The sequence below is a fragment of the Crocodylus siamensis genome, chromosome 3 (genome assembly GCF_052110815.1).
Source record: "Crocodylus siamensis isolate JL-2025a chromosome 3, ASM5211081v1, whole genome shotgun sequence".
Lineage (NCBI taxonomy): Eukaryota > Metazoa > Chordata > Crocodylia > Crocodylidae > Crocodylus > Crocodylus siamensis.
Genome location: NC_143397.1, coordinates 172,375,617 through 172,447,705, shown reverse-complemented (window position 1 = coordinate 172,447,705; position 72,089 = coordinate 172,375,617). Strand labels below are relative to the sequence as shown.

Genomic DNA, 72,089 nt, shown 5'->3' with positions numbered 1-72,089 from the left:
CTGTGGGGAACTAAGGAACTTTGGATAAAGAAAGCACAAATCATTAAAACTCAAAATTCAGAGAAGATTAAATCTTTGGAAAGGATTATCTCAAAAGAGGAACTATGTAAATATCAAAGTTTAAAATATGATCTTAATAAAATGTGTAACATAAAAAGAGAATGTGACTTATTTTGAACAAAATGAAGCTGTTAACAATATGGCAAAAAGAATGGCAAGGTAAGAACATGGTAGTTAAACCTACAGCATTTAGGAAAAAATAATGAAGTGTCTGCCTTCACTCCTAGTTAAATAAATGAACCCTTTAGAGCATTTTATATGGATCTCTATAAACCTAATTATTTGTAGAAAATATATGCTTGAATTATTTTTTTCCTAACATTAGGGGTGCTCAGATGAGCAGAAGAGAATACAAATAGTCTATTACAGGATATTAATAGACAGAGAAACTATGAAAAGCTACAAAATGGTAAATCTCAATGTGTATATGTGCCACAGAAGTCAACCACTGCTGCTGGATAAATATGATTTATTATGGTAGTGCCTAAGAACCCCACCTACTGTCCTAGAAGATAAACAGGTAAAATTCAAATGTTAATACTTTTTACTCACTATAATGGAAGAAGGAAAAATTACAATAATTACAACCTGTATTTTAGAAATGTTATATAAGTTAAGGTTCCAGGCCTAAATCAGCCCTTAATATAAGTAAATAACAGGCAAGTGCCCTTAGTAAATTTAGCAAGAATAAGGTACACATAATATGTAAACACAATAAATCAGTTAAGTATAAACCAGACACAAATTATGGATAGTTGGTTAGTTTGTATATTTTGAGGAAGTACATACAACTAATAGACACACATTTACATCAGAAGTAGTACCATAGCAACTCCTTGATGTAAAGGTTAAGGTTAATGAAGTACATGGAAAATTAAACTGAAAAATAGAAGATCCAAATAAGTGGGTAGAGGAAGCTAAATAAAAAACTGGAATGCTCCCTAATATAAATGTATATAAGATGAAGTGGCCATTAGCATAACTATCTATAAATGATGTTTCCTGGCCCAGTACTAAGGGAAGAAATTTACATCAGAATTGTACCTATCTAAAATTTAACCTGCTTTGTTTTCTTTTCCCCAGAACAATTGTGCAAGGAACATAAATACTAGTTATGCTGCACATTTTTCTCTCCTTTGTTATATGCACTCGTTTGCTTGGGCTTGTTTTATGTCAGTTTATCTCATATGTATATATTGGTATGCATCATCAGTCCACTAATGACCTCTACTGTAGCACTATGAGGTGAAACCCAAAATGTAACCACATTAAATAATTCTGATTAATATTACTAGTCAAAATTAAAAATTAGGCTATAGGTATGAGATCTTGGATCACGATGGTATTATCCCATTATCAAAGAAGCACAGTTTTTGTTCATATACTTTGGGGTGGGACAGGAGCTCTCCAGCAGAATTTCTCTCTCCTTTTTAAAAATAATATTCCACTGCTGTGTTTTCTTTTCAAGATTTACTATTTTACAAGCCCTTATATCTTTCTTAAAATGTAATATCCTGTACTAGACTATTTATTTTCTCTTCTAATCATTTAAGCTCTTAATGTAGAAAAGAATATCTCAAAAGTGTCAGAATAGTACATATCCACAGCATATCTCTACACTGCTGACAAAAACGTGCTTGTAGCCTAGTGTACAGATTCCAAAACTAGCTTTCTTGGGTATCAGTTGCACTCTAGCTTTGGCTTCACAAAGTTTATCGGGGTTGTATAATTCAGCTAAGAAGCATGGTAAATTTGCCTTCACTGGGAGTGTCTACACATTCATTAATACACTGTAATTAAAGCACATTAATTTTAGTACCTGTAATAACAGGTACTAACTTAATTCACCGTAATCAGCACTACTGCACAGTAGTGCCAGCACACTTTTTTTGTTAAATGAATGTGTAGTAGACTAATTCTACTGCACAATAGCACATTAACATGGTTTTTACCTGGTTTTAGTCTACTGTGCACTTAGCATCTCATGTAGACATGCCCATTGAGTTTCATGCTACCATTACTACGCTGCTACTATACCTAAGTTATCAGCTTTAAAATCAGCTCCAGAGTCTCTATGGGAATTTATACATGTGTTCCTGGAGTTGGGCAGGGGGAGGGATGCTTTAATTAGAGTGGCTCCAGGAGCTACTCTAATTAAAGCGCCAGGCACATCTCATATATCTGTATCCCTGCACTTCAAAATGGCATTGGGGGTGCTTTATCTAAAGCTCGTCATATGATACATGCGATGCTGGAGGCTGCTGAAGTGTGGTGATTACCATGTTCCAGCAGACTTAATTAATCGAGTCTGCTCCAATGCGCTGTAATTACAGAATGTTGGTGCAACCTCCTTGCTCATTGTATAGCCATCCTATATTACTGTGAGAACAGTGTGGACATGCAGTCAGTGCAGGGGATGAAAGCTGGTATGGGAATGGAAAATGTTTAGGATTCTTGTTAGAGGAAGGACATGTCATGGTGCTTGAGTTTCTATTTGTTCTACTCTCCCTATGTCCAAAATACATGAGGACTTTGCACGGGGATAGCCTATAAGAGTGATGTATAGTTTTCATTTCCTTGCCTATCCACTGTCATGTTAAGTGTGATGCAGAAGCTTATTGTCTATGGCAATTCTTCCAGTATATATAACAGGCTTCAGAGTCTAGCTGCTGCTAAACCTAGGCATAGGACCCAGCAGAGCTTGACAGATCTTTTTCACCCATGGGAGAACTTAAACCAGTGGTTCTCAAACATTTTAGATTGGAGGACCATTTTGATAGAACCTAGGCATCACCCATTAGGCTCAAGATATCCCTCCATAAATTTCGTGACTTTGTGGCATCCCATTTCAAAAGCCATCTTATTTATTACAGTGCTTACGTCTTCATAGAAGAGCAGTGGTCAGGCAGAGAAAAGCTCAAGTCTGCATTTACCTGCTTATCTCTTCACACCTGACTTTCTCTCCTCACACCTCAGGACACCCTTCATAATATCTTGGGGCACCCCTGGGTTCCTGGCTGAGAAGCACTGACTTAAACCTTAACAAATGGAACTTACCCTGACCTGTAGTCTCCTTTCTTTTCCCAGTAGGATTCAATACTGGATTAAATTGTTACCTGAGTGACAGGGACTTGGGTATATAAAGGCCTTATTCCTGGCTGCATAGTGCAAGGACTTTTTAACCACTTAGTTAATAGTGGGCTCAATTAAGGCTAGGTAGCTCTGGGAAAAGGCTAAAATCCCCTTAATATTAAAGTCACAGCCAACCTCTTTACCTCCTTCCATTCATGTGCTCACATTTTTGTTTTCCTACAAGTCCTGATCAGTTTCAGCATATTATGGTCAGTGGATGCATCTACAAGAGGTGCTTTACTGCTCAGTTGACTAATTGACTGCACAGTAAAGCATCACTGTCTACATATGCAGGCATTGACTGCACAGTAAATTAGTCTACTGTGCAGCTAATTTGCTACCTGCAAATTAACAGGTATGCAAATACAGGTAGCAAATTACCTGTGCTGTAGTAACTGCACAGTAGTGCTTGTGAAGAGAGCAACTGGAAGCAAATTTGCTCCTGGCCAGCCCTACCACCAGGGCCACCTCAGGCTAGCTCCAGGGCCATGGGGCTTGGAGCTTCTCCAGCCCCAGGGCTGGGGTGGATCTTTGCCTGCCCCAGCCTGGTCATTAAAATTCTGTGGTGACCCTGGAGATCTGTGACACATGCTGCCTGCCTCTGGCCACTGGTCCCACAGCAGAGGCTCCGGGCCAGCTGTAGCACCCTTCCCAGACCCTGGCACTGGCCCCCAACCCAGGCCCACTGCCTGCCTGTTTGTCCTGAACTATACCTCTGCACTGTGCACTGCAGGCATGTACCCAGGCCTGGACTCTCACCTGCAGCCCCTGAGGGCCATCAAGGGAGCCACACTGGTGTCATCCCCAACACCACACACCACATCCCAGGGGCATTGCTAGTCACAGGATAAGATTGAAGACCTTGTTGCACTGTAGGGTGAGGCCAAGATGCAGAGCCTGTTTGCCTGGGGTGGGCACTCCAATGTGGACATCTATGGGGGCCTGCATGCAGAAGCATGGGCATGACCAGTCAGTGCTCCAGTGCTGCATAAAAGTCAAGGCCCTGCAGGCCCACTGGATCAGCATGACTGACCACATCCACTGATCAGGGGCTGCCTGGAGGACCATGCCCGTTATGTGACAACTGGACCACAATCTCATGCCCTGGGACCTTGGGTGGAGCTGCACCATGTTCTCCAGCAGAGGCAGCTTGCCAGAGCCTCCACCACAGCCTGGCAACAACAACGAGACATCAGAGGAGGAGGGCCCCATAGGGCCCCAGGAGCCAATCCTGTTGTTGTCTCCACCCCTGACATCATCCAGCAGCTCCATAAGCCTGAGCCAGTGCCTTACCAGCTCTGGGTGCACACCCAGCTCAGGAAAGCAATCCAGGGATGGCACCACCCACCCTCACAAGCTCCATCTCTTCCCCAGAGGGGCCCCTGCTTGGCCAGCCAGGCACTGCACCCCTGCACCCCAGGACACTGCCACAAGCTGCACATCATCACTGCCAGTGGGGACAGATTTGGGCCAAAGGACACACCTGCCATGTCCACCTACTAAGCCCCACACTTGGAGGAGGCCCTTCCCTCCCCTCGCCTCCCTGCTCCCACCTTCACCTCCACCTCTTCCCCTGCCCCTGCCTGGCCTGAGATCTCCCAGACCCCCAGAGTTCCCCCAACAGTACTCAGGGAGGTGAAAGGCAGTGCAAAACTTTGTTATAACAAGTGCCCCCTCAGCATGGGCCTCTCACATGCAGAGAAATGCATCGATGCTGGCAGTGATGTCATCCTCAGCTGTGCAAGGCAGGGACACATGGCACAGGCACAGGTAGCCCTCCAGACAGTGGCAAACAACGTGGGGGAAGCATGGGCTTGCCTACTGCACCACTGAAGCTCAGCAGCAGGGCATAGTGGGTCAGGCACCCCTCTGTCCACACAAACAGCTCATCACAGTGCAACTGAGACGCTATCACCAGGGGCATGCTTAGGGCATAGGGTACTGTGGGAGAGTGTGTCTGCCATCCACCCCCTCCTTCCTCAGTACTCACTTGCCACAATTAAGAAGATGGAAAATGAATTGATGTTAATCCTTGAGGGGAAGGATAAGATATGCCAGACCACCCAGTAGGCTACATTCACCAGTGTAAGTATTTATTTAAACAAAGAAGTATCACCATGCTAATTGTCTCATTAGCCAGGGTGGGGGACTCACCACTTGAGTCAATTAAGGTTTCCCTGCCACTCAGCTGCCAGCTGTGGGGATCCTCTGTAAGTCCAATGATGCTGGTTACCTCTGCAGGCATGGTCCCTGATGTTATGCCTCTCTTCAGGAGGTCTGCAAAACTGGCTACTGGCCCTGTCATCTCAGTAGGGATCCTGTCTTCCTCTCTCTGAACACTACTCATGCGCCACCACTTTGGATGCCTCTCATCAGTCCCGGTGGAGAGCTACCAGAGATTGTGGTTCCCACCACCCCAAGGTCCTGCCAGTCATCATTCATCCTGGAGGTAAGAGTTCCCCCACCCTATTCCCCTGTCTCATCTTCTTCTTCTTCTTCTGCGGAGACCCCCCTGGGGGAAGGGCAGGGGTGCCATCAGCACTGCATCCCAGCCAGCCAGGAACCTCTTGTCCCCTGAGCACATGCACCATGGGCCTGATAACAATGGAGGAGACAGCCTCACCTGCAGGAGGAGAAGGAAAGAGTGGGTCTGGAACACCAGCAGCAGGTGCTACCAGAAGCCAGGCCTGTTCCAGCCTGGGAAGGGGGTGGGGAATGCAGACCTCCTGCAGTAAGCACCCAGTGGCCCACCTACTCCTGCAGAGTGGGGATGGAAGGCTTGACCAGAAGCCACCTGTGCCAGGGCCTGCCCAGACAACTTCGTACAGTCCCTGGGCATCTGTGCATGCACGACCTCAGATTTTAAGCTGGGCAGTATACAGTCCCCTGGTATAGTGTACATTATCTCAGAAACATTGCAAACTCTCATAAGCAGCTGCTTTCTTCTGGCTCTTCAAATCCAGCAGCTGCACACAGGGGTGAGGCACCAATTGTGCAAGGGGGTATGCCTTCAGGGTCACCAACAGCCTCATCCAGGATTTTCTATATGGATGAGTGGCAGTGGCAGTGGTGGACTCAGGACCAGACCCTGTTGTTGGACTGGCTAATCACTGTGGAGGAGGAATGGCCAGTAGATTTATGGCCTGGCGCACAAAGTAAATTACATGCAAGTGGGAAGGGGTCATGTACAAGCTAGAGTGGGTCCAGGCAGACCCAGTGTTCTGGGACAGGTTCCTGGCCCTCAAGAGAGATACATCACCCTCCTTGAGAGAATAGTGGAGGGCCAGAAGCAGCAAGCTGCCATAGTGGTCAAGGCAGTGGAGGCCACAGAGAAGGACTGCTGGGTGCTGAACACCATCATGGCCATGGCTGTCATCTTCATCCTGCCTACTGCACTGACCATGGCTGTAGCCCCACCTGCCCCCTGGCACCCACCCACCACCCAGCCACAAGCCCCTCAGTAGGCTTTGGTTGAGGGGCAGTGGCATCTCCAGTGGCCAGATCCTCCTACCCCAGCATCTGTCTTGGGTCCCCCACCAGCCAGCCCCCCTGCCTGGGCTCATACCCACTACTTGTCCCAGTTCCATGACACCCCAGAGCAGGAGCTGCCCACAGTGGAACCAGTAGTGTGTGTAGGCCCTCCTGGCCCTCACTGCTAGCTGCAGAAGCGGGGACTGTCCACACTGATAGAGCAATGGCCACCCCTGGGCAAACTCCTTACCTGCTGGCCTCACCATGGAGTGCACACTTGCAGTTTTGCAGCCACAGGTTGAGGTTTTGAGCACCTGTACCTGGGCTCCACCCTATGGGATCCTGAACCCACTTCTCCCACCCCAGGAGGGTGCACAGAGCACACTGTCTCTGCACAGAGATGAAAGTGCATGGGGAAGTCTGCATGGGGAAGAGACTGCTTTATTGGTGATGGGTAGGATGGTTGGTGGTGGGGCTACATGGGTCAGGGGGAGGAGCTATGTGGGTTGGCAGAACTGGGGATAGAATCTATTGTTAGGGAGGGTGCAGGGAGGAGGTCTGCTGTTCAGGATGGAGTGAGGGACAAAGTCTGTGTTTGTGGAGGGGAATAAAGTGCTTTTCAGAAAACTGCCCACAGTGCACATGGTGCTGGGGGTGCTTGGTGAAGCTGGGGTCCATGGCTGCCTTTCCAATAGAAAATGAAGGAACAGGTGGTCTGCAAGTGCCTCTTGCACTCAGTGCCCTGGTGCTGCTTCCAGGTGTATGGCTTGCCTGGTCCTGGTGTGTGGGAGACCCATCGCTGTCACTGCCACTGTAGCTGGCACTCCCAGTGCCAGGCATCCTCTGCCAGCTTCACCTCCCCTACTCACTCCTCACAGAAGAGCTTCCCCTGAGCCTCACAGATGTTATGCAGAACACAGGGTAGATAATGACCTGGAGGATGTTGGCCTCTGTGACCTAGACATGGGTGGCAAGGGTGGACCAACAACCCTTCAGAGAGCCAAAGGCTCACTCCACCAGTGCACGGAGGTCTTTCCCAGACACCTGTTGAAATGTGCCTGGTGGAGGTCCAGCTATCTGGTATAGGGCCACATGAGCCAGGGAAGGAGCAGGTAAGCAGGTTCCCTGATAAGGAGGAGTGGGACCATCACCTTGCCCAGCTGGAGGTTTGGCATCCCTGGTTTGAAGCACCCACTCTCCATCAGAGCTGGCAGGGTGGAGTTGTGAAAGACATGAGCATCATAGGTGCTGCCTGATCTGCCAGCACTCATGTTCATGAAGGTGCCGATGACCTGGTGGTTGATGATGGCCTGCAGCATGATGGAGTGAATACCCTGCCAGCTGTAGGAGAGGCAGTCCCCATGGGGCAGGCAGGTGACTGGAAATGTGGGTTCCATCCAGGGTCCCAATGCAATGAGGGAAGCCCAGGGCACAGACCCTTGCCACTACCTCCAGGAGTCATGGACCAAGAGCATGATGCACCCCAGCACATCCTGGAGGATGCTGCAGATCTCCAGGGTGGCCTCCCTGGTGATTGCCTTGCCCATGCTGAAGAAGTGGCCAACATAGTTCAAGCTGGTGGGCATGGCCATCTTGAGCAGAGTGATGGCCAGACAGGTCTCCACAGGGAGGGGCAGCCACATGACGGTGGCTTGCTTCTCCAGGTATGGGTGGAGCTTGTTGAGGATCTCCTAGATCAGTAGTTCCCAACCTTTTCTGCTGCAACCCACTGCTGGGAGTGGAATGTAGTGGTGTTGGCAGCCTGGGGGCAGGGGAGATCCCAGCACATGGTGTGGCCCATTCTTTGTGTGTGGCGCCACCGGCATTTTCCCCATGACATTCATTTGGGTCATGACATGAGGCTAGGAGCTGCTGTCCTAGATGGTGATCCAGGTCATCTGAAAGAACTCTAGCCATTACTTGTCATCCTAGGTGCTCTAAATGATGCACAGTTCTGGCTGGCCAGGTCGGCCTACAGGAGGTGGGGCTGGAGCCCCAGGAGTTCATGGAGAACACAAGTGGAAGCATCCATATGCATGTTGTTGGTGTCCCTGTCAGGTTCTGGGTGGCAGGGGCTGGGTGTAGGAGTGGGGCCCAGGGGCTGGATGGCATTAGTGCAGTGGCAGGGGACCTCAGACACAGTGGTGAGCCTGGCCACACAGCTGCGTTGCCAGGGCAGAGACTGACTTGGACCAGGTGACTGACCATGGCAGCAAAGTACTGTGAGCAGGATGGAAAACAGGAGTCCAGGGCATGGGTTGTCGCTTCTGGGACCTGGGGGTGAAGCAGCCATTGTATGGTGGGCACAGGCTTTGGTGATAGAGCCAGAGAGAGCTTTACCAGCATAATGTAGACTTCTCTGTGCCAGAAATGCACATGTCCAGAAAGCACTTCTTTGGGCTGGCTTTTAAAGAGGGCCCCTGACCACAGACAGCTGCAGGCAGGTGGTACAGAGGAGACCAGGAGCAGGCTAGTGCCATGAGGAGCAAATCTGCTCCCAAATGGCCATGTGTGTAGATGCTTGCCCAGGGCGGGTTTACTGTGCAGTAAATCACTGTGCAGTGAACCCATATAGCACTAAATGTACATGTAGACACACTCCTTGACAAACAATTAGGTCTCAAGGATATTGGATACGCAAGTCCAAAGTGTTGTCCTAGGAGTATTTGGCACCTGGAACTTAAAAAGAAAAATAAATTAATACCTTTGAAGTAAAGTTGGACTCAAATTTACCTTGCCTTCTACTTAATAATCCATGACACATTTTGGAATCTTCTAAAACTTAATCTTGGTGGAACACCTGAAATTACTACAGTTTTATATCTTCATTAACTTCATATTTTAATATCATGAGCCCCTTAGGTTTTCCCATTTATTTTATACACCTCATTTCCTCACGTTGCTACTTAGGTGTAATGGAAAGAAAATACTCTCCTAGATGTTTGCTAATTGATAAAGCAGACTGGCTCAGATACCTGTAGGACCTGCAGGGGGGGTGCAACTATACACGTGCAACTATACATGTGCAACAAGGCTGCTCCAATGTGCTGTAATTACAACGTGTTAAAACAGACTCAATTAATGGCGACTAATGGAGTATGGTAATTACTGCACTGCAGCAGACTCCAGCATCTCATATATTAGCATTCCCACACTGAAAAATGGAGGCAGGGATGCTTTAACTAAAGCTCGTTTGATGAGCTTTAGTTAAAGTGCTCCCACTGCCATTTTTCAATGTGGGGATGTTGATACACGAGACACTTCAGGCATCTCGGAGCCACTCTAATTAAAGCACCCCGACCCGACTACCAGAGCACATGTATAAATGCCCAATGAGATAATCTATTTTGGAATGAATTTGAAACATGAGTTAATGGAGGCATAGAAGGCTTCGACTTACCCAATTGTGCTTGAAGTTTTAAGAACTACATTGTATTAATGTTATTCACAGAAAATACTTGTGTTCAGAGATGACGAATATTTCATTCCAAGAACAGAGTTTCCAAAGTTTATGAATGAAAGAAAACATGGGAATGATACTGGAAACTGATTTTTAGCTTTCACTATATCAGTTATTACCAGCATGACTGCTATTAAAATAATGACCCAGTTTTACTGTTTTCTGTGGAAGCTAGGTAGTGACAGGCATGTAGGTTCTAAAATGAGAAACAGATTTTATATTCAGAAACATGCTGCCTGTACTTCCTCAACAATGAAGGCCTTTCAGAAGCTCTAATTACCACATCAAGTCAATCAGGGATAGTGGACGATGGCAGGTGTAAAGAATTAGATAACTGAAAGAAAGGAATTGGAGTTATTAAGGGGAAGAGTTCTCTAATGAATCCTTTAGCTGCTTTCGAGAAAGAGAGCATCTGGATGCTTATGGAAATGAAATATATGGTAACATGCTGGAAAGGCAGGGAGAGGTGATTCTTTTTAATATGCTGATGTATGTCAGCTAAGGCACACTTCTTTTAAATGTCTATAAATATTTATCAAAGTCCCAGGTAGGGTAGGGAAAGCATTTTCAAAGGAACAAGTGGTATTAAGTATATAAGGAGCATGATGCATTAAAACTACTCTATATACCTGGTATAGATCACTTAGTAAAGTTTATTGAATGATTTAGGAATAGATTTTTCTGGGTGTGCTGATAGTCATGTAATTTTTGTTGCTTTTAATGAGAGCTGTATTTTAATTTTCTTGCATTGCTTTCAAAATGCAGAAGAAATACTGCCTTGTTTTTATAATACGCATTAAAGTACCGAGTTCAGTTATTCTCCTTAATCTTGTACTTTCAACTATATTTGGAATTGCCAGTAAAAAACACTGAAAGTAAAACTGCTCTATGCCATTCTTCCCTACCTAGGCTAGATGACAAATGATAGTCACCTCTGAGGGGGTTGGCAGACATCCAGTTAATGGCATGATGCGCTCTAATCCCTGATTCCAGTATGTGTATGGCAGGAGACATGAGTGTTGGGATCAGGATCAGATGCCAATTGTGCCACTGCCAGCACAGAGCCTGGGGCATGATTTTGCATGGGGAGTTGATTGATTCCCTGCACCTGGCACCTTGCAAACTCATGGGCTTCCTGCTGGACACTGGGATAGGGAAGCCTCTCCCTGATCCTGGAACCTGGTAGACGTCTAAAAAGGATGGGTTTTTACAAGTGCTCTGGGGGTTGTGGGTTGCTTTAATTAGAGCAGCTCCAAGAGCTGCTCTAATTAGAGAGCTGTCATGTCTCCTGTATCACTGTCCCCTCACTTTAAAATGGCAGCAGGGGCACTTGAATTAAAGCTTGTTCAATGAGCTTTAGTTCAAGGGCCTCCACCGCTATTTTTAAGTGTGGGGAAAGTGATACAGGGGACACAGGAAGAATTCCAGCACATCAGAACAGCCTCTGTGCTCGTGTATAGGTGCCCCATATGTGCAACTTCTTTCTGATACTGAAGTTCCTGTGGCTGGGATGTCTAAAAGAGCACATATCAAACTCCATGAATCTACCACGGCTACAGAGCCTCCTCTACCTTAGTCAGCTACTGTAAGGCTAGCTCAGGTATGTCTGCACTACGTTAGAGACAAAGTAACTGGAATATAAATCAGTCTTCATATACAGTCTTTCCTTTCTATGCACACAATTATACACTTGATCTAAGTCCTTATCTGCTTCAATATCAATTACCACAACATCCTCCTCCCTAGCAATGACCAGTGCACATCTGTCCACTGGCTACCCCTTCTCTAATACATCAAAGATCACCTAAGATGTTTGTCTCATCAGTGGAGGATCTTGGATTTTGAAGAGTAGAGTGCAGATGATGTGGTGCATCATCACATATAACACATCATATATTTTTTCTCCAATTTAAGAGAAACTACAAGATTTCTTAATATGCTAGGGGCCCACCACTATGTTATTCAGTTTAAGACCACAACAAAAAAATAAAACTTTATAGGAATGTGCCCTAATTTGCTAGATTATATATTAAGTTTAAAAAAAATTAAAAACTTGGCAAAATAATTTAAAAATATTGCTTTATTAGTCCTGTAGTCATTATAGTTAAATGTATATCTCTTATTCCGATTCGTAAAGCAAAATCTAGCCTTCTTGAGCACCTTGCCAATGTCTCCAACACTTTACTGTCAGTCATTGCCACACCAGAATTAAAGTTCACCTGAATTAATATTACCATACTTAAGTTAATGTTTTAGCTAGAACTAAAAACACTCTGAAGAGCTGTGAAATAGAAGAGAGATACTACCATGAATATCTGACAGACAGTAAAATTGCAGAAGAAGGGATAGCTTGCTTAATGAAACAACAAGATCATTAAAAATGAGAAGGTCATTAACACTTGTGGAGTGACAAGAAATTAGTGAGAATCGGGTACATTATAATGTACCTTGAAGTCAATTCACTCCATGAGCACTGCTGAATAAAAATGTCTCTGCCCCTATGAGGCAGTTGGTTTTAAAGTTTGGAAGGGGCAAGAATCAAAGAGGAGTATGATGGCACCCCCCTGGATCCATCCATGCTTTTCATTGTTTCTTTGTACCATATCACTCTGTTGTCTCTTGCTTTGTTTTCTGATTGTAAAAGGGGTGTCTTGGAGAGGTAGCATCTCCAGAGAAAGTATATGTCACACTCACCTGAGTGATTCTTCATTTGTTGGTCTTCACCAGCACTCAACTCTTACTTGTGACTCCAAGTAGTTGTCTGCATGTGGCAGCAGCCACGCCTCAGTAAATTGCCTCCATGGGCGGGCCAAACCAGGTAAGGGTACCTGGTTGGTATTAGACCTCTGGGGAGATAGATATATGCTTATCGCTGCATGTAAAGAATTCAAGGATGCCTCCATCGTCCACCTATACAAGAGGAAGGGAAATCTCAACTCTGTGACAACCACAGGGGCATCTCCATCCTCTCAACTGCCAGCAAGATACTTGCAAGAGTCTTCCTCACTCAGCTGGCAGACCATCTAAATGACCTAATGCCTGAGAGCACATGCACCCCCTGCATGTGGCAGTGCATCCTCTCCAAAAATGCACCTCCAACACTGTTGGTGCTGCCTGAAGGCGGTCACCACTCACCACCCTTGTGGGCATCTGTGGGCAGACCATGATAGCCCCTGGCCACTGCCGATGCTGCCAGAAGCACCTGCAGGTGGTCGCCGATCAATGGTCAGTGCTTGCCACCCTGCCCCCCTGCCACTGCCAGTGCCAGCCTGCCCACTGTAAATCCACTGGGTGCTGCTCTCCAGAAGGACTCAGGGAACAGTGGGATGGAGCTGAGTGCTGTCTCTGAGCTGGGTCAGCATCTGGCCCACTAGCATCCCACCCGGGTGTCCCAAGGGATACCAATGCTGCAGATGGAAGGCTTGGGGCCCTCCACAGCTCAGGGGCTGCTTGATGTCCCAGCAGCTCAACCCCCGGCTCCTGGCAGGCTCTAGCTCTTACAAAAAATAAAAGGATTGAGCTCCTCATGATAACATGATGGAAAAATTTAAATGGTGGGTTTCAATTAAAATACACCACTTCAATTTAGGAGGCATAGAATAAAACCTTGGGGGTTAAACCCCCTCACATGTAGAAGTGCCCAAGGAGCGTTAGTCAGGGAGCAATAATGCATTTTTCCAGGCAGTGTATGAGATCTTACAGTCATTTTTCATTGTTCATCCTTCATGGGCAAAGACAACCGCATGGGGTGGGGTAAGAAGACAAAAAAGAAGTGGGAAAGAAACAGGGAGGGAGAAATGAGAAAAGGAGACAAAAAGGAAAAAGGAGAAGAAAGAAGGCACCAGCTGAAGGCAGAAACTGTGAAGGGCCTGAAACTTTTTACGTTTTTGGCAGAGCATACCCATCTTTCCCACATACAGGGGGCCCCTGTCCTTCCCTCCATGGCAGCAGTGACTCCCCAGCGCCATCTGGGTGGACTGGTAGCAAGCTCAGTGCTGTCCCAACTTGGGATCAGGGAAGAGGCTGGGAGCTGCCTCTGAGCTGGGGCAGCACCCAGCCCACTAGCAGCTCTAGGGTGTGCCACCACTGCAGAGGGAAGAACTTGGCCCCCGGTAGCTCAGGGGCCACTCAGCCTGCCAGCAGCTTGCTTCCCAGCCACAGGGAGGTAGACAGGCTCTGCCAAAAAAGAATTGGGCCCCGCACTTCACCTGCCTTCACTAAGCACCTGCTGAAGGCAGAAGTGGTGAGGGGCCTGATCCTTTTTTTTTTTTTTGGTGGAGCCTGCCCATGGATGGGGGGCAAGCTGCCAGCATGCTAAGCAGACCCTGAGCTGTGGGGGCCCTGAGTCTTCCCCTCCATGGTGACAGTGTCTCTCCCCCAGGATGGGCTGGGTGGGCTGCTAGTGGGTGGGGTGCTACCTCAGCTTGTAGGCAGCACCCCCCTCAATCACAGAATCATAGAATCATAGAAGTAGAGTCAGAAGGGACCTTGTAGATCTTCAAGTCTGACCCCCTGCCAGGGCAGAAGAAAAAAAACTGGGCTCAAATGATCCCAGCTAGGTAGGCATCAAGCCTCCTCTTAAAGACCCCCATGGTAGGAGCCAGCACCATTTCCCTTGGAAGTTGTTTCCAGATCCTAGCTACCCTAGCTGTGAAGTAGTTCTTACAGATGTCTAATCTAACTCTACTCTCCAACATCTTGTGGCTGTTAATCCTTGTTATGCCAGGGGGCGCTAGGGGAAACAAGGTCTCTCCCGAACCCTTCTGGTCCCCCCTAGTGAGTTTATAGACAGTCACCAGGTCCCCCCTCAGCTTTCTCTTGTGAAGGCTGAACAGGTTTAGGTCCCACAGTCCTTCATTGTAGGGTCTGCCCTGTTGTCTCCTGATCATGTGGGTGGCCCTCCTCTGGACCCTCTCAGTGTTGTCCATGTCCTGGGATGTGCTGTACGGAGAAATACTCACTGGCAGCTCAGAATACAGCACATGAGGGGCAGAAGGCAGAACCCGCACAGCTCGTCAGCTGCCTGTTTATCCAGCTGCGTCCAGCTGGTGACATCAGCGCTGAAGCTGAATGCCAAACGACACAGATAAAAATGGCAGCGCACACAGCAGAGCCAGGGGGGAGTGAAGGAACGCAGCCGCACATGACCCCACAGTGGAGGCGATCTCGTACACAGGACCAGAGGAGCATGAATGGCTGGGACAGAGGCAAGAAGGAAGAAGAGGATCATCTTGGCGATGCTGCAGATGGAGCAATGGAGGGATGCCAGGAACACCTCTTAAGGACGACGGGGGAACACCGGAAGGAGTCCGCCCTGAGAGAGAGGGACTGCCAGGAAGGGTTGCAGCTGGAGCGAGCATCACTAAGGATCTGGAGGTGCCTTAGAGTAGGCAGGGAAGCTCATTGCCTAAGGGGATGAGGCAGCCAGTGCCCTGTTGAGACATGGAAAGGTAGAGGGGTAGTTAAAGGGGCAGGGAGCCCAGTTTGTGTTGGAGCTTCTTTCTTTCTTTTGTTATTTGATTTGTTCCCCACCACCCCCGAGCTCCAGGGGTATCTCATAGAATCATAGAAGTAGGGTCAGAAGGGACCTTGTAGATCCTCAAGTCCAACTCCCTGCCTGGGCAAGAAAAAACTGGACTCAAATGAGTCCAGCCAGGTAGGCATCAAGCCTCTTCTTAAAGATCCCCAAGGTAGGAGCCAGTACCACTTCCCTTGGAAGTTGGTTCCATCTCCTAGCTGCCCTAACTGTGAAGTAGTTCTTGCTGATGTCTAATCTAAACCTACTCACGAATAATTTGTGTCCATTGTTCCTTGTCATGCCAGGGGGTGCTAGTGACTGTGACTTCACATTGTCAGTGTCTCCCCCAAACCCTTCTGGTCCCCCCTAGTGAGTTTATAGACAGTCACCAGGTCCCCCCTCAGCCTTCTCTTGTGAAGGCTGAACAGGTTTAGGTCCTGCAGTCTTCCAATGTAAGGTCTGCCCTGTTGTCCCTGGATCATGCGGGTGGCCCTCCTCTGGACACTTTCAATGTTGTCCACATCCCTCCTGAAATGGGGCTCACAGAACTGGACACAGTCGCATAGAGGAGGAGGATCACCTCCCTGGCTCTACTTAAGATGCACCTGGAGGGACTGGATGTATTTAAATCAGCTGGTCCGAACAATCTCCACCCCAGAGGGCTGAGGGAATTAGCTGAGGTCATTGCAGGTCCCCTGGCATGGCTGTAAGAGCACTTGTAGTGCCAGAGGACCGGAAGAGGGCCAATGTGGTTCCCGTCTTCAAAAAAGAGAGGAAGGAGGACCCAGGAAACTATAGGCCAGTTAGTCTTACCTCAATCCTGGGTAAGCTTTTTGAGAGAATTATCTTGACACATGTCCATGAGGGGCTAGGGGGGAGGTTATGCTTAGGGGCAACTAACATGGGTTCATTAGAAGCAGGTCCTGTCAGATCAACCTGGTGGCCTTCTATGACCAGGTCACAAAATCCTTAGATACAGGGGTAGCAGTGGACATAGTCTTTCTGGACTTTAGCAAGGCCTCCTACACTGTCTCTTACCCCATTCTCATTAAAAAACTGGGGGACTGTGGTGTTGACACGTACACAGTCAAATGGGTTGCTAACTGGCTGAAGGGCCACACCAAGAGAGTGGTGGTGGATCGGTCATTTTCGACCTGGAGGGATGTGGGCAGTGGGGTTCCGCAGGTCTCGGTCCATGGGCCTGCACTGTTCAACATCTTCATCAGTGACTTGGATGAGGGGGTAAAAAGCACCCTGTTCAAATTTGCTGATGACACCAAGATGTGGGGGAATGTGGGCACACTAGTAGGGAGGAATAGGCTGCAATTGGACCTATACAGGTTACAGGGGTGGGCAGATGAGAACAGGATGGGTTTCAACACTGACAAGTGCAAGGTGATGCACCTGGGGAGGAAGAACCAACACCATACTTACAGGCTGGGGAACTCCCTTCTCATTAGTGCAGAGGCAGAAACGGATCTTGGAGTCATCACTGATGCCAAGATGAATATGGGCCGGCAGTGTGAGGATGCAGTCAGGCAGGGCAACCGTACCTTGTTATGTATCCACAGATGCATCTCAAGCAGATCCAAGGAGGTGATACTCCCCCTCTATGCAACACTGGTCAGGCCGTAGCTGGAGTACTGCGTCCAGTTCTGGACACTGCACTTCAAGAGGGATGTGGACAACATGGAGAGGGTCCAGAGGAGGGCCACTCGCATGATCAGGGGGCAGTAGGGCAGGCCCTACAAAGAGAGGCTACGGGACCTGAACTTGTTCAGCCTCCACAAGAGAAGGCTGAGGGGGGATCTAGTGGCCTGTTACAAACTAGTCAAAGGGGATCAGCAGGCATTGGGGGAGTCCCTGTTTCCCCGAACACTACAAGGAGTGACTAGAAATAACAGTCACAAGCTGGCAGAGGGTAAATTCAGACTAGACATCAGGAGGTGCTACTTCACTGTCAGGGTGGCTAGGATCTGGAACCAACTTCCAAGCAAAGTGGTGCTGGCTCCTACATTGGGGGTCTTTAAGACATGGCTAGAAGAACACTTTGCTGGGGTCATTTGACCCGAGTACTTTTTCCTGCCAAGGCAGGGGGTCAGACTTGATGATCTGCTCAGGTCCCTTCCAACCCTACCAACTATGAAACTATGAAACTATGATCCCCCTGGCTTTGTGATTGGTGCCTCCTGGGTCTGGGGGGGCATCTGGGGTCCCCCCTGTGGCTAATCACTATGCCTGGGATATCGGGGGGGGGTCCCCCTGCACTCCTGTGGGATGCTTCATGAGTCATGCCTGGTACCTCAAGGTATATAGAAAAAATATATAAAGCTCTGTCTATGGCCGAATCACTGATTCTCTGAATCAGAATAGAATCTTCAGATTCATATTCAGCTGAATCAAATTGGGACAGTGATCTGAATCAGTAAATTGAATCACTGTCCCCTGAATCAGTCCAAATCTGAATGGAATACAACCTGCTTCACACACCCCTACTTCAGAATGTTTGTGTTCGAAGTCATGGGATTTCCTAAACATTCCTATTATTATTTTTTGAAGGTTATATAATTCATCCAGAAACTTTTTAATGAGGCGTGACATTTGGTCCTAGCTTGAGAGTAATTTTTTCCTCTAATCAAGTTTTAAAAAAATAAGAAGAAATGTATATTTTTCAGTGGCAAAAAAATAGAATCAATTGCTATACTTTTTCAGTTTTGGACACATATTTAAACTGCTAGTGGCTTTAATCTAAACAACATGGATTTGATGGAATATTAATTAATTATATATGAAATTTAATTTAAGAGAATAAATTTCAGAAATTAACTATTGAAAATAAGCAATCATTTAGCATGACATTTTCTTAATTTTTAAAATTCTACAGATATAACTAGAGCGTAAAATCTTAGCTTTAAGGGAGTGACTTTAGTCTGATAAATACAATATCCTTTTTTAAAAGAATTTGGAAATTCTGTATGTAGTAAAATAATAAATGAGAATGTTATGAATATTCAACTTTAAAAGCCTTTATAAAAATGTGGAACTTACCCCCAAAACAATCCCCTGGGTGTATCTACACAAGATGCTTTGAGCACAGTAGACTAATTCTACTGTACATTAGCATGGTGGATGACCCATGCTAATGTGCTAATGTGTAGTACAATTAGTTTATTGAGCATTAGTGGCACCAAAAAAGCAAGCATCAGTGCTAATGAGCAGTAGGGCTGATTATGGCACATTAAGGTAGTTTCATAGTTTCATAGTTTCTAGGGTCGGAAGGGACCTGAGTAGATCATCTAGTCTGACCCCCGCCATGCCAGGAAACAATACTGGGGTCAAACAACCCCAGCAAGATGTTCATCTAACCTCCTCTTAAAAACCCCCAGGGTAGGAGCCAGGACCACCTCTCTTGGAAGTTGGTTCCAGATCCTAGCCGCCCTGACCATGAAGTAGCGCCTCCTGATATCTAACATAAACCTACCCTCTGCCAGCTTGTGACCGTTATTCCTGGTCACTCCTGGTGGTGCTCGGGGGAACAGTGACTCCCCCAGTGCCTGCTGATCCCCCCTGACTAGTTTGTAACAGGCCACAAGATCCCCCCTCAGCCTTCTCTTGTGGAGGCTAAACAGGTCCAGGTCCCGTAGCCTCTCCTCATAGGGCCTGCCCTGTGGCCCTCCTCTGGACCCTCTCCATGCTGTCCACATCCCTCTTGAAGTGCGGCGCCCAGAACTAGACGCAGTGCTCCAGTTGCGGCCTGACCAGTGCCGCATAGAGGGGGAGGATCACCTCCTTGGACCTGCTTGAGATGCATCTGTGGATGCATGACAAGGTACGGTTGGCCTTCCTGACTAACTCCCCACACTGCCGGCCCATGTTCAACTTGGAGTCAATTATGAGTCCAAGATCCTTTTCCGCCTCCGTGCTGACAAGAGGGGAGTTCCCCAACCTGTAGGTATGGTGCCGGTTGTTCCTCCCCAGGTGCATCACCATGCACTTGTCTGTGTTGAATCCCATCCTATTCTCACCTGCCCACCCTTGTAGCCTGTCTAGGTCTGATTGAAGCCTGATGCTACCTTCTAGTGTGCCCACATCCCCCCACATCTTAGTGTCATAAGCGAATTTGAACACGGTGCTTTTTACCCCCTCGTCCAAATTGCTGATGAAGATGACCGAGGACTGAGGACCAAGCCCTGTGGAACCCCACTGCCCACGTCCTTCCAGGTTGAGAAAGACCCATCCACTACCACCCTCTGGGTGCAGCCCTCCAGCCAGTTGGCAACCCAATTGACTGTGTGGGCGTCAACACCACAGTCCCCCAGTTTCTTAATGAGACCGTGTCGAATGCCTTCTGGAAGTCCAGGAAGACTATGTCCACTGCTACCTCCGCATCTAATGATTGGGTAACGTGATCATAGAAGGCCACCAGGTTGGTCTGACAGGACCTGCCACTGATGAACCCATGTTGGTTGCCCCTACGCATGCAGTCCTTTGCTGGCCCCTCATGGATGTGTGCCAGCATAATTTTCTCAAACAGCTTGCCTAGGATCGAGGTAAGACTGACTGGCCTATAGTTTCCTGGGTCCTCCTTCCTCCCCTTTTTGAAGATTGGCCCTCTTCCAGTCCTCTGGGACCACACCAGAGCACCACGAGTACTCATAGAGTCGTGCCAAGGGTACTGCAATGACCTCGGCCAATTCCTTAAGGACTCTAGAGTGGAGATAGTCCGGGCCAGCTGACTTAAATACATCCAGCTCCTCCAGAAGCTCCCTAACTAGTTCCTCACTAACCTTTGGCCCAGGTGTGCCTCCCCTGGGCCCTGAGAGGGGCCCAGCAGGGAGGTGGCTGTTCTGGTCCCTACTTAAGAAGACAGAGGCAAAGAAATCATTAAACATGTTAGCTTTGTCGTCTGGTGTGACGACCAAATTTCCCAACGCATCCTGCAAAGGCCCCAAGTTACCTGGGACCTTCTTTTTGCCCCCTATGTATTTAAAGAAGGACTTCTTATTGTCTTAATATGAAAAGCTAGTCCTAATTCCATCTTTGCCTTGGCCTTCCTAATTGCCCCCCCTACAACTCCGAGCGACTGCAGAATAGTCATCCCTGGTGATGACCCCTTCCTTCCATTTGGTACACGCCTCCTTTTTAGCAAGGAGACATTCTCGGATGCTTTTGGTGAGTGTGAGGGAGTGGGGTCTTAGGAGTGGCCGTGTACTCCCTAGTGCCCCCTACCGTCATGTAAGGTGGACTCAGCACCCTCGGATTCTCGCCTGCCACGACTTTGATGATAAATAGGTATAGATGAGAGGCTGCCTTTATCCCCCGGGTGAACGGTGTGGATGTCCCTGCCCCTACTCCGTATGGGGTACCTCTGTGCACCCCTTGCCTTAAGGGCTATGCGTGCCTCCAAACCTCCCCTTTAGCATGCCCCAAGCCTCGCAGTTGTTCCTGGACATTTATTCTGTCCTGGTCCTCCTACCGGCCCTCACTGGCACCCCTTGGGCTCATCCCACCCTGGCGCCCCGCTCCGGCAACCCCGGGTTTGTCCACTCCCTGGTGCCCCTGGGGCTCACCATGCCCTGATGCCAGTCATCAAACTTCCCAAGGCTATCACGCCACCTGGGCCATCTTCCTAAACCCTTGCTAGTCACTCTACTGTCCGAATACTAGTGGATACCGGATTGGGCTCAGGCGGCTGGAGCCTTACCTGGCCTCTCTGACCCTACTGGGTTCTTGTCTGAATATGCCCCACTCTGGGGCCTGTGCCGCACCTCTCGCACCCGCTGCCCCACTCTGGGGCCTGTGCTGCGCCTCTCGCGGCTGGGGCTACAACCCCACTCGGCAAGCGCCTTTCCGGCATTCCTTGTGCTGTGCCCGCTGTGGCATTGTGCCCCCACTGGGCACCAGGAACCCCCAAGCTGCTGGGGAGTCCCCGTGAGGCTTCCTCTCACCCCTACAGCCTCACCCGGTCCTCCGGTGTAACTATAACTGAAACCCGAGCCACCTGGCTACAACATAAACAATACAGAGCCTCCCCGCTCATAAAGTAAACTCCAAGTCCCTCTAGGGCTTGCAACCCTACCTCCCTTTAGGGTGTTCTCCTCCCTAGCATCATCACAGCCAGTCAGCATGGCAAGGCTGCAACCACCAACTCAGGCTGCTCAGCTTTGCTGCAGAGCTCCTGCTCCTGCGGCCGCCAGAAGGGAAGTGCTCTCTGGCTCAGGCCTGGGCAGTTTATAAAGGCCTGGCCCTGCCCCCTTCCGGTCTCATGACCTATCTGGTTGCTGGAGCAACCAGCACCTGAGCTGCCTCTGGTGATTGGGAGCTCCTTAACCCTCCATTAGTCACAGGACATCTCCTTGATCCTGTGACAGTGAGCCATGGAGGCTTGTGTGCTCTCCTGCTCCTTTTGATCCTCATTGGGATTACCTTCCTTTGTCCTTGGAGGATCGCCCCCTTAAGGAGCGACCACTCTTCTTGAACACCTGGCTCCCCTCCCCTCTGGGACCTCAGCGCATCCCCAACTATCCTCCTTAGCTCGCTGAAGTTTGCCCTGCTAAAGTCTAGAGCTGCTGCCTTACTGCATGCCCTTACCACCTTGTGCTGGATGGTAAATTCCAGCAGGTGATGATCGCTGTCACCCAGGTGGTTGAGCACCCGCAGCCCCCTCACCAGGTCATCACCCATGGCCAGCACTAGGTCCAACAAGGCGTCCCCCCGGTGGGGCTGTGCACCTCCTGGGTTAGATGGAGGTCCTGCACTCTGTCTAAGAACCTATGTGAGCGGTCAGACCTGGCTGACTGCTCCTCCCAGCAGATATCCTGGAAGTTCAGGTCCCCCATGACTACCACATCTTTAGCCTTCACCACTTCTGTGAGCTGAACTAAGAATTCCTGGTCAAGCTCTTCTCCTTGGTTGGGAGGTCTGTAGTAGACCCCCACCATTAAATCTCTCACCCCTCGGCTCCCTTGTACTATAACCCAAAGCACCTCAGAGTGCCCCTCCTCTGATACCTTGTTAATTAACGAGGATGTGTATTCCTCCTTGATATACAGTGCCACGCCCCCACCTCTCCTTCCTATCCTGTCATTCCTGTACAACCTATAGCCCTTGACATTCACCGCCCAGTCATGCGTAGAGTCCCACCATGTTTCCGTGATCCCCACTATGTCCGGGCTGGTGTCAGCCATCAGGAGGGTGAGTTCCTCCTGCTTGTTTCCCATGCTACGAGCATTTGTGTAGAGGCACTTGAGGCTTCCCGTGGATGTGTGTACTGCCCCCCTAGTCCCAGCATTGACCTGGCCCCCATTGCTTACCTGTTTGCTCGTTTCGCTCGTTTGCCTGAGCGAACAGGTACTAGGTTGTCCCTGAATCACAGCTGCACTTGAACACATTTATGGATTCTTGTATAGGGGCAAGTTCCTGGAAAAAGGACATGAGTTGGCAGAGCTGCTTATAATATGTTGGGCATCATGGTTAGCTAATTGAATATTGGCAACTACAATATTCTATTATGGGATATTGGAAATGAGTCCACTTTGATACTAACAGGGAGCAAGCCCTGTGGCTAAAAATGATGTATTTCTGGTTAGCCCCATGAAGTTAGCTTAGCATGATTAAAGCCCTATTAAAATGCAGGCTAATGTTTTCTTGAAGTAGCTTTATCTATCTATATAATAAGTAGCATAAGCAGGGACTATGGAGCAGGGCTTCAAATCCAGGCTTTATAATGACCATTTTAAGGTGTATGTTCATCTAATAGCTCCAGCATGTTTTTACTTACAGGTGAAAGTTATTTCTATGTGTTTTGTTAAATTAGAATGGGAAAAACACTGGGCTATATTTATAGAACCAAGATGCACAAGCACTTACAGGTCTTAAAATAACTTGTGCTTGCAGATGTTGCTTTTTACAATCTTTCTACAAATGCAGGTAACATCATAGCATTTGAGCGGAAGTATGGCCTTGAGGACAATTGAAAACTGTGAATTTCCCAAATATAGCCTGATTACACAAACACCTGAGAATGCTACAGAACAAGTATACCAAGTCCCAGTTTGTGCTGTTTAATAATACTTAAAACACCTGCAACTGTGCAGGTGCTTGGCAAGGTAAATGGCTCAGAGTGGCATGTTCTACATGAATAAAATCAGCCTGCCTTCTAAAACTTATGTACATGAAGCTATTCTCTCTAAGACGTTTCCAGAAAATAGTGTGTAGGTTGTAGCCATGTTGGTGTAAGCCAGGAGTTCTTAACCTGGGGTCCATGGACCCCCAAGGGGTCTGTGGATAGATTTCAGGGGGTCCATGAACTTGGATGGGAAAAAAATTACATCTTTATTTTCACTAACCTCTCACTGAAATCTAGCATTTCCTTCAATTATGAATGTAGGCAACAAACCACAGTAGTATTAGCAGTACCTGTGACTTTGTCAAAAATAGAAATCACAGATATTTTCATATCACATAAAAGTTTTTGCAGATATCTCAAAATATCGTTTATGCTCATCACTACTTCAAAATTACAGTAGTTATTAGACCAGCTGCTAGATCGCACGTGATCACAGTCTTCTTGTCTACAGACTCTCATGCGACGCAGCTGGCCAACTATTGGGCAACTCTGCACCTAGTAGTCATTCAGCCACCAAACGGTGAAGTCGTGTGTTCTCACATTGGTGACCCAGACCCAATTAAAGTCGAAATGTTGAAGAAAAGGAAGTATGATGAAGATTGTATTATATGGTTTCACTTGCATTAATGAACGTGATGGGACACAAAAGCCACAGTGTTTTTTGTGCGGAAATATTCTTGTGAATGGAAGTATGAAGCCAGCAAAACTGAAAGAGCACCTCACGTCTGTCCATCCTGAAAATGCATCTAAAAATGCAGGGGGGCGGGGTTTCGCGCGAAGAAAGCTCTATTCGAAAAAGCTGGGACACTTCCAAAACTTGGATTTGCCATTTCACAAAAACCTTTTATTGAAGCATCCTATAAAGTTGCTTACCGTATTGCCAAACAAAAGAAGCCCCACACTATTGGAGAGACTTTAGTAAAGCCATGTGCACTGGAAATGGTCGAGCTGATTTGTGGGCTGGAACAAAGGAAAAAACTGGAAGCAGTTTCCTTATCAAATAATGTGATACGTTCTAGAATAGTTAATATTTCTTTTAACATTTTGAAGCAGGTCATTGGAGAATTGGCAGCCTCGCCATTCCCCTTCAGTATGCAACTGGATGAAACTACAGACATCTCTCAATGTAGCCAGCTCCTTGTTTTTGTTCGCTATGTGCATGCTGACGCCATCAAAGAAGAATTCTTATTTTGTGAGTCCCTTTTGGAAACTACAAAGGCTGTTGATGTTTTGGAAATGGTAAAAAGTTTTTTTCCCCAAACAAAACTTTGACTGGAAAGAAAAGCTTCATACTCTTTGCACAGATGGAGCTCCTGTGATGCTTGGTAATACATCTGGTTTTGCTACTTTAGGGAAAAAGGAAGCTCCTCACGTCGTCGTCACTCATTGCTTTTCACACAGACATGAACTGGCAAGAAAGACTCTTCCAACAACCCTGAAAGAAGTTTTGTCAACAGCCATAGAAGTCATCAACTTTATCAGAAGCAGGTCTCTGAATCATCGCATTTTAAAAAGATTTTGTGAAGAAATGGGAGCAGAATATGAAGTGTTTCTCTACCACACAGAAGTTCACTGGCTTTCAAGAGGACAAGTCTTGAAGCACTTGTTTGAAATAAGGGCAGAAGTTTCACTTTTTCTGAAAGAAAAAGAAAACCCAGTCTTGGAACACTTTGAAAGAAAGGATTTTATCCATGGGTTGGCTTACCTGGCAGATATTTTTAACCATATAAATGAGATAAATCTTTCAATTCAAGGTCCTGAAGTCATCATTATGGATGCTACTGAAAAATTACAAGACTTCTTGGCTAAGCTGCCAATATGGAAGAAAAGAGTAGAGGCCGACATCCTTGCAAACTTTCAAATGCTGGAGGAAGTGTTTTACCAAGATGGAGTTGAGATACAAAATTCTCTGTCAATTTCTTTGAAAAGAAAAATCTGCGAACACCTGGAAACACCTCAGAACTCTTTCAAAAGTTATTTCAATCTTGATGGCATTAAAGTTGAACCATGGATCCACAATCCTTTTCTTTCTGATATAAACTGTATTGAAGATGTTGACCTAGCCAAAGATGAACTCATAGTTTCTAGAGTCGGAAGGGACCTCATCAGATCATCGAGTCTGACCCCCTGCCAGGCAGGAAAGAGTACTGGGGTCAAACGACCCCACCAAGGTGTACATCCAGTCTCCCCTTAAAGACCCCAGGGTAGGGGCCAGCACCACTTCTCTTGGATCTCATGATTTTAGGACAAAAAACTTACTACAATTGGAGTTTAACTCAAAAAGCCTTGGAGAATTCTGGTGCTCCTTGAGAGAAGCCTATCCTCACCTTGTAAAGTGAGCTATGGAAGCTTTAATTCCATTTGCAACAATATATCTTTGCAAATCAGGATTTTCAACACTTGTAACCATCAAAACAAAAAAATGGAAATCGATTGGATGTCCAACCTGACATCCGTGTTGCCTTGTCAAAGACCACCCCACAGTTTCATGTTCTTATTCAAGCTAAGCAACAACAGCCTTCACACTGATATGTCTTTAAAAAAATAAAATTTAACTTTAACTTGCCTATATTTTAAATGTATTTTCTTGTTATTTAATGCTTTAATAAAGAAGCACATATATTACTATATCATAAATTTTTAAAAATATTTTGATAACTGTATTTCAATATAATTGGTTTCCTTTGTAATCCTATGCATTTCATTTTATGCATTTAAAAACATTATTCTGAGAAGGGGTCCATAGGCTTCACCAGACTGCCAAAGGGGTCTTAAATATTTAAGTTGGTCTAATAAAAGATACCAGATTCACCCAAAGAACCTTGTTTGCCAGAAAATAGTGTGAAAATATTTTCAAGATATTAGGCATATTTTCCCCCTTATTTATGCTGGGAAATGGTTCAGTGGCTTGGATAAGTGAAAATAGATGGGTGAATTTTTTTAACCTTCTGACCACCACTCCAGCTGTTTTGCACCATTTTAGCAGTGCAAACTGTTGGCACTGGATTTATGACCCAAATGCCTTTTTCTGGGTGGACCCAAAACCTCAGACCGACCACGACCTCTTTATTTGATAACAGGTAAATTCTATTGATACACAGTAATAACAGATAAAAAATAATGCAAACAATTCTATATCTACAAGTCCTGGAGCTGTCACAGAGTCTCAAGGTAAGTCTGGTCAGTACATGAGCTTCACCCTGAGGTTCTCTCTTGAATTCCAGATGTCAGCAGCCTGGAGGTTGAAGGCCAAGGGACCCCCCCCCCCCCCGTCATTCCCCACAGCAGGATAGGTGAGACAGGCTGGTGGTATGCCCTCTGTCCATGGTGGCCTTGGGTTTCCCTGTGGAGGGGACACCTTGCTGCTTTGTATTCTTTCCCTGCTTTATATTCTTTCCCTGTGATGACTCTTCATCTCTGGGCATCATTGATTGGTTTCCCTGTGGTCATCATACTGTCCACATCTTTTTCTGTCAGCATATTTCTTTGTTTCACAAACCCATCACATGCACACATCTTAATTTGGTTGTTTACCGGGCTTCCTAATTTGGTATGTTCACCAAAACCAGAAATCCCAAGGGCTCTGCAGTTAGGCACTGTGACCTGGTGCCAATGTTGCAGAGTCTCTTATCTCTGTCATGGAACACTGTTTATGTCATCAATTTCCCAGCTTATTTGTCTTCTGGCTTCAGACACTATGGACCTTGAAGGAAACTTTGCCCACAAACAGGCTTTTACAAATCAATTAACCCTTGCCATTGCCCTGGGCCACCATTGTAATGCATATCTACTTTACCTACAAGCGAATTCTCAAAATTAAACCTCTAAATACCATTTTGAGCCATCGCAAACCAGCCAGAAATCTAGCTTAACCACTTACTAAGCTAGTCATCAAAAGGCAATAACCACAAAGAAAAGAACTGGTGCCACAAAGAAATCCCCCCCTCCCCCACAGAGCTTGAAATAGGAGGTGAAGTCTAAAAGTCACAATATTTGGACAATCTCCAATTATCATAATAATTTGGGGCTACTGGGAGAATTTATAGTGTTGGGCTGAGGGGTGCAGAATATGTTCTCAGGTGGTATCTGGTTGCTGTTCCTTCTGATATACTGACTACTCGAGTTTGTATGTTCTGGAAGGCCAATGCTATCAAGCTGTCTTTCAGATCCTGAAGGTGACCCAGAAAACATAACTTGGATATGTGTTTGGTAGTAAAAGCTCAGAAAAGTTTATTGTCATTGGGCAGCAGACTACTTTGTCTGATTAATAGTAAGTCTAACTTGGAGAAGCTTGTCCTTAACCAGTAGTGACACCATACATTATTCACACTCCCCTAGGTCTCTGTGAGAGACAGGTCTCCAAAATCCTGTCTTTATATTTTCACTCCCACCCTCTTCACCCCCTCCCATCTCATGCCCATTCTTATCTCTCTCTCTCTTTTGAGATGTTCATCTTTTTTGTTTTTTTCCCCAAATTCATGCACCTGCACTTTCATTAGTAAGTTCTTTTACATTTGTAGCTGCTATTTTCATACTTTCTTCAGTGTCTTTTTGCCAATTAGTGCATTTCATTTTTTTTTCTTTCTTACTGGGTCATCCAGTGGCCAGCAGGCCTCCTTTTCTCATGCTGCTTTTTGTCATCATAACTTATTTCAGCTTAGCATAACCATAAGGAAGTGGGGTAGCACAGGAGATAAGGTACATGGTTAATATCTCACAGGTTGCAAGTTTAGGTTGTAGCAGAAGCACTCATGGTATGGCTTGTCATATTCCAACCAATCTGTGAATTCTGCTAAATACCTTGTCATGAGAGCACAGGAAAGGAAAGCAGAACTACAGTCTAGCACAAATGGAAAGCCTATGTATAGCAGCCTTGAAGCTTTGCAAGAGATGACAGCTCTCTTAAAAAGGAGATATGGGGAAGGTACAGCATAAAGGGTACTTAAATTTATCATCATGCACCTCTTGAGAGTCATGATTTTCATTCTTGTTAACCAAAACAACAAAAAATAATATTTAATGTTTCTCCCTACACTCAAAATTAGGTATAAAATTAGGTTATGAGGTATTGGGTAACTGGCCTATGTGATTCTGAGTAGTCATATAGAGAACATATATATATTAATTAATTTATATTATAAATTATATTTATAGTTATCCATAGTGAAAATAATATTAATATTTAATTGACTATTGGTCTATTTTGCAAAAAAAAATCTGTTCTGTGACTCATTCATTTCTAAGCTAAAAAAAAGAGAATCAGAAATTATGTGACCCTAAAAGTTTGTGTCAGTGGCAGTTTTGCCAGTGAAGTTGTTATGCCTTTATATTAAAAGAAAAATAAATTGTTTATTACTAGCATTTTGACATCCTGTATTACAGAACAGGTAGGATTCCACTGGGTCAACAAGAAATGTTCATAATAAGTGACATAAGATTGATAAACTTTAGCCTACAATTATTGGGAGAGGGGGGTAATTATTTTTGTGTTTACATATATACAGCTGAAAAAAGACTGAAAAACTCTAGCACTTCATGTGTTATTCCTTAAATATGCCACTTGGCCAATTGCTTGGAAGAAAATGAAGGAATTTTACAAAGTTTGATCCAAAAACATAAGCTAAATAATTGAGCCAAAGGACAGCTTAAAAAATTCTATAAAAGAGTAAGAAGGATTAAACATTTCTCTGTAATGAAAGTTTTTCATCCATAAAGTATTCATCTCTACATTCACAGTGATTGTCCATAAAATTTTTGTTTTAACTGGTACTTCTGATTACTATGCCTATGCCCCTTAAAACATAAAGAAAGATCTCAGACAGGGGGTGAGTTGTGTGTTCACCTCAAGTAAAAATTCTGAGCCTTTGATAGCATACATGAATATTTAATAGTGCAATCTCTTCTTCCACACATTTAAATGAACAAAATTCTACAAGATTAGCTTTGAACTTGGGAACCTCATAATTTACAAATGAGTGCATTGCAAACATGCCCCAGAATCAGTTCTATAATAGAGGAATATCACTGTATAAGGAATTGTTCCCACCATCAGTTTATGTGTTTATAAGGTCCCAATCACTATTGTATGAGTACTGTGAGTGGACAATGCAGTTGTAACACACTTTTCCAGTAACTTCCATTCAAAAAGATCATTGATAGTTGGAGGTCATAGCCACCAAGAAGTTATGAAGGGCAGTAAATAGAGCAGTGATTAAATGTGTGTATGATGCAACAATAACAATAACTATAATAACGTCACCCTGGGACATAAGAAGCCAGTCCGGGGGCCTTCAGTGTGAAAAGGGGTAAGCATAATCCATGGATGAGCCAAGTCAGGAAGCCAGGAAGTCAGTCCCCCACTGGAGCACCCTTGTGTCCCAGCCAGCCCCTCCACAGCATGTTGGGCTGGGTCAGAGGAGCCTTGGGCTGGCAGGCTGAATCCCCAGGCCTGCTACCAGTTGGGCTGCTCTGACCTGGCTCAATGAGTTGCAGTTCTGGATGCATGTGTCAATGCAGTACCCAGGAGCAATAAACTCCCATATGATATGCACCGGAGTTTATTGCTTTCCCTTAATATAATATGCATGTGTAAATGCACCCTTTATGTGATTATATCTACATCATTCATTTGATTATCCAACAGACCACATGAAATCAGCCCCGAACAGGTAAGGGCACTCTTAGAACATTTAGACGTTTTCAGGTCTGCTGGGCCATGCATCCAAGAGCCCTGAAAGAATTGTCTGAGTTTATAGCAGGGCAAATTTGTTTGAAGAGTTGTGGAACTCAGGAGTAGCTCCAGACAACTGGAAGAGGGCCAATGTGGTGCCTACCTTCAAGAAAGGGAAGAAGGATAACCCTACAAACTATAGAGAATTTGACTTCAGGCTTGGAAAAATCTTTGAAAAAATTGTTAAGGAGGCCATCAGTTACAAGCTCATAACTGGTGAGGTATTAAGAATCAACTAGCATGGATTTGTTGAGGGTAGATCATTCCCAACTAACCTGGTGTCCTTTTATGACCAGCTACTAACCAGCTGGAGATGAGGTTGATATCATTTAATTAGACTTCCGTAAAGCCTTTGATTCTGTTTCTCATGAGATCCTCTCAATTAAATTGTAGGGTACTGGCCTAAACCAATCTACAGTGAGGTGGGTTAGAGGTCACTCCCAGAGAGTTGTAATCAATGGGATCATCTCATCCTGGAGGGCCATCTCCAGTGGTGTCCCCCAGCGATTGGTGCTTGAACTTGTGCTCTTTAATATATTTATTAATGACCTGGATGAGGGGATGGAAAGCTCAATGATTAAGTTCATGGATGATACCAAGCTGCGGGGAAATGCGGGCACATAAGAGGATAGGGTAAGGATCCAGAATTTCATAGACATTAGGGATGGAAGGGACTTCAGAACATCACTGAGTCCAGCCTCCTGCTCCAGGGGCACGAAGTCAGCTGGGGTCAAAGGATCTATCCCAAAGTTTGGTGTTATTGGCAAACTTGGCCAGTCCACTTCTGATACCATCATTAATAAAGATGTTATATAGTATTGGCCCAAGGACAGAGCCTTGGGGGACCCCACTGGTCACGGCACACCACAATGATTTACTTCCGTCTATTACCACTCTCTGGGTCTGACCTTGGAGCCAGTTCCCCAGCCATTAGACCATGAGGTAGCCAAGGCCACAGTTGGCCAATTTTTCCATGAAGAGATCATGGAACACCAGATTGAAAGCTTTTTTAAAATCAAGATATATGATGTCAATCTTTTCTCCCTTGTCCAGGTGATATGTCACCTGGTCATAGATGGAGATGAGATTGGTCAGGCAAGACCTACCCACAACAGTTCCATGCAGGCTATCCCTCAGGATGTTGCCATCAGCCAGTTTGTCAAGAATGGTTTCTTTGATAATTTTTTCCAGGAATTTCTCTATGATAGAGGTCAGACTGATAGGCCTGTAGTTCCCCAAATCTACTTTCCTCCCTTTCTTGAAGATAGGCACCACATTGACCTTCTTCCAATCTTCGGGCATTTTGTCTGAGTACCACGAGTTCTTGAAGATCCGTGCCAGTGGCTGAACTATGATGCCTGTCAGCTCCTTAAGTACCCTGGGGTGTAAACTGTTAAGGCCAGCTGACTTGAAGGTGTCCAGACTCTCAAGGTGTTCCTTCACATGGTTTACATTGATGTAGGTAACAATTTTCCTTCACCCTGGCTGTCCTGTGCTGTATAGGGCAGGGTTGTCCCTTGGGGTTAGTGAAAAACTGACGCAAAATAGCCATTAAGCAGGTTGGCTTTATCCTGGGTGTCAGTTATGAGTTGTCCTATTTGGTTTAGCGGGGTCCAATGTTACCCTTGCTTTTCCTTGGGCTCCCCACATAGGGGACTTTTTATGGTCTTTGATACATGTAGCCAGTTGGAGTTCAGTTGCAGCCTTGGCTTTCCTGGTTCACTCCCTATAGGTCTGGACCAGTGCATAATACTCCTCCTTTGAGGTGGTTCCAGTCTTCCATCCTTTATAGGTCTTTCTTTTTAGACACAGAAGGTCTACAAGTCCCCTGCAGAGCCAAGGGGACTGCTGTGCCCTTTTGCTGCCTTTCCTCTGAGACAGGATAGACATTGCTTGTGCTTTCAGGATCGCTCCCTTGAGGAGCAACCACTCATCTTGAACTCTGCTCCCCTTCAGGTTGTGGTCCCTTAGGGCTTCATCAATAAGCCTCCTGAGCATGTCAAAGTCAACTTTTCTGAATTTGAGGACTTTGGCTTGAGGATAGTCACTGTCACCCAGATTCCATTCAATCATTAGGTCACTGACTAGATCATCTCTCATTGCCAGTACCAGGTCAAGCAGCGCTTTGCCTCCTCTCAGTACATAGACTTCTTGAGTCAGATAGAACTCTTCCACACACATGAGGAAGCTTTGCAACGGTTCAGATTTGGTCGAGTGCTCTTCCCACAAGATGTCTGGGTAGTTGAAGTCTCCCATGACAACCATGCACTGGGAGTGTGCAGCCTCAGCCAATTCCTTGGTGAATTCTTGGTTGAGCTCTTGATCTTGATTAGTAGTAGACTCCTATCATTGTGTTCCCTGTGCCATATTCACCATGGATTTTAACCCAGTCGTCCTCCCTGGATGCCAATGTCAGCTTGCAGAAATGTGGAGCTTTCCTTAACATAGAGAGCTACACCCCCACCCTTTTTGTCTACACAATATCTCCTGTACAAGGTATAGCCATCTATGCCTGTGGCCCAGTCATAGGTAGAGTCCTACCAGGTCTCTGTTATCCCTATGAGATTAGAGACATTCTTGTTTAGCAGGAAGACCAGTTCATCCTGTTTATTCCCCAAACTCCTGGCATTGATATACGGGCATGTAAGTGTCCCATTGGAGGCCCTAGTCCTCCCTACACATTGTTCCAGGGCTGGGGTAGGGGTGGGTTCCCTTGAGTGCCTTAGACTGCTGGATTTGCAAAACTTGCCCAGTGGGCTTGCTGTGGCGGTAGTCCCCCTATCTCCTGGTGGGCTTAGTTTAAAGCGTGGTCAAACATCAGCCATTCTGACTGAGAAGAACCTCCTCCCCAGTGCAGTGAGGTGGAGGCCATCTCTTCCCAGCAGACCACTGCCTCTCTCACCAAAGAGCAGACTGTGATCATGGAAGCTAAAGTCTTCATGATGACACCAGCACTACAGTCTTTGGTTAACTACCTCAATCCTCCTCTCCTTCCTCAGCCCATAACCCGAAACTGGGAGGATAGAGGAAAACACCACCTGCACCTCCAACCCCCTAAGCCCCACCCCCAAATCCCTGTAGCCTTTCATGACCTGGCTGGGATTGCTCTGAGCTGTGTCATTCATGCCCACATGGATAAGGAGCATAGGGTATTGGTCAGTAGGGTGGATGAGTTTTGGGATCTTCTTGACTATATTCCAGAAATGGGGTCCTGGGAGGTAGTAGACCTCTTGGGCTAAGGGGTCAGTGCATCAGATTGCACCCTCAGTCCCCCTCAGGAGGGAGTCTCCCACTTTGACCACTCTACATGTGGCCTTAGGGAGAGCAGGGATGGTAGCTGAAAGTGCTTCTCCCTTGTTTTCAGGAGCTGGAATCTGCAAGAGGTTCATACCTGTTGAAAAGCTCCAGAGGGGAGGGGACCCTGATGCAGCAGGCCTTGGGGCCATTGACTACCTTGGTTCAACCGCCTGGCTGGACAATGTGGGAGATCCTAGAGTCTTGCCTTGTCCTGGAAGGTGACCTTGGTCTACCCTCAGCCTCCAGGGGATAAAGGGCCTGGCAGTAGGAGTCTATCTCTTGCTGACCATCCTTGATGGCATGCAGTCTCTGGACTGAGGCCTGGAACTCCTTTATCTGGCACCCCAGAGACTCCAAAGTGGAGCAAACCTCACAAGGGGAGGTGGCCATGCCCTGGTCCCATGTGCCTGGAAATGTGCCAGGCAGCCCCTGCAGCCAAGAACCAGAGGCTGTACCTGCACAGAGCCCAGAACCATGGGTTCCATCTGGGTGGAGATCTCAGAAGCACCAGAGAGGGAGGCTTCAGAATCTGAGGGGACCCTCAGGGTGCAGAATGTGGCTATCCACATTGTGCCACTGGTAGCCTGGCTACTGAAGGGACTACCTACCCTGCAGCTCACTGGCAGTGCCTCAGGCCCCCCTGCACACCTTCCAGTGTGAATTCCCATGCTAACTCACATGCTGGGCCCAGAAGCATGCCTGTTTGTGTATCCTGTTCACAAGGCTATGGTTGCATGGCTCCCTGGGGGGCTGGGCAAAGTAGGAGCTGGGGGTGTGTGAACCTCCTCGGCTCTACTCAGAGAGGTCCTGGGGGTCCCTGAGCTCATGGGGGTGCAAAACAGGCTTCTAGAGCCAGAGATTTAATGTGACTTATGCCATTGCTGGGCCCTTTTTAAACTGTGTGAATGTGTAGAAGGGCCTGCTGGGTCTGTGCCAATCTCGGGGGACTTAGGGGGTCCCTCCTCCCACCAAAGGAGGGGGACAGGTAAGTGCTCCCCCTTCTCTATCTCATGCACTGGGTGGCCCCAGTCATGTGGCTCCCTGGTGGGCTGGGCCAAGTAGAAGCCAAGAAGGGTATGACCCTCCTCAGCTCCACTCAGCTGCCCCACAGCTGGGCTATGTCCCTCACACCACAGGCCCCTGCTTACCTCCAAGTAGGCCAAGGCTCATTGGGGGTTCTGGGGTCCACTTGGGGGGTTCTGGGGGTCCCTGGGCTCATGGAGGTGCAATGGGCTTCCGCCCATGCATCTCTTGCCAGAGCCAGGGATGACCTTGACAGATTGGTTCTATGAGTTGAACGGAATTAGATGGGGTATAACAGGGAAAAGTGCCGGGTCCTTCATCTGGCTAGGAAGAACCTTCACCATAATTACATGGTGGATGGTGGTCTACCAGCTGGCACAGCATCTGAATAGGACCTGTGGGTCACAATCAACCAGAAGATGACCATGAGCCAACAGTACAATGAAGTCGCCAGCAGGGTAAATAAAACTCTGGCATGCATCAGCCAATGTGTGTCTAATTCACAGATTCCTAGATTCCTAGAAGTAAGGTCGGAAGGGACCTTGTAGATCTTCTAGTCCAACCCCCTGAGCTGGGCAGGAGAGAAAACCAGGCTCAAATGACCCCAGCCAGGTAGATGTCAAGCCTCTTTTTAAAGACCCCCGGGTAGGAGCCACCACCTCTTCCCTTGGAAGTTGGTTCCAGATCCTAGCCATCCTGACTGTGAAGTAGTGCCTTCAGATGTCTAGTTTAAACCTACTCTCTAACATCTTGTATCCATTTTTCCTTGTTACCCTGGAGGGTGCTCAGGGGAACAAGTTCTCTCCCAAACCCTGCTGGTCCCCCCTACTGAGTTTATAGATGGCCACCAGTTACCCACTTAGCCTTCTCTTGTGAAGGTTGAATAGGTTAAGGTCCTGTAGCCCCTCTTCCTAGGGTCTGCCCTGCTGTCCCTGGATCATGCAGGTGGCCCTCCTCCGGACCCTCTCAATGCTGTCCATATCCCTTGTGAAGTGTGGGGCCTAGAACTGGACACAGTACTCCAGCTGCAGCCTTACCAGTGTCACATAGAGGGGGAGGATCACCTCCTTGGCCCTCCTTGATATGCATCTGTGGATGCATGACAAGGTATGGTTAGCCCCATTGACCATGACCTCATATTGTTGGCCCATGTTCAACTTGGAGTAAAAAATCACTCCAAGATCTCTTTCTGCCACCCTGCTCTTGAGGAAGGAGTTTCCCAGCTTATAAGTGTGCTGCTGGTTCCTACTGCCCAAATGCAGCACCCTGCACTTGTCTGTATTGAAACCCATCCTATTTTCATTAGCCTACCCCTGTAACTGGTCTAGGTCCTGCTGTAATCTGTCCTTCCCTACTAGTGTGCCCACCTCACCCCAAATCTTGGTGTCATCAGTGAATTTAAACAGGCTGCTTTTAACCCCATCATCTAAGTCGCTAATAAAGAAATTGAACAGTGGGGGCCCAAGGACTGAGCCCTGGGGGACTCCACTACCCACTTCCCCCCAGGTCGAAAATGACCTGTCCACCCTCTGTGTATGACCCTTCAGCCAATTTGCAATCCATCTGACTGTGTAGTCATCAGTGCCACAGTAACCTAGCTTTTTAATGAGAATGGGGTGGGAGATGGTGTCAAAAGCATTGCTGAAGTCCAGAAAGACTACATCCACCACGACACCTCCGTCCAGTGCTTTGCCTTCTAAGATCAGGTCACAAATCATGTTGGTCTATCAGGACCTGCCCCTAATGAAACCATGCTGGTTGCCCTTAAGCATCATCCCTGATGCTGGCCCATCACAGATGTGCTCCTTGATAATCTTCTCAAAGAGTTTCCCCACGACTAACAGGTCTATAGTTGCCCGGGTCCTCCCTCTTCCCTTTTTTAAAGATGGGGACCATGTTGGTTTTCTTCCAGTCATCTGGCACCTGGCCAGAGCACCGCAAGCATTCATAAAGTCATGCTGGGGCCTCACAATAACCCCTGCCAATTCCCTTGACACCCTGGGGTGGAGAGCATCTGGGCCTGCTGATTTGAACATGTCCAGCCCCTCCAGAAGCTCTCTAACCTGGTCCTCCCTGACCTTAGGCTTGGTGGCATTTCTCCTTAGTCCGTTTTGAATCTTGGTAGGGGAGTCCTGGGTCTTGCACAAGAAAATGGAGACAAAGAATTTGTTAAAGAGGTCTGATTTCTCCTGTGGTGCAACCACCAGATTGCCAAGCATATTCTGCAGGGGCCCCACATTATCCGGTGCCTTCTTCGTTCTCCCTATATATTTAAAAAAGGACTTTTTTATAATCTTTGATCCTTGATGCTAGCCCTAGCTCCATATCTGCCTTAGGTTTTCTAATAGCACCCCTACAGACCCAAAGGGTGGAGGTATGCTCCTCTTTGGTGATAGGCCCTCCCTTCCACCAGGTGTACACCTTCTTTTTGGCAATCAGGCATTCATGAATGCCCTTGGTGAGCCAGGGGGCTTTTGAGCACTCATGACCCCTTTGCTTCTTGTTGGGATTGTCATTCCTTGGGCTCTGAGTATCGTCTCCTTCAGGAACGACTACACATCTTGGGCACTGAGTTCCCCTACTCTCGAGGACCCCAGAACCTCTCCTACTAATCTCCTCAACTCGTTGAAGTTGGCCCTCATAAAGTCTAGGGCTACTGCCTTGTGCTGGATGGTGAATTCCAGCAAGTGATGATCGCTATTGCCCAGGTGGTCGAGGACCTGGAGTCCTCTTACCAGGTTGTCACCTGTGGCCAGGATCAGGTCCAGCAGGGCATTCCCCCTGGTAGGACTGTGCAGTTCCTGGGTTAAGTGGAGGTCCTGTATCTCAGCCAGGAACTTCCATGAGTGGTCCGACCTGGCTGATTGCTTCTCCCAGCAGATGTCCAGGTAATTTAGATCACCCATGACAACTACATCCCTTGCCTTAAGTGTCTCCACAAGCTGACCTGAGAATTCACAGTCCAGCTCTTCCCCTTGGTTGGGAGGTCTGTAGTAGACCCCCACCGTTAAGTCCCTTTCCCCACGACCCCCCTGTATCCTGACCCAGAGCACTTCAGCCTGCCCCTCCTCTGACCCCATCCTGATGGCAGAGGATGTGTATTGCTCTTTGACTAAAAGTGCCACACCCCCACCTTTTTTTCCTGTTCTATCCCACCTATAAAGCCTATATCCCCTAATGTTAACTGCCCAGTCATGGGATGAATCCCACCAGGTTTCTGTGAGCTGTACTATATCCGGGTTTGAACAGGCTATTCAGAGGGCAAGTTCCTCCTGCTTATTCCCCATACTACAAGCATTGGTATAGAGGCATTTAAGGCCTTGAATTACTGTGTGTACCACACCCCAATTTTCAAGACTATCTGGACCTCTGTTGCTTACCTGGGTACTCCTTGCATATGTCACCTGTCTCGGTTGGGAAGTGTCCTTAAGTCTTCCTGTGGCCCCATCCCCTGGTGCAGCTAGTTTAAAGCTCACCGCACGAGATCAGTCAACCTGAAAGAGAAGACACACTTGCCTTTAGGAGAGAGGTGTAGCCCATCCCACCCAAGCAAGTCCTCTACATGAAAGCATGGGTCGTTATCCAGGAACCTGAGGCCTGCCTGGTGGCACCAACTCCATAACCGCTGGTTGACCTCACCAATGCAGGCCTTGTGTCACCATTCATGCCTACTCACCAGGAGAATAGAGAAGAATACCACCTGTGCCCCCATCTCCGAAAGCTTGGCCTCCAGAGCCTCAAAGTCCTTCATGATGCATTCTGGGTTGCCCCTGGCCATGTCATTTGTTCCCATGTGGATGGGAACCATGGGATACTGGTCTGCAGGTTGGATGTAGGCTGGGATCTTCTCTGTGATGTCCCAAACCCAAGTCCCAGGCATGAAGCAGACCTCTCATGCCATGGGGTCAGGATGGCAGATGGGTCCCTCTGGTCCTCATAGGATGGAGTCCCCTATGATGAAGACCTGGCATTTCTTCCTGCTGGTGTTTGTTCTCTGTGCTGCTTGTGTCGAGTGGGGAGTGGTATCCTCCCCGCTGGAGGCATCCCCTTCGTCGTTGTCCGTCACAGCTGCCAGGGCCTCATACCTGTTCCCCACTTGTATCTGGGGAGCCTCCACCACTCTAGCCCCAGCAGCTCTGGATCTGGTGGACACCTTCTGCCACTCCAGTGTTGGACGCATCTCCTGGGAGGGCTGTACAGTGGACAACTAGGCCTGCAGTGAACAGAAACAGGAGTTGATTTCATCCTCTGCAGCCCTGATTCCCCTCAGCCTGGAGTTCCCTCACCTGCTCCTCCAGAGCCCTAAGCCGGGCACAGGAGGGACAGGCAAGGGAACCACCAGGTCCCACCCCCTCTACCATCTGCCAGGACCCCAGCGAGCCTCCCCCACAGACAGGAGGGCAAGGGCCGCCGACCCTACCATGAACTCCATCTGGGTGGAGGCCTCAGAAGAGCCCAGGGCAGGTGGTGGTGTATTGCGGTGCCAGGGTGGGGCCCCTAGCAGTTGTGCTTTGCATCTGCCCCATCTAGGTGGAGCTGAGTCTACTGCTGTCACTTGTTGGAGGTTCCCTTCTGGGCCTGCCTTATGCAAACACCAGCGCAAACGCCGGTGTGCCCCTACAGAGCACGAGTGTACCTGTTTGCACACACTGTTTGTGCGCACCAACCCTAACCCTGCCCCCTCCGCTGCCTCTACCAATCACTGCCTGCTGCCTCCACTGCCGAGGTAAGGGGGCACACGTGTGTGGGGCACACGTGCGCCCTGCTCTTTCTGCTCCTGACCCCCAACAGATCCAGGTGCTTCTCTCTCTCTACTCAGGATTGGAGAGGCCACAGCTGGAGTACTGTGTCCAGTTCTGGGCACTGTACTTCAGGAAGGGTGTGGATAAGCTGGATAGAGTACAAAGAAGGGCTACCCATATGATTAGGGGCCTGGATGATAGGCCCTATAAGGAGAGACTCTGGGAACCAGACCTGTTCAGTCCGAGTAAGAGGAGGCTGAGAGGTCACTTGATAGCTGCCTACAAGCACATCGGGGGGAGCAACTCTTCAGGAAGGCACCCCTTGGGAGGACAAGGACCAATGGGCACAAGCTAATAGAGGGAAAAATTAGGCTGGACATAAGGAAAAACTTATTTTGTGTAAGGGTAACTAGAATCTGGAATATACTCCCAGCAGAGGTGGTGCAGTTGCCATCCTTGGAGGTGCTCAAGAGGAGGTTAGACAAGCACCTTTTTGAGCTCTTTTAAGCCTAATAACCTCCTGCCCATGGCAGGAGACCAGACTTGATGATCTTTCAGGTCCCTTCCAGTCCTTTGATTCTATGCCTTTACCAGATGGAGCTAATGGGCTGCTAAGCTCAGGTGGATCTTTGAACTTTCGATTGTGCTAAATGCTTTACAAACAATAAAGTAGACATTTCCCCAAGTGATCTTGAGAACACTTTTGACTCAGAAAGAACAAGAACTTACTCAAACCATGACAATTACTATTATTGACATTTCTGTATCCATCTCAGTTACTGAAGCCATAGCACTGCACACTTAATTATAGTAAAGTAATTGAATAACTACACATCCCCAGACCTTACTAGTTCATCCTCATAATCAGAAGGCACCTGACTAGTTTCCCATGCAAGCATGTCCTCTTTATTCTCCCTGGTGGAAGAGGAGTATCATAGAATCACAGAATCAATGAGTCAGAAGGGACCTAGACAGATCATCTAGTCCAACCCCCTGCCATGGGCAGGAAGGAGCACTGGGGGTGGGAGGGGTCGTAAGACCCCAGCCAGGTGCCTCTACAGTCTCCTCTTGAAGATTTCCAGGGAAGGTGAGAGCACTACGTCTCTGGGAAGCCTATTCCAGGCTCTGCCACCCTTACAGTGAAGTAATTCTTCCTAATATCTAACCTAAACCTATCCTCCCTCAGCTTGAGGCCATTGTTCCTGGTGACTCCAAGGGGGGCCCTGGTGAACAGACTTTCCCTGAGTCCCTGCTGCTGGCCCTGATAAGGTTGTAGGCAGCCACAAGATCCCCCCTCAGTCTCCTCTTGCAGAGACTGAAGAGATTCAGGTCCGTCAGCCTCTTCTCATAGGGCTAGCCACAGAGGCCCCCAACCATACGAGTGGCCTCCTCTGGACCCTCTCCAGGTTCCCCACGTCCCTCTTGAAGTACGGTGCCCAGAACTGGACACAGGACTCCAGCTGCGGCCTGACCAGTGCAACATAGAGGGGGAGCAAGACCTGTCTGGACCTGTTAGTGATGACCCTGCTGATGCATGACAGGGTGCGGTTGGCTCTGCCTATTGCTTTGTCGCATTGGCAACTCATATTCATCCTGGAGTAAATCCTGACTCAAAGATCCCTCTCTGCCTCTGTGCTGCCGAGAGGGTCAGCCCCTAACTTATAACCATAATGCTGGTTCCCCCTCCCCAGGTACAGCACCCTGCACTTGTACTTGTTGAACTGCATCCTGTTCAGATCGGCCCACTTCTCTAACCTATCCAGGTCTGCCTGGACGTGGTCCCTACCTGCCGGTGTATTCACTTTACCCTACAGCTTGGTGTCAGCAAACTTGAACAAGGTGCTTTCCACACCCTCATCCAGGTCGCTAATGAAGATGTTGAACAGCACCGGCCCTAGGACTGAGCCTTGGGGGACTCCGCTGCCCACACCAGTAGTGATAGGTGACTGGAAATATCACCTGATTCTGAACAGCTGCAACTGAGAAACAGTTCTCTTTAAAAGTTACTTTCTGCTCATTTCCTGAAAATATTGCTGATTTGTAAGTGAACATTGTCTTGTTTGGGTGTACGAACTGTAGGTCTTGATGTGAGCTATACTAGCAAAAATGATAAAGCTACCCACATGCTAAAATGTTCAGACTGACCCCTGGGTTCAATTTGGACTCTGATATATGGAAAATGGCACTACTAAACTATGAATTAGTTAGACTCAGAATTGACATTGCTGCATTATCAGAAACACAGCTCTCAGATGCAAGTTCTATCCAAGGCTCCTGAGAAGCCAACAGGAGAAAGGAGAGAACAGAGAGTAGGCTTTGCTATTAGAAACAGCTGTCATTCTGTGAAAGCCCCATTGCTATATCTATTTGACTCATGCTGCTCAGGGTGCATACACAGAATGGCTTCATCACATTATTTAATGACTATGTGCCTACCTTTCAACTTAGCAATGAAGACAAGAATGTTCTCTCTTTAACAGCTTGAAGACATCAAGAAAAGTCACAAATATGAGACCATTATAATACCTGGCAACTTCAATACACGAGTTGGATATAGTTTTAAGAACTAGCCTGATATTCTGGGCAAACACAGAATTGGTAATGTGAATGAAAATGACCAACAAGTATTAGAACTTTGTGCAAGTTAAAATCTATGTGTTACCAACACCTACTTTGCTGGGAAAAAAATCACAAGCAAGACATCATGGAAATATACAAGATCAGAGTACTGGCACCAATTAAAACTAGTACTGTCCAGACATAACCACCCAAAAGAATTCTTGTAAATGAGGTCTTATCACAGTGCTGACTGTGACATCGACCGTGCTTTAGTCTGCTGCAAAGTCAGAATAAGTGTCATAAAGAGCCACAGTAGCAAAACTACTGGTCATCCTAAGATAGAAATCAGCTAAACTCAAGACATAGAAAAATGCAGACTATTCACTGAAGAAGTTGTGAAAGCAAGTTGACTTAATAGCTCAGCCACAAAAACCTGGGAAAGCTTAAAAACTATCATGTACAAAATGCAAGAAAAAGGTAGACTAGTTTGAAGAGCACTCCAAAACCCTTCTATGACTGGTTGGGAACAAAAGGACAGTGCTAGCCAACTATAAGAAATCTCCCTAAGCCATAACCCTGGAAAATATGAGAAAGACTCAAAGAGAAAAGCAAAAGGATGATAAAATGTGCGCCCAAGATTTTTGGTTGAAACTCTGTGGTGGTATTTAGAAAGCAGCTGATGTAGGCTATAGCTATGAAAAGTATGAAGGCATCAAATGAGCAATTGGTTGAGTCAAGAAGAAAACAGCTGCACTGAAAAACTTAAACAGACATGTCATTACTGAGAAAAACAACTCAATCACTACAGAATTCTATACTCCAGTGAGACTGGAATTAAACACAAAGTGCTTGAAGGATGTGAAGGAGAACAGGGAGACAGGAGAAGACTCACTGCAGGTGGGGAGAAGCCAGTGAGAGGAGAGACAGCAGCGCAGAATGAGCAGAGAGTGCCCCAGCAGCCATGGTTTTGGAGCCGCTGCTCTGTTCAGCTAGAGTGGCCCCAGAGAAAAGGATGGGCACAGGAGCCAGAAGGAGGAGGGAGCAGAAATCCAGAGAGCAAGGAGCTGCATCCCAGGACCCAAGACACTGAGGAGGACGCTCCCAGGTCTGAGGAGCTGTCAGGTAGTTGGCAATAGAGCTCAGGGAGCTCAGTCTAGCCAGGAGACCCCAACAGTAAGGATGCCACAGAAAAAAGCTGTGTGAGCAGCGGGGAACTCCGTCAGAGATAGGCCAGCCCTGAGACAAGTGGCCAGGCCCTAATTAGTGAGTTAGCACTTTTTTTTTTACCTGCTGTTTTTGTTTTAGGCCTGAGTGGGGGAAGCAGGCCAGAGTGGCAGAAACCCTTCCTAAAAGAAAGAAGAAGGTACCAGAAAGGGTTTCTTTTTCCTTTTGTTTCATTGACATATGGTTTTACCCCAGTAGGGGCACGCAAACGCTCTCCAAGGGAGAGTGTGCACCAAATTAGCAGTACACATGTGAGACTTACCTGTGGCTGAAAGAATGTTGTTCCATTCCATTGAGGCAGTGGGTATCAGAGATCACAAGCCTGCAAGAGAAAATAAAGAAAAAAACCAAACAGATGCCCGGGAAGACCTACAAGTGTAAGCAGTGGCGTATAACATCTGGGCGGTGCTAGGATAGTGTGTAGGGAAGGTTAGGGCTGCGGGTTTGTTGTTGGAGAGCTGTGGTGCAAATGAACACCTCCCAATTGTTAATGTCACAAGAACACCAAGACGTGGCGGGGAAGAATCAGGACTCAATACAGCAAATACTAGGCAAGTGATTGCAAGACTCATGGGCCAGGCAGGGAAGGTAATGGGCAGCCAAGCACATAGAATCTATCCTGAAAGTCAATGTGGTTTTTGCTCAGGACACTCCACCATTGTTATGATATTTTTGGTTAAGCAACTGCAAGTGAAGTGTGAGAATAAAGGATACCACTGTGCATTGCTTTCATCGATCTGATAAAGGCCTTTGATACAGTCAACAGACGGGGCCTTTTTACTGTTCTGAAGAAACTGGGTAGTTCTCAAACAGTTGAACATTGTTTTTTCATTACGTCAAGATAGAGGGCAAATGTAGTGTATGAAAACAAAGACTCCAATGCCTTTAACATCAACAATGGGGTGAAACAGGTCTGTGTCTTTGCTCTTCACAAAGAACAAAAAAAGCTACACAGAGCATCTATTGTTTGTTAGTGCAGCAATGAAAGGCGAATTACACTAATATTTCAGAGTTTTAGTGTGACAATCAGGCAATGGTAAAGAACAAATTGTATCAAGTTGCAAAGAGAAAAACTTGGAGATGATATGAATCAGCTTAAAATGAATTAATTGTCTAAAACAGAAAGGGGAGAAAAGGTGATTATTTACTCCTTAATTAATCAAATAGTACTAAGATAAAAATATCTGCTAATCAGTTTCTATAGGAAAGCTTAAATTAATCCATGAGATCATGAATGAAAAATACATGCTGTTTCTTCGCTTGCATAACTTAAGTATCATTTTAAGGTATTTTTTATGTTCAGATTCCTCTAGAGTGATGTGTGTTCTCTGAAAATATCTGAAGTATCCCATTTTTACTTGAAGTGCAAAGTTATCAGATACCAGATATAAGTGAAGCAGCAAATTGCTTATTATAACAGAGACTTGAGGTCTCAAGGAAGCATTAGCAAAATGTCTTGATGAGCTTAATAGCAATCAGATTTAATAAGGAGAAGAATTCATTACTATTTTGTCTCTCCAAAGTTTGTACTTTACAGCTTGATTTAGAGAACAGCTATTTAAAACAAGCTTTCAGTTAATTTTCTTTAGTTTCCCTGTAAATAACCTGGAAGCAATAATGTCTGAAATTTTCTACTGTTGAATAGTTAATTGACTATCATATATCCAGTTTATTTTATTAGGAACAAAAGCCTGGAGATGAAATTTGTTTTCTACACTGAAATATGAACAAGTTAAAGAGATGTCATAAAAGCAAATTATTCTAATAATATTCCTTATTCTATTAATTTATCATTAAAGTGAGATTGGATGGGAAAAGCTGTAAAGTCAAATTATAAGAATTAGACTTATAATTTTATTTTGATTATTTTTCCAATCTTAAATAATTATCTTTGGCTTCCTTCTCTCAGACAACCTCTATTACCTCCAGCACAGAAGTATAAAAACTGGAATTGAATTCTAGCAACAACAAAGACTTTCTTATCCTTAGCTGTTATTGAAGTATCAAATAGCTTGAACCATAGGAATCTGCTCCCATGACACTGTAGTTGTGCTGCTTAGCAGTGATAGATGGTAAACAGAAAATATTTTTAAATGCTCAAATTAAGCAAATATCCTAGTGAACTCAATCATACCCATCTGTCTTCCTCTATCCTGCAAATTTCTATCCAGAGCATCTCAAAGAATTAGTCTCTGTTGTTCCATGTGATAACCAGTTCCCCAGAGTCATTAACACAAGGATAATGGATCTCTATGGGCAAACTTCATGTGGCCAAATCAAATTATAAGAGCATTTGCATGAAAAGAACATAAATTACACTTGGATACTCTGCTCAAATATATTCCCCTTGCAGCACTATTTGGGTGCATCCAAACAAAGGGTCCATGGGTAAAAAAAAAAACACAGAAAAAAACCTAGTGCAATGCATGCTTGGCCAGCGTGCGCTACTGAAAAGCAAAGCCAGGCCACCTGGAGTCATGCTGCGGCTGCCAGGCAGGCTCCACACAGCAGAATTGCCATGGCTGCAGCCCCAGGAGGCCCAGGTAAGGCCAATGGCCCCCGGGGAACCAAATGTCCACGTACATCTGGACATGCCTGTTGGGTCTCAAAGGGGCCAAAACTAGCCACGTATAACCAGTAGAGATTACTTCGTACTAATAAGGGAAAAACTGGTGCAAGCATGGTAGGACCATGGCTCAGCTCCATCCCACTCCACGGCAGCATTCCTCCACAAACATGGAATTAATTAAATAACTACACCAGTGGTATATCTTAAAATTTCTTTGAACCAGCAGTAAGTATTGTCAGGGCTGTCACTGACCCCAAGAATATGGGGAGTAAAAACAAAAATAGCTCTGATTGAAGAGAATCCATGATTACAAAGAAGCATGCTTACTATCAGAGTCTTCTAGGCATGAGAGAAATTTTAGAACTATAACTGTAATATACATTTTTGATCCTTTAAATTCAGAAAAAGGCAGGGCAGTATTTCTATATGCCAGGTAATGTAGGTGTTTTGTCTGAAAAATACAGCCTGGGCTTAGAATTAAGTGGATGTTCAACACTAGCAGTTGGGATTGTTTTGTTCCACCATTACTGGAAAATAATAGCCACTTGACTCCTGCTCTATGCCTATGAACTTAAATTTATTCCCATAACATACGTACGTACGTATGTACGTACGTACGTGTGTGTGTGTGTGTGTGTGTGTGTGTGTGTGTGTGGAGTTGTATCTTAGAAGAAATTTAAGATTGGTTTCTCACTGTAGTTCACTTGCTGTACAACGGGACACTCTTCTGGTGCATGTGAGTAATGTACCACTCTGAAAGAGGTTACAGTATATGAGGAGATCATCTTGACCCCTTAGCTAAGCACTTATTCTCTAACATAAAACTTAATGAAAAAAATGCCATTAACCTACACTGCCACTGCATCCGTGACAGACTAGAAGCATAACAGGTTTAAACTTCAACTTGCTAAGAACTGTCCTTGAACAATATCTTCTCTATGTTAGGCAGTGGCAAGCTTTCCTTGAATAGAGTGACTTCTTGTTTCATAAAAGACTTCCCTTTTTCTTATGAACAATGGAAGCATAATCTAAAGATGAGTTCTAAATATGTATAGACATACATGGAGAGAAGTGTACTCTTTTCTGTGTTGCTGGGTATGGAACTGTTCATAATGTTCATATACATCTATATATTTTCCATAAAAAATAAAAATGCTGAATGTGGGGTGTAAGGGTCTGACTCTGCCTCAATTGACATCATGGAAATGAGCCTTTCTCTTCAGTGGGGTTGACTGTCAGCCCCAGTATTATCAAATTATTTTGAAGTATAGAAGCTGAATGTAACATTTGATATTGTCTTTCATGTCATAAAAGTTTGGATTTGTGTGTGTAAGATATATTTCATGATATTATTTTAGAAGGGTAGATACGTCATTATATTATACAGCGCCTGGTTCACTCTTCTGGTGGAACTCAAGCTGTGAATGTGGTGGCCAGAAATCCTCCAGAAATCAAGACAAAATGGTGCAGGCTCATGTCTCCTACCTGACTTGGCAGGACCATACTAATGCCCTAGGGATACACTGAGATGGCATGCCTCTCCAAAAGCTTCTGCTAGCCAAGCCTCCCCATCATGGGTAAATTACTCTTAGCAGAGCCGCATGACGTGAAAAGGAAGGAAATCTCTAGTACAGATGTACACAGAGGCCAGGAACTATTACAGCCTGAATAAAATAAAAGAAAGACTCAAGACAAATACCTATGACAACCTTATTTACAATGAATAAGGTTCTCAGATGCATATTATCTCTGTATAAATATTATGCTCTGTATCAAAAGATAAGTTTTCACACCTATTCATGTTCACGTAATTATTCAGAGTGCCTCACTGAATTCCCAATAGGAGGCTTCCAGAGTCAACAGTGAGGACTTAAATTTTGTAGATTATACAAAATGAGAAGAGTCAAGACTAGACAGTTCTCTGAGGAAAGAAATTTTGATGGACTCAACAATGTTAGATTAATAGGCAAATTGACTATACATGAATGTAAGGTAATGTACCTTGGAGGGAATAACTTGAAATATGCATACAGCTTCCTGAGCTGTAAATCAGTTATAACAATTTAGGAAAGGGACTTGAGTATTATGAGGGGTTAGTATACATTTGAATCATAATGATCAAAAAGGAAATCAATACATTAGAATGGGGTAGACAATGTGTATGACACCAGAATTTTAATCATAGAAATATACCCTAAGACATTATATTCAGTTTGGAGCACCCTGTCAGAAAGGATATCATAAATATAAAGGTGATTCAGAAATGAGTGCTAAATCTTAGTGGAGGCATGAAGAAGTTCCATTTGAAGAGAGATTGAACAAGGTGGGGTTATTTAGTGTAGAGAGAAGACAAGGGGGATGTGAAAGGAAAAATGAATGGTTTGAGAACATAAATCATGCAGTCCTGTTTTCCCTTTTAAATAATAGAAGAGCAAGGAAATAGTGAAGTAAAGAGACAGGTGCAAAATTTAAAACCGATGAAAATGTTTACAATGCATAATAAAATTATGGAACTCACTGCCTCACAATATGACCGAGGAAAATATAAGAGAGCCATATACAATTATATAAAGATAATTCAAAATAATAGGAAAGTATATAAACTTTCTTGATTCAGTCCTGGAGCCATAATTCCTAAATGCTAAGATGTGGAATTAATTCAATTTATCCACAAATAATTCCATATTGGCACCTGTCTCAAATGGTATTTATTTGATGGATTACTAGTATGATCCATTGGTATGATTCTTGTTTTCTTATGACTATGTGATATAGCTAAAAAATCCTTTGACATTATGCTGAATTTGGAATATTATAGATTCCCAGATAGAAGTTTAGTCTTGGATGCTGTCAGTGGTTTTATTTTTTTTAAATTTAGTCTATGTATATAGCATGGTATTAACTGATATATGGAAAACTTCTTTTCTCCATCTCATGAATTTGCCAATTCTTCTGGAAGAGTAAGAGTCAAACACCAGGTATAAGATGAAAAAGGCATGACGAGTCAGATGCCTGATGCAACCATTCATGGCTGACAAGCCCAATTTGAGAGTGACAGCTTGTTACAAGTTTCACAGATCCGTATGTTGCCTGAGTTGGAGTCCAAACGTATAGCATGCTGCTTTCTTCTTTCTTGCTTTGCGTCCATGCTCTGAATCAAAACTGCTTCATGCTGAGTTGCACCCAGTGCCAGATGTTCCCTCCAGATTGAATGGGATTGTGCATGGTCCTTCCAACTTTCTATGTTGATGTTGGATGACCTCATATCATTTTTGCACACATCATGGTACCACAATAGAGGGCTCCCTCAGTTTCATCTCTAATCTCTCTATACACATTATTCTTGGGGATACAGTCTTCTTCCATTCCCCTGACAGCCAGTCCATTGCAACTGCCTCTTCTTGATAGTGGTTTCTGTGTGTGTCAGTCCTGAATGCTGCAGTATCCTTGTGTTTGGTATTCTGCCTTCCCACTTTATTTTCTGGATCTTATGCAGACATCTCACGTGGAAACCGTTCAGTTTCTTGATGTGCCTATCATATGTCGGCAACATTTCTGAACCATAAAGCAGGGAGGACAGCATACAAGTCTCATAGATCTGCATCTTTACCTTAGCTGATAGTTTGCTAGTATTCCATGTGTGTTTCTGTAATAGTCTGAAATTCTTAGCTGCTTTTCTGATTCTGTCAGTCAGTTCAGTCTGAAGGTCAAGATTCCTGCTGATTGTAGAACCCAAGTAACAAAAACTGTCAATGATGCCAAGAGATTTATTCTCTAGAGTGATGTCAGGTTTTGGTTCTTTCACCCCTTGGTACATGATCAAAGGCTTATTGAGACTAATTACCATCCCAAAGCTTTTGTGTAATTCAGAAAATCTGCCCAAGAAATTTTGCAGTTAAGATCACTGTAGACAACCAAGGCTATGCCATCCACAAACAGGAAGTCTCTCACCACCTATTCTTTTGCCTTGTTTTCACTCTAACCCTTGCAGTGTTGAACAAGCCTCCATCCAGTCTGGTTCAAAGAAAAATGCCATCATTGCTGTCCTTGAATGCATGAAGCAGCAAGAATAAAAAGTAGATGTTAAAAAACATGGGGGCTAAGACACACCCTTGTTTTACCCTGTTGTTGATGTCAAAGGCGTTGGATTCTTTGCATTCACACGCTACAGTTGCCCACAAACCTTGATGTAATGGGCAAATGATGTTCAACAGTTTAGGGCGACCACCCAGTTTTTTTCAGAACAGATACAAGGTCATATCTGTTGACTGTATCAAAACATTCATACTATGCACAGTAGTATTCTCTTTTCTCACACTTCTCTTGCAGTTGCTTAACCAAAAATCTTGGTTGTTTCCATGATGTCTTTCTTGTGATTTATCCCAAAGGTGGTGTTGATAACACATAGATCTTAACTTGCACACAGTTCTAACACTCACTGGCCATTTTCATTCATGTTACCAATTCTGGGTTTGCCCAGAATAACACACCAGCTCTTAAAACTACATCTCTCTCTTGCAGCAGACTAAAGCATAGTCAGTGTCACAGTCCGCACTGTGGTAAGACCTCTTACTGTTATAGTTTTATACAAATCTCTTTCTCTCTCTATTTATATATGTATAAAATGAAGTGTATGTCTGTCTCTATGTATGCATGTATGTATGTATGCTTGCTTATAATTTGAGAATGGTTGGCTCTATCTACTCTAAACTTTCCAAAAATCACTGAATACTACCCACTCCACATTAAATATTAAATATGTTGTACTATGTTTATTTTTAAAGAACAATATCTTTGACCTAAATATGTTGTACTAAGTTTTTGAAAATAAACAAGCACTGCAATACAAGAATAACAACCTGGGCAAAGAACAGGTACTTCTGCTAATTATTATGCATTATATAAATAATAGCACTCACATTCTTTGGTTTTGAAACCTAGGCCATAATGTAGTGACTCCAAGGAGTCATTCTACTTGAGCAAGAAACTGAGAAACACTGCAGGACATTTGAAAATTATTTTTCCAGTAGAACTGTTAGTGGAGAGACAGACTAGCACGTCCAAGAATATGGTAAGAATGCATGCATATGGTCCATGTGTGTATTGAGGACTTGCTTTTTATTTTCACCAAAGTCTGCTTACAGGTACCTTAGAATGTAACTGAGAGTCAAGTTCTCCATCGGTTACTAATCAGGGAGCTGAATGCAGGCAATCTGGAACCCCAGGGTCTTTTGGGTCTATTATCATCTCACCCTCATTCCACAATCCATACCTGCTGTGACACTTACTAATTGTTAAATCACTTATATGTTTAATTTTGGAAATTGGTAACAAGTGAGTCTGAGCCAAGTGCCCTTAAAGAGCCAGCCTCCTGTGACCAGCAATTTGTGTTGCATGGAACATCATTCAGCTAGAATGCAGACTCAGGGAGAATTATGATACAGTTGATGTATGTTTTAAACTTTTCTTTACATTCATGAGAGCTTGGAACATAATATTTTTGAAGAAGATGCGTAAAAAATACTAAGTGTCATCACTTGGCTCTGAGATACCGTGTGGTGGTTGAGTGGTTATGAATGTCTTGTGACACCTCTGGATGCGTCAGTCCAAGCCCTGGTCCAGACTGGTGCCAAGACTGCCCCCAGCTGATCTAGCTGTAGGAAAAAATGGTGAGATATAATTCTGGCCACATCACTCCTTCATGTGCCATTGGCTACAGAAATGGGTATGCATTATCCGTGCTAGTCTAGTGTGGTTTTAGAGTTGGATGAGTCTTTGACCATGATATGACTGTAAGAGCTGGGTCTCTAACATGGTAGGCTAGTTCCTACACTTCAATCCTACCCTGGATAATGAGTCAAGAAATATTTAGGTTTATGCCTTGTTTGGGGTGGGGGGGAACGGGGACGGGGACAGGACCCATCCTCAGACTGACCATGACCTTTCCATTTGATAATAGGCAAATGTATTGATATACAGTGATAACAGAAAAGAAACAAATACAAGCAATCAAACAGTTCTATATATCTACAAATTCTAGGGCTGTCATCAGAGTCAAGAAACATCTGGTCAGGACACAGGTTTCCTTCTAAGGCTCTCTTAGGTGTCAGATGTCAGCAGCCTGGAGGTAGGATGCCAAGGCCCACACGCCCACTCCAGTTGGGTTGATGAGACAGGCTGGTGGTATGCCCTCTGTTCATGGTGGCCTCAGGGACCCCTCCCAAGGGTGGGGACGGGAACCCTCTCAGGGAGTAGGATGGGAAGGAGGAAACCTGGGTGGAGGACCCTTTGTTACTCTCAAGTTTCTGCTTTTGTGTTCTTCTTCCCTCCTGAAGGCTCTTCATCCATGACTGTCAGTGATTGGTCTCTGTGTTCGTCATACTGTCCACATCCTGTGTTATCAGCACAATTCAAGCTCATCACATGCACACCCTTCCCAAAACAGGAAGTTTAGACCCCATCTTTGTCCTTGCTAGCTGATGCTTTCTCATGTTATGGAACAGTGTGGTACATGCCCCCCACTTCCCCAGGCTGTGTGTAGCCATTGGCCTTGTCATGTTAGGCAATCTGTCTGCTTCTGAAGGCTTAGAAAAATGTGTATGAGACCCAGTCTTTTAGTAATCAATTAACTCCTGCTGCCCATGAAGAGCCATTCTAATGAATATATATACACGCATACCTATAAGCCAATTTCCAAAAAACAAACTGTCACAGGATGGGGTCCTCAAGGATAGCTGTGATATCTTAAGGCCCCTCGACTGCCAATTTGGCCCAATGGGCACCCTTAGTTCTCACCTACCACGTCTTTGATGAAAAATATAAAAATAGGGAAGTTGCCTTTAAGTCCTCTGGGACATGGTTTGATGGACCCTCTGAACCCCTTGGGTTCCCAGACCCCTTGTAGGTCCTGTTTCACAATGGGCATTTCGGGGGCACCCTAGCCTTATGGGCTATATGCGTGACTCCAGCTGCCCCTTTACCATGCCCATAAGCCTCGCAGATGGTACTGGTGTTGTCTTACCTAGGCTTCATTATAATTTGGCTCTCCGCAGCCCTGTCTCAGAGCCCCTCGGCACTGGGCTCTGTGCCCCACAAAGTGCTGTGCCCTCTCTAGCACCGGGGTCTGTGCACCCCAAATGCCACACCTTCTGTGGTGCTGGGGCCCCCAGTGAAGCCTCCTCCTTCCCCAAATAGCCTCACCCAAACCACCAGTCTTATAAAACAGCAAACAAAACATAAGCCCCTGGGCTATAACATAACACAAGCTACATAAGGTGTGCTCGGCCCCTTTACATTACCCAGAGCAGAACTTGGTAGGCCTCTTCCCTTCACATGCTCGAGGAGGGCTCCTTCTCCCTTGGCCACCAACAGAGAACTACCTCCTAGTCCCCGTCTTGGGGTTTATACGGGCCCAAGGCCCTGCCCCTTCCAGCCAGCTGACCAGGTGCAGGTGCAGGCTAATTTCCTCATTAGCTAGCTGCCATGGCAACCTGCACCTGGGCTCCTGTCTGGCTCTTTGGGCTGTCCCCAGGCAGTTACTGCTCTTCTAGGAGCAGGCACCTAAGTGCCCTGCGACACAAACCTTTAAATACTATTTTCAAGCCGTCAGCCAAATCCTCCATAGCAGGGGGTAGCAGCTAATACAACAATTGGCATACACTACATTGAACAGTGTTGTAAGTGGGAGAAATGTTTAGACTAATTCTAAAGCACCAGCACAAACTTTCATTCATAAACTAGATGCTTTGAATTGTACAGGTTAGCAAACCAAGAGCATCACAAACAGACGTGCATAAATGCATAAATATACTGGCAGGATATCCTTTTTCTAACACAGTGGGCATGCCTACATATCCATTAATGTGCTTTTGGTCATGAGTATTAAATTTTGTACCTCTATTGTGAGGTACAAAAAAGGTGCATTACCATATTTTAATGCGCATTAGCAAAAGCACATATTTTTTAATGCATATTAAAATAGGCTAAGGTGGATTAAAGCGTGCATGCAGATGCACCCAGTGATTCTTAACTAGGGTGCTGCAGCATTCCAGGGTGCCTTAAGATCCTTTCGGTGGTGTCTGGGTGTACCATGCAATATTAGAACTGTTAGGTATGGAAATACGAGTCCCCAAGATAAGCCTGGAGATTTAAAATAGGGATCCATAGTGTCAAAAACTTTCTGACCTATTGTTATCTTTCTAAGTTCTTTGCAATATAAGAACTGCTCTATTATTTTTCTGTAGTCAAAAAACAAGTGGAAATTAAGAGCTGGCATTTTCTAAGAGCTGCTTCAAACCTACTGAGGGGTCTCTTCAGTTTAAAAAGGTTGAGAACCAGTGTTCTAACATCTCCAGATATTTGTACTGAAGATTTGCATGCAGATCCTCAGTTTAGGAGCTGAATGTTGATGAATGATAATGTATATGTATATTTAACTATGGGTCATCTCTATAAGTTTTATTGCCAGCATTTACCAGGCTAAACTATTTCACCTTTAAACTGCAGCATGTTTGAAAATATTTTCATAATTATTTTCTTTATATATGTCCCAAATTATGCCCTAAATCTAATTAGGAGGGTCATTAAAGTATCCAGATCTGCTGCATAATCTTTTTTAGTTGATTAACTTTCCCTTTCACATACCTGATATAAAATGAATAGCTAATTATAATCGCCTTTCTGATTCAAAACTCTGAAACAATATATGTTCTTAAATTATTCACCAGGGAATGATGCACAGTGACACTGCTGAATGACAAATTTCATGAGTGTTACTCCTTGCTGTATAAATTATTATTAATTTATATTCTCTGGTGTGTTTGCTGTGCCATCTGTGGTGGCTCCAGGCATTTGGAGTTCCACTTCTGCTACCAAGTCACCATGGTTTCAGCCAAGTAGAGTAATACCATCTGTAAATTAATAAATGCCACCCTTCTGTACTACTTCCTTTCAATACACAGTCATATCACTGCTTTCCTAGTTTGATCTACTAGCTGCAAATGAATTGTATAAATACATATCAATTTGCTTATTCTTCTGTATTTTTCTTAAGTATAAAATCTCCCTTAAAGGAGTTGAATGTTCTGATTCTAAAATACATCACCTATTTTGTTCTGTCTATATTTATAATGGAGATTTTAGGTTCTATGTAGCAAGTGAATTGGATTTGGCTAGCTTTCTGCCCCTCCCCTGCAACCTTCCCAGTTATTTTTACTTGTGCCTTCCCAGTGATAAACAAATTGATTATCACTGTAGTGAAAAGGAAGATCTTGTGAATGTTCTCTAACCAGAAGGAAAATATCTTTAAAAATGCAGAAGGAAAAAAAATCAGTATTCCTTTAGGTAAATTAAATATAACCTGAAAATCTGATGGAAGGGAAAGCTTGCTTTGTGTTTTAAAAAGTAATTGTGAAAGAATAAAACCTATTAGCATGGATCTTGTGAACAATACTGCTTTCCAGTGTGTGGGGTTTCATTTTCTATTTTAAAAAAATTAAGCTATAACACAGGACAAAGAAAATGTAGTTTTATTAGTAAGTAAAGTAGAGTGAATAGGCTTGATTCTGGGCCAAACTTACTGCCTGAATTTTTGGGTTCATATAACTTCTGAAAATTCTAATATTTGTATATACACTTTTAACAGTCTCTTAACCTGGTGCGTGGAAATATTAGCATTTGTACCCAAAGACTCCTTAGACCCACTACTATTGCTGGATGTAAATCTCAGCATTATTCTTGATGCAGGTGTCAGACTATATATAAGCTAATGACTACCTTTCAAATATCTTGCCTAAGTATAACTGTGCTCTAGCATGTAGGGTGCAGATGTAGGTCAAAGCATAGAAACACAGTGGAAGGGGGGAGAATTTTGACTAAACATAAAAAACTTCAGCCTGATGCAGACACAGCCTACAGGGACTGAATTTCTAAGAACCAAAAAAACACACATCTCTGCTATTACTAAAGATTAAACACAGCTTTAAGAAACTAGCAATCTGGCATAAATATCTATGACCAGCTGCTAGATAGATTGGATTCTAACCATCAGGTCAGTGATTAAGTAAGGGCACCTAAATAAACTCCTACTACTCTGAAAAATGCTGTGTGACCACTATTGTGTATTAAAACTTTTACTTGCCTCTTTGAATCATAGAGAAGTAGAGCTAGAAAGGACCTCTATAGGTCAGTTAGTCCAACCTCCACCTGAGACAAGATCATCTGTATTCAAACCATCCTATTCAAATCAATTGTCTAAAGGGCATGTGTAGATGAAACAGGGACCCTAAACTGAAGCAGTGAGTTTTAAAAAAACACCACTCCAATTTAGGGCTGATTAAACCCCTGTGTCATGTACCTGCCTCTCCAGTGCTAAAGGGAGGGTGAGCTGCTGGTGGCCAAAATGGTCCATGGTCTGTCGGGGGGGAGGGCTGGTGCTTCCCTCTGTGGCAGCAGCGGCCCCTCCAGGTGGCACCTGCCCACAGGCACCAGGCTCAGGCAGTCCCAGGGGGCCATAAGTGAAGCACCAGGTCCCCGTGTACTTCAGGGAGGCAGGCAGGCGCTGGTGGTGGGGAGATCAGGCTCGTGGCTTTTCTTGGGTGGAGCTTGCTTTCCTGGGCTGTGGGCTGCCTGCAGGGCTTTCTGTAGAGCCCCTGAGCTGCATGAAACCCAGTGCTTTGCTCCATGGCTGTAGGGGCAGCAAACTAAAACTCCTCGAGGGAGTTTAAGTTTGCTGAGCTCCAAGTCATTTAAGGCGTATTACGCCGCTGAATTTCCTACAGTGACTGGAATTAATGCACAATACACTGCCGAGGCATGCAAACATCAACACAATTAAGGTTGTGCAAAAGCATTTAGCCCACTTCAAAGTGTTGTGCACGCATGCCTCATTTCATCTACACACAGCCATTTTAGCAAAATCACGCAGTCAACCCTGACACAACCACTACACATAAAACCCTAATCTGTTGCAGGTAAAGCAGGGGAAGCATGATGGTTAACATCCTGCTTCTGCAATGATTGTAACAATAAGCTTGAGAGATCCAAGGAAGATGGCCATGTCTCCCCATTACAGGGAGCTACATGCCTCTCTCCCTAATCTGATCATTGGTACAATTCCTTCCTGACCTCAAATATGGCAATTAGTCTGACCCTGAGAGTAAGGTCAAGACCTTCTAGCCAGAAGCCTTGAGTTTGAAGTCCCATCAGGAGTGTTGGCACACTGCAGTCAAAATTCCCAGCCTTGCCCACAGCTAATGCCCAATGTTTCTGAGGAAGGTTAAGAACCCGCCTATATCTATAGCAACAGAGGGGGAAAAAATACCTTCCTGGCCCCATGTGGCAACCAGCAAAGTCCAGAAGCATGGGAAATACACACAATAGAATATAGGGGTATCTATTCCTAGATTGGTCCCTGACCGATACCTACCCAACCTCTTCTTGAACATCTTTCTTAAGCTGTCTATTCCACTGCCTCACTGTTCTACCAGTAAACTTTTTCCTAGTGAAGTTGTCTTAGTGAAGTTTTTCCTAATATCCATTTTTTTCCTGATATTCAAACTTCTTCTAAACCTACTTTGCTATAACTTCATGTGTTTAGTCCATTTCCTACTTGGCAGAAAAAGAGAAAAGGTATTTTCCCTCTTCCTTATGCTGTCATGTTCCCACTTAAGTGAGTTTTCCATAAACTGAACATGCTCTGTTTCCTTCAGTATCTCCTCAAGTAGGTGAGATGACACATCGCAATTAGATCATGTTAAGAACACTTAAAACTTGAATGCTCACACATTAATGAATTTTGGTGAGCTGCCAGGGCCTGCACACATAAAATCTTTTAGAAGATGCCATTTTAACAAATTATAGACAAAAAAACCCAAATCATATGCTCAACATCAATTGTTGCTATTAGTGCTAAGTGCTTGTAGGTGTCTTGAAGTTATGCCACTTCAGACAAGGATTATCTTTGAGCCATGCTACCTAGCTTGAACTAAAATAACGTCTGGGTGTTCCTGTAGATAAAACCACCAGTTTGCAGTGTTCCAGTATCCCAGGAAGCACTGTTCTCAAGTGGACTAGACTTTATTTTGAACACTTATGCAATCACCTGTATATACACTACTCAATAAAACATAAATCAGGACAAAAATATTTTTTGAAATAAAATTAAAATATGTTATAGTAGATGTTTGATGTTGAGCATATGATTTGGGGTTTTTTGTCTATAATTTGTTAAAATGACATCTTCTAAAAGATTTTATGTGTGCAGACCCTGGCAGCTCACCAAAATTCATTAAGTGGCATACCAACTGAAGTAATTGCCAACCTATGGTCTAGAGAGCTGGCAAGCAGGGCAGGCATGGAACCCCAAACCCTGAGCCACTTACAGCCCTGAGCAACACCCCTGCTCTCAGATCCTCTAGCAGCAGGTCTGAGCAGTGCATATTAGAGAAGGTATTCACTCTGAACATGTGACTAATCTCTAGCAGTAGTTAACCTTAACACAAACTAAAAAGTAACTGCCCTTGTTTCGTTTCAAGGCTGTTTCAAAGCCCTTTGTTTCATTTTGATTTCAATGTTTCAAGCTCAAAATGAAATGAAACAGTGTGAAAATTAAACAGCCAGTAACATTTCATACTGCCCTACTATTAATGCCTTAAGGCTTACTACACAGTAAAATACTGCACATATAGCCTTTCCTAGGAGCATGTCTACACAGGCTCCTTGGCGGGAGCAAATCTGTTCCCAGTGGGAGCAGCCCAGGACAGGGTTTCTTCTACCCTGCTCTGACCCCATGCAGCAGCCAGGGGGAGCTCCAGGCTTCTCTGGGGTGCTAGCTTGGAGGCTGGCAGAGACCATGGGACCAGTTCCCATGCACGTGGGGCCAGAAGAATTCTGCCAGCTTCCGAAGCAGCTGTCTCCTGCCCTGTACATGATGTGCACAGGGCTGGAAGACAACTACTGCTGCAGAGTCCTCCCAGCCCTGGCACATGTGGACAAGGCCCACAAGAAGCGCTTCCCCACACAGCTGGGGGTTGGTTGGGAGCTGTCCTACTTCTGGGGCAGCTCACAGCCAGCCCCCAGCTGGGTGAGGATCTCCCAGCTGGGACCTGTCCTGTGGGCAGCTGGAAGCTGAACAGCAGTAGGATAGGTTCGTGCAGAAAGCTACCCCATCCTAGCGCTGCATGGCTCCTGGCTCCTCAGGGGAGCCAGGAGCTGAGCAATGCCAGGACTAGAGGGGCGGGAGAGCAGGGGTTCCTTGTCCCCTGTGGCCCTCTGGTATTGCGACTGACCGAGAACAAATTTGCTCCTTGTCAGCATCTATATATGTGCTATAGCACAGTACACAATAGACATTGTGTAATAGTTTACTACCTGCATTTACACATAGTAACGAACTGAGTAGTAGACTACTTTTCTGCACAGTAAATGACATGCACGTGTAGATGGTGATGCTTTACTGCACAATAAAGTGTCTCATGTAGACATGCCCACAGAAGACTGGATTGAGGTGTTTAAAGAGAAGCAGACAGGTGGGTGAACATGGACTGCAATTGCTGGCAGACTAAATTGAATGATAGTCTTTGTGTCTCTATCGTCTTCATTTTAGATAAATGTTATCTAAGCCCTGGCAGTTATTTTGACCTGTAGCAAAGAAATATTTACAAGGTTCTATCAATAAGAAGCTATTAAATATTAATTTTGAGAAAATGGCTCAAACGGCTCAAAATATTTCCCCATCTACTTGAACAACATAGTGTATAGGAAAGTGTGTAGTAAACCATGTCTAGAATCACAAGGGGAAAGACTTCAAGGGTCATCTAGTCCAACACTCTACACAGATGCAAGATTACTGTTATAAAACAAAGCTACTGAAGATATCACCAATACAGCATTTATTTTAATCAGTCACATTTATTATTATTGTTGTTACATATATTATTATTGTTGTTGTTGCTGCTGTTATTGTTGCTATTATAATTATTTACTGCAGTATATGGAAATGGCAAGTAGATTTTATTCCCCACTGCATCTCCTACTATATGTAAAGTGTTTACTCTAAAGACTTCAAGAGGAATACATCAAGTGAGTTTAATGAGATATAAGGAAAATAAATGAATGGAAAAACAAAAGTAAAATCATATATTTAAATATAACAGCCAGCATAGTGCTTGATGGGTCGGGGGGGTGTGTGTGTGTATGTGTATGTGTGTGTAAGTGCACGTGCACATGTGCCTGTGTGTGACTGATGTGGTTTCATAACATGATTTATATGTTTTCAATGTCTTCCCAGTTTACCAACTGCACTGACTGGATTTTGTAGTAGATTCATTTACCAAATGGTTCCTGTGAAAATCTCAGTTCCACACTGTGAATTATTTCATTACCAGTTGTACATATTGTTTGTTTGTATAGCTAATGAATATCTATACACACAAAGCAATCATCACTTTACAAATCCATTCTTAAGGGCATAGTGCTAGTAAACCACAATACATGTGCTAGGTCTAAAAACATTTCCAGCCATTGAAAAGTGTAAATGTTTATACTAGAGCTACATTAAGATATTGTCACTCTAAATGTGTTTTGTTTTCTTGGCTGATGTCTAAAAGCTAAGAATAGATGTGCAATCAACCTTTTAAATTAGATTTACTTATCTTTTTAAAAAAACAACACAAATAATAGCAACAGTGGCAGTGACTGTAGCAGAGTTCTGTTTCTGATGAAACCTTATACATATTACTAAATAATGAGTAGCTCTGTCTGTAAAAGGAAAGCTTGGATCAAGGTTCTGGGTTGTTTTGAATGGTTGTGCTTGCAGGAGAAGGTACAGACATGAAATTAAGACTCCTTGGAACTACAGACAGGGAAGTTTGTCTAATATACCTGGTGGTACCTCATAAGATGTGAATAGACATCAGTTGGTCAATTGAATATGATGACTTGGCTCCAAGAATTTAAACCACGTAGATAATTTCACTTGGATAGAAAATGGCTCCAATTAAGCAGGAAACAAGATCTTTGAAATGTCCTTTTGAATCATTAGGACCACTAGACAGGCATGAGCTCAGCTGCCACATCCTTTTGCAACATCCAGTGAAGTAAGCTTCAGCTCACAAAAGCTTGTGCTAATATGCATGTATGTATGTGTGCGCATTTCGGTTGGTCTAGAAAGTACAAATCTACCCTGCCTTCTTTTTGATTTCAGACTAACACAGCTAACTTAATTTCTGTAGCCTTTGCAATATCATATATATATTTTAAAGCCAAGAGGTAGGGGAGTCTGTCATCTTATTCCATGAGGCAATATGACTGAGCTAAAAGCAAAGGGAAACAATCCTTTTTGAGAAGTACACTTCTTGGAAACTGAGGATCAAGTCTTGCATACCTTAGTCACAATTGCTATTTTTATACTGCAAGATTTACTAGCACCATTGCCAGGTTTGTTTTCCCGATCCCAAGAGATGATTAGATTAGATGAGAAAAAAGAATTTAGGGAAATCATCATATCACTAAATCCCTCCTGATCATCCCCTGAATCATCTGAACTGAAATTCCCTCACTAGTGTGTTGATCTCTGTGCTATATTATTTCTACCTTTTCCTTTCTTTTTCTTTTTTGTTTTCTATCCAATCAACTTAGCCAACCAAAACAAAAATAATCTTACAATACTCTGGTGTGAAAAGATTAGCCAACAAAATTATACCTAAGCTATCCAAATCCAGGAAAAAAATGACAGGTCCTGGGATGTATAAGAAAATAACAAATATGATCTGATTCCAAGCCCAAAGGGATTCTTCTCTTTACCCTGAATCCACCTTTTATTACACCTACATATTGCTTCTTCCTTAGGCGGGCATGCATCTGTCATGTCTAACCAAAGCACTACTTTTGTTTCTATGTATGAACCTACTGCCAGTACATAGGACCCATCTATGGAACTATATTTCCAGCTGAAGTGATTCAGACAAAGTACAGACATTCAAAAAGCTCCTTGCAGAAGGCAGTATATCTCACTTTACTTAAAGTACTATACATTAGAGTGGGAATAAACCAAACAAACATTCCCCATTCAGTGTGGAGGCTCGGTTTGGTGTCTGCCTGCACTGGCCAAAAGCAGCAGGCAGAAGCACTCCTGCACCCCTCCCAGGAGGCTGCCAGAGCCAGCTCTGCCCCCCACCAGCTTGTTCAGGTCTCGGAGGGACCAAGCCAAGTCTGTGCAGTGGGGGGACTCCATTTCCACACCCCCCCAGGCTCTTAACAGCTTCAGCCAGGAGTCGCAGCATGGGGTTTCCTGGCTGGCTTTTAACTGTATGAGGAACTGGGGGGTCATGGCAAGGAGGGCTCTCTTCCCTCCTGGCCCCAGTTCTTGGCTCAGATAAAAGTTAGGCGGAACAGCCCTGTACTGCAGCTTCTGGCTGCAGCTGACAAGAGACTCATGGGGGTGGGGTGCAGGGAAGGGAGCCCTCACCCTCCCCGCTTCATGGGCCAGTCCAGCCTCCCTGAGACCTTAGACAGAAAGCTGAGTGGGAGGGCCCTCACAGTGGGGGGGTGGGGCTCCCTTCCCCTGCAGCCTCTTGACAGCAGCAGCCAGAAGCTGCAGCATGGACTTGCCTGGTCAGCTTATTGCCATGCCAGGACCTGGGGCCATAGTGGGAAACAGAGCCTCTCTGCTGTGCAGATCTGGCCCAGCCCCACCAAGACTCCCATGGCAGAGGGATCCCCATGGCAGAGAAGCTCCATTCTCCCACCATCCCCACCTGCCTGTGCATAAAGGAGATAGCCTTTCCAGTCTTCTCTCTGTGACAGCCCATGGGCGGGACTGAGCTGGTGCTCACCCAGAGCAAGCAAGCACCAGCTGAAAGCTAGCAAGCCACTCAGTGAGAGGCCTCTGGGTTGGTGGCAGAATATGACCTACATTGAAGTGCAGTGGCTGTGGTACAGATGTTCAAAAAAAGTGGTCTAACCTAAAGCACTTGAGTTTAATACCACATCCATTGAGCATAACTTAGAGCAGGATCCACCATTTTTACAGTGCTTTAAGTGCCATGAATGTCTGTTCTGTTATGGCTTTAAAGCATTTTGTGCATGCTTAATGTATGTTAAATGTAATGTGTGTATCTAACCAGAGTCAACAAGTGTAAGAGGAACCTGTAAGCAATCTGGAATCAACAGGGGCTCTATATGTTGTTTAATTATGATGTATTTTTCTATCCAGTACTCAACTGAAAAAAATCAATCTGAGCATTATCACTTTATTAGGGGATTAGGGCTCTGACTGGAATATTAGGGTACTAGGGATGAACTGCTTAAAAATGCACTGAGTTTGAAGAAGCTAAACTTTTATGATGGTGAAAAAATGTAAGGTCAGCAATGATGAAACTGATCCAAAGCCCATCAAAGTCAATGTAATCCATTCCATTGATTTCAGTAGGCTTGGGTTCTAGAAAAATAATTGTAACTTTTTTTCTTTTAAAGTAGGAATGGTATGAGCCTAGACTTTTTTAAATGAGCATTTCATTTTGTAATATAAAATAATATCTTTTAAATGGTGCTCTGTGGTATTGTGCTTATCTTTATAGTTGACATAGTAAGAGAGAGCTCTAGTTTCTTATTGCTTTTGGATTGGTTCTAAAGTCAGGACAGTTTAACAGCTTCCTTTGAGCTCCAGAGACTAAATATTAAAGACTGATATCCAGTGTTGTCTTGCTTCTTGTGCAGGTGTTCTGTATCTAAGTGCTCTGTCCCATATGACACATCGAGCAAATATATATTATTATGGCTAGGAAAATTACTGTACGCACATGAGCTGGTGATATCCCCTATTGCTCCAATTCCTTATTGTCATGGGGCCATCTTCTAGAGAAACCTTTATCATGTTTTCATGGATATCATGTGTAAACTTTAGGAAAGATTGAACTTCTTTCAGAGTAAATGTAGCAATGCAATTGATAGCTTTCAAGGGAGCCCTAGAAGGCTAACTTCATACAAGTTTGTTTTCAATAGAAACATTTTTTGAGATATTTATTTCTTTAAGAGTATGGATGCTGGTTATCTGATTATATTGGGTGCTGCCTCAGTCATGTCATGGTTATACCTTTGCTTAAAAGAATGTTGCCTTTTTAATCTACTACACAATAAAAATGCTAATTTATTATGAGATGTTGAAAGTCTGATGCCTTTTGTATTACAAGTTTGGGCTTGTAGACATATTCCCAGCAGACTGTCTTTCATTTCCATGAGCTGATATTTTGTCAAACTTAAGATCTTTACCAAACTCCAGTGGAATATTGCTTCTGTTGTTTAAACTGGTTCCCATTATTGCTTTTCTTCAATGCATGATTTTAGACTTAGAGAAAGAATTAGATTTTTTAAGAATAGATTTCAGCTGAAGTAAATCAGTGTCATCAAAGGATCTACAATGATATGAACTAGCTGAGGATTCAGTCATAACTGTTTGGGCTTACATTGTGCTGCGGGGAGAGGCCAGAGCATGAGAAGCGGTATAAAAATGCACACTCCTCCCCACTTCAAAACCCCGGAGGTAAAATTCCTTTCCTGATTACTCCTTAGCCTGATGAAAGGCATGGGCAGATTCAGGATCCCAGCAGGGGGGTGGGGCCAAATGCCCTAAAGGACCTCTCTGAGCTCACCTGCATGTTAGCACATCTGCAAGAGCTCTGCATGTGCTGTGACCTTTCTGAGCTTAGCAGCTGATCAGCACAGGCTCCTGCCTTCACAGCACTAGCCTTCACAGGGCTCCGGAACCTAGGGGTGAGTGACAGCACCATTTACCCTGCCTTTCTCCCACCCCTCTCCTCCCCCAGGCAAATTGGGCAGCAGGGAAAAAAGGGGAAAAGTGGCGGTGGCATAGCTTACCCCCTGGGCTCTGGAACGCTATCAAAACAGGGGCTCTGCTGAGCCTATGCTGATCAGCTGGTGAGATCAGAGCTCATAGCACATGTGGTGCTCTGGCAGGAATTGTGGTAATATGCTGGTAAGCCATACAGCCAGTGTGGGAAAGCGGGGCGTGGTTGGCCATGCTGCTGCACCCCCACCTGGATCTGCCCCTGAAGAAAGGTATTTAGTAAGCTGCTGCTGGCCCATACCAGCACAGTACTGTGAAGGACAGGACCAAGGTCCCATCCACTTCCAGCTTCTTTTCACCCACTGCCTTCACAAATCCTGTCATGTGGAGTTTAGGAATGGCACAGCACCCACTCACTGCTCTCTATCGAGGTAATCCACTGAGAAGTGAAGGAGATTTGTACTTGCCATTATTACCCTGTGTGACCACAGTCCAAGTCACAATTTGTGCCACCAATATATTCAAAGACAAAAAAGTTTGGAAATGAATTGTGTCTGTTTTAAGGAAAGGCACGTTGTGCCAAAAAGCTTGCTTAGAATCTCTCCCAACCATGCAGTTGGTTTAATAAAATACATCACCCCCTAAAAAAATCCTTGCCTCTCTTTAGTTCTGTTGGCCATTTGTCATAAAGTGTTATTGTGGATATTTTTCTTGTTTTTAATACTCTTTTGCTCTTCAAGGGATACAAAGTGAGTAAAATATTGAAGTAATAAAGAGAGAGCCCAACCCTGAACCCAGTAGGCCAGGTTCTGCTACTTTTACTGGTTGTGTCTACATGTGTGCTTTACTGTAGAATAGACTAATTAGCAGTGGAGTAAAGCATCACTGTCTACATGTGTAACTGTATTAGGTCACAGTAAATTAATTAACTCTGCTAGGGACAGTACTATTTTATGGTAGAGTAATTTACTGTTATTAAATGTAGATGCTCACTATGGGCATAAATTGTGCCCAGTCAGCCCAGCTAGCAGGGTGTCAGACTCCTGCCTGCTGCCTAGCCACATGGCTCCACAGTTCAGCACCCTTGTGCCCTAGCCAGCTCCTCCACTGGCCATTGCTGCCACCCATAGTCCAAGGCTGACCTCCCGTGTCCTCTGCCAGCCCAGGCCTGACCCCAGGACACCACTGCCACCAGCTGCAATCCTGCACCATCACCCACCACCCAGGCGTGATTCCCTGAGCCTGCTACTGACAGCCACCACCCACTGCCACCTGCCGGAGCCTCCTCAAATCTTCTGCCACCCACCAAGCCTGCTCCCAGCCACTGACATGCCAGGCCCTGCACCCGCTGACACTCAGGTACGGGGGCCCAACTGGACACATGCAGAGACCTCTGACCTCATTGCCATCTGGGGGGACATTGAGGCCCAGCAACAGTTTGCCCATTCTACCAGGGCCAATGCCCATGTGTTCAAGGAGATGGCCCGCCGGATGCAAGAGTGCGGTCACCAGCGGACTGGCCAGCAGTGCCGGGTGAAGGCCAAGGCCCTGAGGGCACAATATATCCGCTTCCGGGACAATAATAAGCAGTCAAGGGCCACCCCCAGGACCATGCCCTTTCTCCGTGAGCTTGAGAAGATCCTTACCCCCACAGACCCTGGTGAGCCCCGCCAGGTGTTCAGCACTTGTGGTCTAGAGGAGCCCACAAGCCAGGAGGACTCTCTGGGAGAGGGCACCTCGGGGCTCCCACACCAGGTCCCGGTGCACTCCCTGCCCTCAGCTTCACCCACCAGTTCAGGCAGCCCAGGCCACCATCTGCCCTGGCTATTCTGGAGGTGGCCCAGTGAAGATGACAGGGCAGGGATGTCTCCTGCAGATGCTAGCTCTGGCTCATCACAGGTGGGGGCTACTACCCAGCTGGCCATCTGCCATGCCTCACTACCCTGGGAAGCATCATCCTTCCAGACCTCATCTCTGTGGCCAGGAAAAACGTCCAACCATGGGGAGCATCTTCCATACCCACTCGGTAAGCCCTCCACAGGGAGGAGGCTGGGTGTGTGGTGGGGGCACTGTAAGCACCCAAGCTTGCACCAGATCACCTGCCTGTCCCCGGGCTGTGAGTCTGGAGCCAGGGACCCCACATAGGGAGGGGAGGCCTCCCCTGTGCTCCCTTCTCCTCCTCCGTTGCAAGGCCGAGCTCCCAGCCCTGTCCATTGGATTACCCCCCACATCATGCAGGGAGGCAGGAGGCAGTTGATAGCTTTATTGAGCACCCAGAAGGCTCCCAGTAGGCTCCCAGATAGTCAGCCAGGGGCCTGCCACATGTGCAGAAACCCACTGATGGCAGCAGCATTCTCCTCTTTGACTGCAGGGGTCAGGCATCTGTAGTCTGGACAGAGATACCTCTGTAGGTGGCAGAAGACATTGAGAAGAAGTGCAGGCTTGCCTGGGGTGCTCTCACACCTCAGGATCCTGTACCAGGTTCTCAGTGGCTCCTGGGGAACCATCACAATCAGCAGCTACAAAGCAGAGTGGGTTGGGCATCCCTTAGAGCACTCAGACAACTCATTGTGGTGTGCCTGGGTGATTCTGATGGTGGGCATGCTTCAGGTGATGCCCATGCATGATGGAGGCCCTGGCTTGGGATGCCACTTCAGATCCATGTCCCAGTCAGGTGGGGGCCCACGACCCCCAGGACCTGGGCACTGCAGGCCTGGTGGCACAGAAGTGAAGTGCCTGGCTGTATGGAGGAGAAGGGAAGCACTTGCTCCAGAGTCACCACAGCAGCTGCCAGAAGGGGCTAGGCATGGCCCAGCCTAAGTAGGGTATAGGAAAGGCCTGCCTGCCCCTGCTGTGAAAGTGAGGAGGCAAGACTCACCCAGCAGCTGCCCTTGGAAAGGGCCACCTGGGCAACTTACCATGGTCCCTGGATGCCTGTGCATGCATGATCCCTGAACTGAGGGTGGGTAGTACACAGCCCACCTGTACAATGCATGTTGTCTCTGAAATGTTGTTAGCTCTCAAAATGAGCCTCTTTTCCCTTCCTCTGCAGACCCAGCTGCTGGACATGGGGGAGAACCACCTGGCAGTCACAGAAATGGGACCCCAAGGATGCCTGAAGCCACTGCAAGTGCACGCCACATGCGCCAGCTCTGTCAGTGCAAGAGCCAGGATTGGACAGCTCTCCTCAACCGGCTGGTCACTGTGTCTGAAGAGCAGCTTGAGGAGAGTCGGACCTGGCACCGCTGCTGGCTCCATGAGTTCCATGAGATGTGTCAGGCTATGGAGCAATCGGACCGTGAAGACCGCGAGGCATGGCAGGTAGAGAGCGAGGCACTCCATGCCCTCCTGCAGAGGCTAGTGGAGGCCCAGGAGGACCAGCGTGATGTGGTGTAATAGTTTCATAGTTGGTAGGGTCAGAAGGCACCTGAGTAGATCATCAAGTCCGACCCCCTCCCATGGGCAGGAAAGAATGCTGGGGTCAAATGACCCTGGCTAGATGATTATCTAGCCTCCTTTTGAAGACCTCCAGAGTAGGAGCAAGCACCACTTTCCTTGGAAGTTGGTTCCAGATCATAGCCACCCTGACTGTGAAGTAATGAGGACAATTGGCACATCACTGACTCTGTGCTGGCCATGCCAACGTTTGGCACCATTCCCGGCATCCTAGAACCTGGCCACGGGCCTGCCTCAGAACATCCAGTGGTCATGACAGCAGATGCAACATCACCTCAGCCTCTGCACCAGATCCTCCTGGCACTTGGCCACCCCGCTTCGGGCATTATTCTCTGTTCACTTCAGCTGCATGCAGCCCCCTGAGCAGGAGGTGGCTGTGGCAGGGCCAGATCCCCATGCAGGCCCTCCTTGCTTGGGCCCTGTGGAAGAGGAGGGGGAGTGGGCTGGAAAGCACTCACCCTCAGCCCCTTGGGCTCACTGTGGCACCCAGACCTGAGTTGCTGACAGCCAAGGCTAGGGTGCCAAGCATCTCCCTCTAGGCTCAGTGCCCTGGGTGCTTCCTCCCCACTATTCCTCCCCTGCACTTGTAAATCAGTCACTCAGTCAGTCCCAAGCCCACAATGGGCATTTGGCAATAACTTTCCTCCATTCTTCCTGGTCTTTTGCAATCCTTGTACAATCAGTTTTAATCCCATCCATGATGTTGGTGGTCCAGTTTACTCTAGGTCTTCCTCCTCTTCTTCCTCCATCCACAGCATCCTGCAGGATGGTGTTAGCCTTCTTGTTACATGTCCAAACCATTGTATCTTGCTTCTTCTTACAATTTCAAGTAAGGGTTCATATTTGCTGACTTCTTGTCTTATTTTATCTTTCACAGATTCATTTGTTCATTTGTGCAGTGTTGGTTATGCATAGAAGTCTTCTGAAGTACTTCATTGCAAAGGTCTCAATTCACTTTTCCAGTGCCCTGGTGTGTGTCCAGATCTCACAGTCATAGAGAGCTGTTGAAATGACAATAGCATATAGTAGATGGATTTTTGTGTTCATTGTAACATTGCTGCTAGTCCAGATTTTCTTCAGCTTTGCTAGTTGTCCAGTGGTGATGACTATTCTTGTTTTTACTTTTTTTTCTGATGTAGCATCTTGCATGATGGTTGTTCCAAGTTATTTAAAGTGTGTTATTGTTTCTTGTTTTTCATTAGTAATTTTTTTGGAGGCATCATCATTACTACTGGCTGAGTTTCATAGACATTGGGGCTGGACTCGATGATCTCCCAAGGTCCATTCCAGCCCTAATGTCTAATGTCTATGTTATCATTATTTTGCTCTTCTTCACACTAATTTTCATTCCATGTCTCTTTGTAGCCTTAGGCAGCCTTTCTGTTATTTCCTTAAGGTCTTTTGCAGTTCCAGCCATTAGATCAATGTCATCAGCAAAATTTATCATCCTACAACTGACACCGTGCCAGTGAAGTTCTCTACGGCATCTGACTTGATTTGCTCCAGGTATAAATTAAATAAGCATCATGAGAAAAGACAACCTTGGCATTCTCCTACTAATGTTGCAAATCTGTCCATAATGTTGTTCTCCACTACTTGTATTGTTGTAGAGTTCTTCTATAAGACTTACCAATGTGGGACTGATGTTATGCTTCTTTATTGTCAGCCAAAGTGCTTTTTGCTGTACCCTGTCAAAAGCTTTTCTGAAGTCTATGAAATAATGATGGAGTTCTTTTTGGTGGTCATGGTACTTTTCACATATGATTCCAAGGTTGAAGATCTGTGGGGAGCTGGATGAAAAGCAAGGGCAATGTTGGACCCCTGCTAAACCAGATGGGGCAACTGACAACTGACGCCCAGGAAAAAGCCAACCTATTAAATAGGTACTTTGCGTCAGTCTTTCATCAGTCACACGGGATGCCCATGCCTGCTATGGGACAGGGAAATCTGGGTGAGGGGGATCTCCTACCCTCCATCAATGCTGACCTCGTGAAGGAACAACTTGAGAAGCTGGATACCTTCAAGTCAGCTGGCCCTGACAACCTGCACCCCAGGGTACTCAAGGAGCTGGTGAGCGTCATAGCCCAGCCCCTGGCACGGATCTTTGAAAACTCCTGGCGCTCTGGTGTAGTTCCTGAAGACTGGAAGAAGGCCAATGTGGTGCCGATCTTCAAGAAAGGGAGGAGAGTGGATCCGGCTAACTACAGGCCCATTAGCCTGACTTCTATCCTGGGGAAGATTTTAGAAAAGTTTATTAAGGAGGCCATCCTTGAGGGACTGGCCCAGGCTAACATTCTAAGGGACAGCCAGCACGGGTTTGTTGCGGGTAGGTCTTGTTTGACCAATCTCATTTCCTTCTATGACCAGGTGACCTATCACCTAGACAAGGGAGAAGAGATTGATGTCATATATCTTGACTTCATATATCTTGACTTCAAAAAAGCTTTTGATCTGGTATCCCATGATCACCTCTTGGCCAAACTGCCCAGTTGTGGCTTTGGCTCCACCACGATCCGCTGGCTGGGAAATTGGCTTCGTGGTCGGACCCAGAGGGTTGTGATTGATGGCAGTCACTCATCGTGGTTCCCTGTGACCAGTGGGGTCCCTCAAGGCTCTGTCCTGGGACCCATACTGTTCAACATCTTCATTAACGATGTGGACATTGGAGTCAGGAGTGGACTGGCCAAGTTCGCCGATGACAACAAACTTTGGGGCAAAGCATCCACGCCAGAAGATAAGCGGGTGATCCAGGCTGACCTGGACAAGCTCAGCAAATGGGCAGATGAGAACCTCATGGTGTTTAACACCGAAAAATGCAAGGTTCTCCACCTTGGGAGGAAAAACCTGCAGCACCCGTATAGGCTCGGCAGTGCTACGTTGGTTAGCACTACAGAAGAAAAAGACTTGGGGGTCATCATTGACCACAAGATGAACATGAGCCTGCAATGCGATGCTGCTGCTAGTAAAGCGAGCAAAATGCTGGCTTGCATCCATAGATGCTTCTCGAGCAAATCCCGGGACGTCATTCTCCCCTTGTACTCGGCCTTGGTGAGGCCGCAGCTGGAGTACTGTGTCCAGTTTTGGGCTCCAATTCAAAAAGGATGTGGAGAAGCTTGAGAGAGTCCAGAGGAGAGCCATGCGCATGATCAGAGGTCAGGAAAACAGATCTTATGATGACAGGCTGAGAGCCATGGGACTCTTTAGCCTGGAAAAGCGTAGGCTCAGGGGTGATCTGATGGCCACCTGTAAGTTTATCAGGGGTGACCACCAGGATCTGGGGGAACGTCTGTTCACCAGAGCGCCCCAAGGGATGACGAGGTCGAACGGTCACAAACTCCTGCAAGACCATTTCAGGCTGGACATAAGGAAGAATTTCTTTTCTGTCCGAGCCCCCAAAGTCTGGAACAGTCTGCCAGCGGAGGTGGTTCAAGCACCTACATTGAACACCTTCAAGAGTAAATGGACACTTATCTTGCTGGGATCCTATGACCCCAGCTGACTTCCTGCCCTTTGGGCAGGGGGCTGGACTCGATGATCTCCCGAGGTCCCTTCCAGCCCTAATGTCTATGAAATCTATGAAATCTATGAAATCTGTTCTGTGGTGCTTCTTCCAGATCTGAATCCAGCTTGTTCTTCTGCTAATAGATTTTCTAATTGTGGCATGAGCCTGTTTAATATTATTCTAAGAAGCACTTTACTTAGATGACTGATGAGGCTAATGGTGCAGCATTCGGTACATTGGTGTAGATTCCCTTTCTTTGGGATAGGGATTCTTACTGATTTTGTCCACTGCCGTGGCTGGGTTTTCCTTTTCCATATCATATTGCACTTGTAAATAGACACCTGTAAGTAGTTTAATGGTGAAGAGGGTGCTTTGCTGGTGGTGTGCATTTTGTGGGGGAGGCTGTTGTTGAGAGG

The 72,089-nt window shown here is 45.7% G+C and overlaps 2 protein-coding genes across 2 annotated transcripts; both read left to right on the top strand.

Moving 5' to 3' along the window:
* The first annotated feature begins 15,266 nt into the window (after window positions 1-15,266).
* LOC149869125 (protein ZBED8-like) lies at window positions 15,267-42,131 on the top strand. Its single transcript, XM_090037691.1, has 4 exons — window positions 15,267-15,509; window positions 24,823-24,961; window positions 25,122-25,858; window positions 42,042-42,131. Exons 1-4 carry the CDS (start codon window positions 15,267-15,269, stop codon window positions 42,129-42,131), a joined length of 1,209 nt encoding a protein of 402 aa, XP_089893817.1.
* Window positions 42,132-64,587: 22,456 nt separating this feature from the next.
* On the top strand, window positions 64,588-68,126 carry LOC149869124 (uncharacterized). The gene is made up of 3 exons (XM_090039761.1): window positions 64,588-64,681; window positions 65,877-66,741; window positions 67,768-68,126. Exons 2-3 carry the CDS (start codon window positions 66,045-66,047, stop codon window positions 68,109-68,111), a joined length of 1,041 nt encoding a protein of 346 aa, XP_089895887.1. The 5' UTR covers window positions 64,588-64,681; window positions 65,877-66,044; the 3' UTR covers window positions 68,112-68,126.
* Window positions 68,127-72,089: the final 3,963 nt, after the last annotated feature.

What these genes read in the sequence shown, in the direction of transcription:
- LOC149869125 (XM_090037691.1), top strand. Translation starts at nt 15,267, where the DNA reads ATGACCCCACAGTGGAGGCGATCTCGTACACAGGACCAGAGGAGCATG. An exon ending in CAAAGAAGAATTCTTATTTT is followed by an intron (nt 24,962 to 25,121) that starts GTGAGTCCCTTT and finishes TTGCTACTTTAG; the next exon opens with GGAAAAAGGAAGCTCCTCAC. An exon ending in ATGAACTCATAGTTTCTAGA is followed by an intron (nt 25,859 to 42,041) that starts GTCGGAAGGGAC and finishes TCTCTTTAACAG; the next exon opens with CTTGAAGACATCAAGAAAAG.
- LOC149869124 (XM_090039761.1), top strand. Translation starts at nt 66,045, where the DNA reads ATGCCAGGCCCTGCACCCGCTGACACTCAGGTACGGGGGCCCAACTGG. An exon ending in GCATCTTCCATACCCACTCG is followed by an intron (nt 66,742 to 67,767) that starts GTAAGCCCTCCA and finishes CTTCCTCTGCAG; the next exon opens with ACCCAGCTGCTGGACATGGG.